Source organism: Punica granatum, chromosome 6 (assembly GCF_007655135.1).
Source record: "Punica granatum isolate Tunisia-2019 chromosome 6, ASM765513v2, whole genome shotgun sequence".
Lineage (NCBI taxonomy): Eukaryota > Viridiplantae > Streptophyta > Magnoliopsida > Myrtales > Lythraceae > Punica > Punica granatum.
This window is the reverse complement of record NC_045132.1, coordinates 3,251,908-3,323,017: the sequence shown is the minus strand read 5'-3', so window position 1 is coordinate 3,323,017 and position 71,110 is coordinate 3,251,908. Positions and strand designations below refer to the sequence as shown.

At 36.9% G+C, this 71,110-nt stretch overlaps 6 protein-coding genes and 1 pseudogene across 9 annotated transcripts; 2 read left to right on the top strand and 5 right to left on the bottom strand.

The window, feature by feature from the left end:
• Window positions 1-16,955: 16,955 nt before the first annotated feature.
• LOC116211398 (MLO-like protein 8) lies at window positions 16,956-21,994 on the top strand. Its single transcript, XM_031545763.1, has 15 exons — window positions 16,956-17,369; window positions 17,716-17,773; window positions 17,863-18,068; window positions 18,515-18,631; window positions 18,926-18,986; window positions 19,078-19,166; window positions 19,811-19,885; window positions 19,982-20,070; window positions 20,166-20,215; window positions 20,305-20,345; window positions 20,426-20,599; window positions 20,723-20,758; window positions 20,846-20,913; window positions 21,019-21,079; window positions 21,301-21,994. Exons 1-15 carry the CDS (start codon window positions 17,241-17,243, stop codon window positions 21,706-21,708), a joined length of 1,662 nt encoding a protein of 553 aa, XP_031401623.1. The 5' UTR covers window positions 16,956-17,240; the 3' UTR covers window positions 21,709-21,994.
• Window positions 21,995-29,009: 7,015 nt separating this feature from the next.
• Window positions 29,010-30,160, top strand: LOC116212391 (RING-H2 finger protein ATL8-like). The gene has a single exon (XM_031546978.1). The coding sequence runs from the start codon at window positions 29,295-29,297 to the stop codon at window positions 29,895-29,897; it is 603 nt and encodes a 200-aa protein (XP_031402838.1). The 5' UTR covers window positions 29,010-29,294; the 3' UTR covers window positions 29,898-30,160.
• A 2,997-nt stretch (window positions 30,161-33,157) lies between these two features.
• LOC116211949 lies at window positions 33,158-36,065 on the bottom strand. 2 transcript variants are annotated; one of them, XM_031546497.1, is made up of 7 exons: window positions 35,589-35,730; window positions 35,316-35,468; window positions 35,154-35,214; window positions 34,915-35,050; window positions 34,481-34,808; window positions 34,048-34,176; window positions 33,158-33,958 (listed from the first exon to the last, which is right to left on the bottom strand). In XM_031546497.1, the coding sequence occupies exons 4-7, from the start codon at window positions 35,002-35,004 to the stop codon at window positions 33,489-33,491; spliced, it is 1,017 nt and encodes a 338-aa protein (XP_031402357.1). In that variant the 5' UTR covers window positions 35,005-35,050; window positions 35,154-35,214; window positions 35,316-35,468; window positions 35,589-35,730; the 3' UTR covers window positions 33,158-33,488. The 2 variants fall into 2 exon arrangements, with proteins under 2 accessions (XP_031402357.1, XP_031402356.1); XM_031546496.1 differs by lacking the exon at window positions 35,316-35,468 and having other exon boundaries at window positions 35,589-36,065.
• A 1,284-nt stretch (window positions 36,066-37,349) lies between these two features.
• LOC116211866 lies at window positions 37,350-40,277 on the bottom strand (annotated as a pseudogene).
• Window positions 40,278-45,436: 5,159 nt separating this feature from the next.
• On the bottom strand, window positions 45,437-48,843 carry LOC116210175 (monosaccharide-sensing protein 2-like). The gene is made up of 6 exons (XM_031543996.1): window positions 48,588-48,843; window positions 48,393-48,508; window positions 47,737-48,303; window positions 46,616-47,523; window positions 46,221-46,408; window positions 45,437-46,117 (listed from the first exon to the last, which is right to left on the bottom strand). Exons 2-6 carry the CDS (start codon window positions 48,469-48,471, stop codon window positions 45,670-45,672), a joined length of 2,190 nt encoding a protein of 729 aa, XP_031399856.1. The 5' UTR covers window positions 48,472-48,508; window positions 48,588-48,843; the 3' UTR covers window positions 45,437-45,669.
• A 1,843-nt stretch (window positions 48,844-50,686) lies between these two features.
• Window positions 50,687-54,738, bottom strand: LOC116212356 (monosaccharide-sensing protein 2-like). 3 transcript variants are annotated; one of them, XM_031546916.1, is made up of 7 exons: window positions 54,614-54,738; window positions 54,306-54,363; window positions 53,962-54,187; window positions 52,971-53,537; window positions 51,798-52,630; window positions 51,523-51,710; window positions 50,687-51,306 (listed from the first exon to the last, which is right to left on the bottom strand). In XM_031546916.1, exons 3-7 carry the CDS (start codon window positions 54,038-54,040, stop codon window positions 50,877-50,879), a joined length of 2,097 nt encoding a protein of 698 aa, XP_031402776.1. In that variant the 5' UTR covers window positions 54,041-54,187; window positions 54,306-54,363; window positions 54,614-54,738; the 3' UTR covers window positions 50,687-50,876. The 3 variants fall into 3 exon arrangements, with proteins under 3 accessions (XP_031402776.1, XP_031402777.1, XP_031402775.1); XM_031546917.1 differs by having other exon boundaries at window positions 54,540-54,694; XM_031546915.1 differs by having other exon boundaries at window positions 54,306-54,695.
• A 5,761-nt stretch (window positions 54,739-60,499) lies between these two features.
• Window positions 60,500-63,672, bottom strand: LOC116211876 (eukaryotic translation initiation factor 6-2). Its single transcript, XM_031546404.1, has 8 exons — window positions 63,504-63,672; window positions 63,385-63,417; window positions 63,194-63,290; window positions 62,994-63,079; window positions 62,806-62,850; window positions 62,258-62,388; window positions 61,322-61,432; window positions 60,500-61,017 (listed from the first exon to the last, which is right to left on the bottom strand). Exons 2-8 carry the CDS (start codon window positions 63,392-63,394, stop codon window positions 60,760-60,762), a joined length of 738 nt encoding a protein of 245 aa, XP_031402264.1. The 5' UTR covers window positions 63,395-63,417; window positions 63,504-63,672; the 3' UTR covers window positions 60,500-60,759.
• Window positions 63,673-71,110: the final 7,438 nt, after the last annotated feature.

Below are 71,110 nucleotides of genomic sequence, written 5' to 3'. Positions count from 1 at the left end.
TATGCTCAAGAGACAAGCGTACCGTAGCATCATTTGTCTTATAGGTTTTTTTTTTCCTCGACAATCAATGATTATCCATTGAATAATAAAAACGACTATAGGTTAAAATATTCAAGATAAAATTACAAAGACAAAAAAAGACAGTAAATCACCGAGATAATTGCAAGGGAAAGATAATGTGACAAAGTACAAAACTATGAGCACAATTATAGTAGCATAAATCATTATCGGTGTTGTACGTCATTTTCTGACCTCTTAGAACTAAACTCTATATGGACTCAGATAATATCGAGAAGCGGAACCAAGTACAGTCTATATAAAGCTGTTACTATGTGAAAACAAAGAAGCAAAGCCACGATGGGTTTTGAACCGGTACACTGTGCATAAACCATTCATAGATCACATAATAAGTCAAATCGGTTTCTAAACAACCCAATCCCTAGATAGTCAAACCAAGTAACCTGATGTATTTGATCGGTTCAAACCAACGATTATCAACCAAGACAATCAAATCAAATCAATCAGGATACCTGACCGGTTCAAACTAGCGGCTATCCCTAGGAGAGGGAGAGGGCGTGGTTCACTGGAGGAGAGAAGACAAAAATCCATCGCCATGGACTCCAAGATGGAGAGGAAAGGGAGGGGCCACTGCAACATCTAGGATATCCTCTTCACCGCCCTCAGTACGGGATTGCGATACGAAGACATCGATTTGTGGTGGAAGAGACCCCAAGCCGCCTCTAGGAGCCATGATGGAAAATTGACCCGTCACAAATGAGGAAAGTGAGGCCGAGACAGAGATCGACCATGCAAAGATCCAAGGCCGTCACCCATCGGAGATGGGATGAGCCACCGAGAGCCATGGCAGTGAAGCTGGCGACACCGGTGGCCCCATAAACCTTCGTTACAGTTCAGGAGAAGGAGAAAAAGGGGAGGAAGAGGGAAGGGAAGGGGAGGAGAGCCACCAAGATCGAAGGCAACCAAGAAGGAGAGGATGGCGACGGCTTCTCGATCCAGGTAGTGTGGCGTCGGATGCTCCAGCAGCGTGGCTTTCAGGGTTTTTTTTCTCTTTCTTCTGTTTTTTTTCTTCCCTTTCCTGAAGCTTGGGAGAGAAGGGAAAAGGGGGTTTGCATCATTCTCCATTTGCCTTATAGGCAAATCATTTATTTATAAGAACATATCATTCTTGTTACTAAATTATACAATCTTATTAATTATTACTCTGAACTTTGGGGGAAAAAAAGAAAAAACTAATTCCCATACAAGCACAAATGAAAGTTTTTCTCTCTATCCAAAATTGGGTTTCCAAATCACCCTTAATCATTTTATTAAATATAAATAAAGAATAAAAAAGAAAATGTAAGTATCAACTTAGGTTAATTCATGTGATTTGTCATTTATTCTCCATAAATAAAATATCGGGTTTAAGTCTTATAAATGGAGAAAAATTTACATAGGGGAACTTTATTCCATAATGAACCGACTGTACTTGATCCTGAATTAATCATGGCCCATTAAACCTTCGAATATATAAAATATTAGGTGAGTAATACACAATCAAGTAGTTATGTAAAATTACACCCCTGAATGACATGTGTCCAATAATGAAGAGTGAGGTTGTGTACATGGACACTTATCATTCGGGAGTGCAGTTTTACACGACCACTTATTCACTCAATATTTTATCAAGTGATGCACTCCAAATATATATATATATATATATATGAAGCCCACCTTGGAGACTTGAAAGGGATAGTTTCTCCCCTCATTTTCATCACATTGATGATTTGTATTTCTGGTTAAACATCTCCTACCATGATTTTCCTGTTTTGCAGTGGCTGCCCAGGAGTTAAATTTATATTTGAGATAGCCGAGGGAGTTGAATTTTCCATTTCTGAAGTTTGTGGATTGACTCTCACCAAGGTTCATAGTTTGGGGAGTGGCTTTTTATCTTTTGCAGTCCATAGTTTTGATTTGGAATCATTTTGCACCCTAAAGATTGCATTTCAGGGATTTGCACCCTAAAGTTTTGCTTCCGTTTCTGCTCATTTCACACCGGCGTTGACATTGGGTATTAGCCCATGACGTTACTTTAATGAGAATCTTAATTAAAAAAAAATGTCACGTTCTTAGTTATTGCTACTGTTGTTATATGAATATAATAAGTCATCAATTATTGGATTTCCCTCTAGATTTCGAATGCTCGTAGGTCGTAGCAAACAAATGCAAATTGGAACCAAAGCTAAAACTTTACAGTGTGAATTAGCATCATCATTAGACTAAAGAATACGATGAGGGTCCCCAGCTTGATATTTTAAGGACTGATTAACACGTTAATAATACTGTAGGGTGCGAAAAATAATTTTTTTTCCTTTTTTCTTCTCTAAATTCATGTTCCACCATGGCTCCATAAAGGCAGTGCGTCGATTACCATCTTTTCATGTTAAAGGCAAAGAATAATGGCTATATTTTCATATTACCAATTTGCCATTTGAAATAGCTAAAAGAAAAGTGGGAACATATCATATATATGCTTAGAGAGTATATATGCATGCATTGCATTATTGCAATATTTCTATTCTTTAATTTTCTCTTCTTTTTCTTTATTGGTACTATTGTTTAATATTCTCGAGATTTACCTATATATGAACAAAAACATAGAGAATTAGGAGATATAGTTGAAATACTAGAATTATACGTATTTTCCTTTAAGGGAGGCACGGGCCCGAAATATTTTCAATATCCTTTCATATATAAGTAAAGGAGAATGAGAAGAGTTTGTTGGAGTGACACTAAATCTCTATTTGGAGTTAAGAGATGTTCTAGATTCGATCCTCCGAGATTCTTGTGTAACTTTATTTCTCTTTTTTTAATGTTTCCCGCTAGAGCCCATGTACACCGGTAATCTCCGGTTAATATATCCATTGGAATGGGTGGGAAAGAATTATATGGCGCACTTTGACTCAGGGAAAAAAAATTAAAAGTAAACAATTGTAGTTTCTAAGGAAAAAAAGAAAGCAGAGTTGGGTGGCCGAGCACCACTCTCTCCTCCGACCACCTCTTCCTTTCCGTTCGACCTCGTTGGAGCGGTGATGACCCTGGCCGAGAGCTGGATCTCAGCTCAAGAAACATGCACCCCATGGATCTCTACTAACCAGTCCCATCTAACAGCTTTGGAATATAGCTCTTCACTATTTCCTGGAATCATCATTCTATGTATTGTTCCTCGTCTGATATCGATCCTTTACATACACAAATATATATATATATATATATTTATATGGTTCCAAGAAGTTAATTATAAGAAATTTCAATTGCGATATAAATTAAAAGATTCCATATCAGGTGCCGATCGCGGCCTTTGGCTTCATTGACCTAACAAAACACAAAAAAATTCCACTTGATGACAATTAATGTTTTATTTTATTTTCTGAATCTTTTAATGGGTCTCATTATTATAAATTAAGCTAACACAGATCATCATACTATTGCATCGAGTACATATTAAATTTCACAAATCGATCCATGTTGTAAATATTAAATTTCACACACGTTAGCATATATATATATATATATATGTATATATATGCACTAGCTCTCATGAATGCGCATCGCGATTGCTATCGTATTTTTATTTAATCTGGATTTTAATTTTTATGAAAAACTTATTAGATTTATGGGAAATTAATTATGATTTTTTTTGAATATTTGGTATTTGTAACTAATTATAAATAAAGGTGGATGATTTTTTTTAATGGAAAGAAAGTGATGGCTGAATTTGTAGGAATTATATTTCTTTTCTTTTGTTCTGTGAAAATAAAAAGAAATAAGTAGGGGTGCGATTTTACAATAATATCAAATTATAGAAAAAATAAAATTGGTTAAAATATGAGACTTTTGCTTAAATATAAGTATAAAATACAATAACAGCAGAAGACTTAATTAATGGTATGAACCGTTACAGTGTATGATGGTGAAATGTGGGCAAATACACAAACTTTTACCAAGCAGACAAGCAGTACGATGGGCAATAATAAATTCTCGACCAGTTTACCAAGTTATCGTAAAATTTTACCAAACTTTTTACTTCCTCTGTATACCAAGTAGTAACCGAGACAAAAATAACAGTGATGGAAGAAAAATATGGGTTTTAATTTATGTATGTATACCTTAGAGGCCAATGAGGAAAATTATAAACAAATGAAATTAGTAATTTTATTGAAAATAAAGCTTCTTGAAACACAAAATTGAAAAAGCATTCATAAAATTATATTTTTATTTATGTGAAATTAAATTATTTCATTTCATTAGTTCATGTTTCATGAAATATTATGGTGAATTTTATATATAATCATGAGCTTTTATTGTCTCAAATATATCACAAAGTATTTTTTTACCATAAAATCACCAACTTTCATTTTTATTTCAAATTTATCATACTATTATATTTTCTGATGTTTAATACATTAAATGATGTAGTATATTGCCATGTCATCAAAATATTCAAATATAATAAAAGTATTAAGAAATATTAAATAAATTGAAGTAAAAGTTAAAAAAAAAAACCCAAGTCGAAGCTAGTAGCTTGCCGGGTGGGGGGATCTCATCGGCGGCCTCCAACACCCGGCCTGAGGTTACTAGTACCTTCTGAGCATGCCAACAATGTCCTGTGAGCCCTCTGACCAGCTATTGGTTTGTTCTTTTTTTCCTTAATTTTTTAAATATTTAGTAATATTTAATTATTTTTAAATATTTTAATAACGTGGCAATGGCATATCAAATAAAATACAACCACTCAAATGTCATATCAGCTAAAAAATAAAAAATATATATAATAGTCTGACAGATCTGAAAAAAAATGAAAGTTGGTCTTTTATGATTAAAACTATACTCATGATAGATTTGAAACAAACACGAAAGTTTATGATTTTACATGAAATATATCCAAATATTAATTACAAACTACAACAAAGTTAACATTTATGGATTCAAATTTTGCTAAATTGCTTGCGTTTAGACGAGCACTACTAATCTTTGCTTCAAACTCCACCTCCCTTGGTTCCTCTCTCATCATCGAGTATAGATTCCATGAATTATTTATCCTGATTGGTTCCAGTGTTATCGGAGCTAGTGATATCGGAACCGGATCAGATGATGAACCGGAAACGATATGGATTTATGGATTTATGGGTCCAACCAGGGGTTCGATGAATTAGACTGCACGTTTAATTAAAATAAAATAAGTTTTTATATTATTAAAAAAATTATGATAATTAAGATAGAAGTATGATGATTTCAAATAAATATAATGATAGTGTAAGAAAATGTCTATATTTAATATTTCTTACTCCAAAATAAATATTAGATTTTAATAAGTAATTAAAAGTATAGTTAAATGAATAAGAAGGTAATGGTGGCTTGGTTGGCAGCATGCGGGTATGGGAAGCAAGGGGTTATGGGTTTAAATCCTTAGACATCATAGTAATTTTTACATTAAGAGAACTAAATAAGAAACCCACAAAATCCAAAAAACCGGCCGGTTCAATGGAATTTTGCTCACTCAACTACGCAACTTAGGTCTTTAGACAAATCGGATTAGATATGGTGTCAATTCCTGGTCTGAGCGGTCGAACCAGCCGATCTGGTCCAGTCCGGTTCTGATATTAATGATCGGAGTATATACTCTTGGATATTTAGTTGTTTATGCACTTCGCTTTGATTTAATATCAATATTCTCCAAGAGAATCTAATAGTTTTGCAGATTGTTTAGGAAAACCGAATGTCAAGAGACTTTTTGATTTCATTACTTGGCTGCGGGGGTCCTCTATAAATTGTTTTTATGACAGTCTTTTTTTTTTTGGCTCCTTTTCTCGTTATCAGTTATTTTTTATTTTTTTGCCTTTTTGGGTGTTTTACTATTTTTTATGATCTTTTCCTTGCAAAATCACCCCTATTAATGAAATATATGAATAACTTAAAAAAAAAGAGAGAGTACCAATCACCATTTTCCTGATAAGTTGATGTTTCTGATTAAGATATTAATCTACAGCTTCATTTTTATCGCAAACAAAATCAAATTAAATGAATATGTATTGAAGCCATCACACGTGCACGCTGCACGACATTATAGTGTTTATATATAATCGATTTATAGAATCTCTCTCTCTCTCTCTCTCTCTCTATATATATTCTTCCAAAGTTTGATTTGATTGGATACGGCATTATAATTTATAAAATTTCTACTAACTCATTTAAAACATGTTATCCCAACATTTATATTTTATTATTCCGAAACTTACTTTATTGCAGCATTACGTTTCGTATATTAAACTATGCTTATATGGATCGCACGTATAACATCTATCGGCAGCAGCGGAGACGCACTCATATTATATTGACAACTTCTGGCAAGTGCATTTGAGTGAGCATATTTTTGAAAGCTGTTTAATTTAATCTCATCGTTGATTGTTTTCGTTATCCTCCGTGTAATGAACTTCTTTATTTTATTGTATTCACATTTTACTTTTATTTTCCTTATATTATCATTCTGACCAGGATAATCATAAGTTTATCTTTCTTTATTTAACATGTGAGTGTGTGTGTTTACAAACTTGATTAGGTCCATTAATTTGTTTTTCATGCTATTAGGTTATGCTTTCTACGTCACTTTTCGCTTAAATACCTTTTTATTTAGATGATCTTTTAAATCTATTATTTGATAATTAGATTCCTTATAGTTTGCCTTGACAGTTGACACTTTACAGAATGTCAAGCTTTTCTGTTGTGCCATCCGGTCCATAAATTAATTTGTTTTATATTGTCGAATCAAATTTTTTATTTTCTTGACATGGTCCATTACATATATTTATTTATCTTTTCTTTCACAATCTTTTAAGCTGCTAGTTTTCTTTGTTCCATTATGTTTCACACAACTAAAGTATATCATCTTCATCTTATCATGGTTGTCGAACTATGACTATAATATCATTCATAGAATCTAATGTATGTAACAAGTAGACTATAATTAATTTAGGGATAACTATTTAAGTTTGTACAACTGAAAAATAATATTTTAAAATTCTGTAGTATTATCATTTACCTTGGTAATTTTTGTCAATTTTTTATATAAATGTTTATATTTAATATGAATAGTATTATTTTCTTTTCTATTCTTACAATTGAAAAAGAAATGAACCATTTGAGAATTAAGCTTGTAATAATGTTGGAACCTAATTTCGCTGTATTTATAGATACATTTCCCAAATAAAAAGAATATTCGTAAAATGGGAGGTCAATGTGAATTCATTTCAACATGAACCCAGCAACCGAAGATACCTAATTAATTACATGATTAGCTCATTTGGGTAATTGGATTATTTGATTCTCCCCAATGGCATTCTTCATACCCTTATATTAGCTCTTCCTTTCCCTTCACTAGTTTTAAGGTCCTTTATAACCGACAAAAATCTTTGACCTATTTACCATCCGACATGTTTCCTATTATTATTATTATTATTATTATTATTATATAAGAGAGGTCTATATACCTCATATAAGGAAAAAAAATTAAATATAAAAGTACTTAACCAGTTTCATTAAAAGAATAAATCTAAGACTCCTTAGTCTTGGGGGAGACCCCTTTCTCGATTTTTTTTCCTCTCAATATCCCTTTTTTCGACTTGTTTACCACGTTATGTGGTAATAATCTGTGCAGATATAGCAAATCTTTTACTTCCTATAGAAAGCAGTAACCAGCTCGATAAAAATAAAAATGTTAGATTTGTCTTTTTTTCGATAAAGGTGGTCCATGGACAAGTATGCAGTGGAAGAAAGGAGAAATTAAGGGACATATAGAATATTATTGATGAGAATTAAATTAGTAATTTCTTAAATTTATTCATCGTTGAGTGTAACTGTATTAATCATATTATTATAAGATTAAAAAGTTTAGCTAACAACCTGGAAGCACAAATTAACGAGAATATATTATTTATAGGGAAGGTGATGATTGTAATCTTCTTTCTCCAAGTAGATATTTTTCAAACGCATATGAAAAAGTAATCATACTTTTCCATTGGATCAATAAAAGATATTCGTACTTTAATCATTGATAGTTTCACTAGATGGCCTTCAAAATGATTCCAATCAATGCATAATAACATTTTGATTAGAGCAGACGGTTGAGGTTACCTCATTATTTCACGTATAATAGTGTTAAAATTAAAGGGTTAATTACTCCGAGAAGGCATAAAATTTCTGAAGTGTAACACTTTGGGGAAAAACGAAAAAATGGTGACAACCTGATGCACAAAGTTTTGAAAATGATTCAATCAAGGGTAATCAGCTATCTCCAAGTTATGGATTCTCCCGATTCTAACAGGTGGAGCCTCGATCTTGGCCATCACCCCCGATTGAGATTGCCGGTGCCCTCTGGGTCATCAGCGACCCCAACTGGGGTGGTGATGGCCGGAATCGAGGCTCTCTCACCTCTTTGTCTCTTGATTTTTTGAATTTTTCTTATTTTCTAGAATAATTTTTAATAACAAATTTATGTAAGTCTCGTTTGACCTATCATGATAAGTCACATTGGATAAGTACTGACACGTCATAAGTCACATAAGTATCGGGCTAACAGTTCGGTCTAGAAATGATGAACGGCCCTTGATTGAAACATTTTCGAAACATTGCACACCATATTATTACAATTTTTTCTTTTTACTCCAAAGTGTTTGCACACCATATTACTACAATTTTTTCTTTTTACTCCAAAGTGTTATGTTTTATAAACTTTTTGTCTTCTGGAGTAATTTACCCAAACTAAATAAGCATCCCTAATTAGATAATTAATTCAATTTAAGATAAATTTCAGAAACCATTTCTATTATTTGTAATAAAATGGTGTTATTTCCTGATGGAGAGCGAGAGAGGGCAGTCCCTGCGGTGGGGGCTCCCCTCCATTGGGTTTATTCTCCTCCTTAGTTAGCTTGGTCGCGCTCACTAATTTGCTGCCTTTTCTTTACGGGTTAAGGTATATACCTTATTAGAATGTTATAATGAGTATAATCACGATAATGTAGCGCAACGGTAAATTGCGCTTTCAGTGAATGAGCCTAACCTGCGGTGTAGGGATTGAAAACTCGTTGAAAAACATCTTGTGACATAGGTCAACAATTGATGAGAGTCAATAATTGACTTCCGTACGGCTATTTTGTATTTGTACTCATTTAAAACATGCTATCATATGCTAATATATATATAAAAGTATGTTATCGTATGCTTGTAAGCATACTTGGGCAATGCTCTGTGTTTCGTACAAATTACATCGCGTAAATATTATTCAAAATCGATCAGCTAGTCAACAGTGCAGAGGGCATGTGCACGGTATAATTAAAATATATTTTATATATATATATATATATATATTAATGATGGTTGATTTAAGTGATTTAACTCTTGGTCCCCTTAAGGAAGGTTTCGGATTCGAGTATTGTGAAAAGAAAAAAAAGAAATCCTTGATTGTAAGAACTTATCCCTTAGTAGATCGACTTGACTCAACTGAATTAATCGGAATCTACTAGACTTTCGAATACCATGTGGCACGGCCTGTGGAAGCCTCCAAAATAAAATTGGTTTCCTCAAAACTTGTAGTAAGAAAAGGGTGAGAGCCGAATCGAAATCCCAAAGGAGGTGAAGGGATTCTCTAAACCAATGAGTTAGCAAAAGTAACAAAAGGGGAATTTTGATAATCAAGAAATTAAATTGCAGCAAAAACAATTTAAAAGTGCAAAGGAGAGTGAGTAATCAATAACCGGGAGACGTATGACTTGAGTTCGAAAACCACCTAGCGTTTGGTTGATCATAGAAGCATCAAAATGTAAATTTCAGCAGCTAAGAGTCGAGATCCCGCCACCGCAAGGAATCAACTAGCATCTAAATTCTAACTAGTCAAAATACTGTTTAACTAGTAAGTTCATCAACCAGTTAACAAGGTATCGACCGATTCCCTAATTAACTAAGCAACGGCTTGAAGCACAGTGATGCCTTAACCCGAGCGATTAATCGATTTATCAATTAATTGACTCGTCCTATCATTCTCTAACCAATTAGGGCAGAAACTACCATTCGTTCCTAATTAGTCTTGCTTCGAATCAATTTATACAAACACCGTAGTAGTCGTCGATAAACTAACTTACAAATATCCTATTCATGACCGTGAGAGAATACTTGTAACGATAATATTCAAGAATGAATAAGTGTTGAAATCGAAATATTAAAACCTGCTCCTCACAACCAAACCGTGAGGTTTCCGTTTTCAAGTCAAACGAAACGAATTAGCCACATATGGCTATGCAGAAATCCATGAAAACTGACGATCGTTAGAAGAACACTCCGTAGCCGCCTGCCTCCTTTCCCAGTTTCTCCTCTCCAAAAAACTTTAAAAACCTAAACCTAGATGATCCTTAGGTTTATATATCTCCCTCAAAAATAGGAAATAATAATGAACCCATCTTTAAAATTTTCCTAAAAACTTCCATTATAACTGAAGGGGAATCTTTGGATTTGCAAATAAATCGGAGATTGATTTTGAACTCCCTCTCAATAGGTCGTGCAGTCTGGTGCACAACTGATCTAAAGTCCTTGTATCCTTGCAAGTTCCATCTTGACACTTCAATGGTCTGCAATTCATCCCGAACATGCATCAAATTGCCTTCAACTCTTTTCTCGCCCAAATTTTCCTGGAAACGTCATCCAAGCATCAGATACCATGAAAAAAACATAAAACCAAGTCTAAATTGTACCCATTTTATGGACAAATCTTCCGTTATCACTATGGTTCACACCAAAAAAAAATCTCTCGTGTATATATAGAGTCAGAATTTTTTTTTGATCATCTTAACTTTTTATGATTTCTGTTCTTGTGCACTTATCTTATTATTTTGTTCCTTATAATCGTTCTTACCACGAAAATCATAAGTTTTTTTTTGTTTAATTATTCTACATATATTAATTGCATAATTCTAGTAATTGCTCAATAGGTCCTTTATTTTTCCCGTTATTATCTCTTATAGTGCTTTATACATCAGGTGGCACATTTGGATTTTGGACCATCCTTTTTTTTTTTCATTTTCATCCCTGTCCTTTTTATTATTTGATGATTCGGTTCCTCAATTATAGTATGCCTTTACAGTATGTCCAACTTTAATGTACGTCATATGTGGTCCCCAAAATTATTTACTTTTCTTTCATGTTGTCTGTTGAAAATCTTCATTTTCTTGGCATGGTCCATATATATATATATATATATATATATATATATTTTTTTTTTTCCTCTTGACAACCTTTATTTATTATATTTTATGTTTCACACAACTAATGTCTTTCATCTTCATCCTTATCATATAATTATTGGGCTATGACTTTTTTATCATTTAAAAGAATCTTACTTAATAAATATGTAGTAAGTGGAATATACATTCAGTAAAGCTAAATAATGGGTAAAATGATAAATATATGATAAAACAAAAAATTTCTACAGTTATTATAAACTTTGGTGAATTTTGATTCTAACAGGCAGATAAAAAGTTTATATTGTATGTGAATGTATGGTAAGACAAATTTTTAGGAAAAAACTGGCCATTTAAATTAAGAAAAGACACAATGTTATTTTTGTAGTGTTAAATTAAGATATTATTCAACATAGAAAAGTTAAATTTGAACAAATTCCGAATTAATAAATAAACCTACTTGAGAGAAAGTTTTAAAATTATGCTTGACAGAGATTTCAGAATTAGAAGGACATCCGATGTATACTTGAATATTTTTCTAAATTAAAAAAATAATTAGAATAGACTGGTCTAGTTATTATTTAACAAAAGGTAAATATAATATTATACTACATTTTCATGATATTAATAATTATTAATTTATATAAAAAATAAAATATCTGATGTATACATGGTTGACAAACAAACTCATGCAATGTATAGGCAACGAACCAGTACATATGTAAGAGAAGTAAAAATGGGCATATGATGAGACATTAATTTGAAATAATTCTAATTATCTAATGTGAATCTATCTATATATTATATAAACTTGACTACGCTATTTATTGGGGTAAAATTGCAAATTTCAATACAATTAATTCATATATTAATTCTTATATATTCTTTCAAGAAATAAATAACTGTTATTAATTCTAATTAATTAAAAATAACTCATAAATAAATTAAAAATAGAAAATATATGTATAATATTAATTAACATGGGGTATAAATTATATATATTTTAATTTGGATATAATCAATAAATATATATCTCAGACAAAAATTTTGATAAAATTTTTGATGAAAAATGTCAATGATCTCAAATGATGAATTAACATAAGATTTATTCACCTATTACTACTATAATATCACATATGTAATGTTTAGCATAAAATTTATTCTTTTATGATATTAATAATATAATATCACGTCTATATCAATCTCAATATAAATATATGCTTTTAAAAGAGCTTGACATAAAATTACAAAAAAAATTGTCAGTATAAAGTTCTTTTCATCCAATTAGTGGGGCTAAATTGGTAATTTTCTTGATTAACACTCAATTGAATTCATTATTCTATATAAATTTGTGATGATAATAATTAGAAATAAATAAATTTTGAAGCTATTAGACAAGTTAAAAGAGCCTTGCTTTTAATTTTAATTAGATAATTCAAAGTAGGAATAGAAAATTCTCATAGGATGTAAAAAAAAATCATTAATAAAAGCAATTCTACTTTAATAATATCTTTAAACAAAAGCATATCATATATGATAAGAATTTCTTAAGTCATAAAACACACGAGATTAGGAACAAACAAATATATTAGTTCAACATATATGATAAAAATTTATTATATATATGTATAACCAGTAGGTATTAATAGATGTGAAAATTCGATAATCATTTAAAATTTAGAAAATTGATATTTTGAATTAGTCAAAATTAAATTAGAGGTCCGAATAATTTTAAATTAAATATCATTGTGACTTAAAAATTTCTAAGATTTCCTACAATAAATTATACATAAATATTATCTTACAATCAATATTAGTCCAACATAAATAGTACCATCAATGTAGTTAATAAAAAGAATAATAGATGTCATAACAACTAAAATTAATGGTATCATTATGATCATTAAATTCTAAATGGTTTTAATTGAATGAAAATCTATGTATAAGTTGGATGTGGAGCTCATGTGCTCATTGACCATAGGCATGTTGAAAGGCTATTTTGTAACAGCTATTCGAATCGTATAATTCCTATTCTCCCATGGTGAAGTCTGATTATGCGTACTCTTACCATTTTTTGAACTTTACTAGAATTTTAGTTTTTCACAGTTTATCACTAAAAATATTTAAATAATATAAATTTATTCACAATACAAGATTAATGAACAATTTTCTTGCTTATATATTATATTTATTTTTCGTGTCTCTCGAATATTTATTTGTTGTCAAAAATTTGAAAAATTGCAATATATTATTGAATGTAATTTCTAATTTTATAACAGTATATTTAAATTTCTACAATTATGAATTTTTATTTATAAAACTTGTGCAGCATACGAGCCTAAAAACCTGGTTAATTCTAATTTTTGGGCTCCATTCTTTCTTCTTTTATTTTTGAAATTAATATTTTATCCCACCACAATAACATAATAATGATTCATCAATGCAAGTATTGTCATCTTAAGGTTTGGATTGAGATTGTTTCTGCTGATATAAAGTTGCTGAAATATAACTGCTAAAAAGAAGTGTTAGTTTCGAAATAAAATAAAGTATTTGAAAGGTAACAATTTAAAATTGATGAAATTAAAATTAATATTTGAAATAGAAAATAAATAAAAGTAGTTTTCATAAACACCAATTAACTTGTAGGAAAAAATTACGTTTTCAACCACTTAAATAAGCTAAATTATAGTTTTAAAATAATTCACTAAATATTACTTCTACTTAAAACTCATAAAAAAAATCACTCATACAATAGTCACCGCGCTCATAAAGAGCCTAATTTCTCTCTCTCTTTGTTTTTTTTTCTATGGTAATGTCCAACTGGGTTAGGCATTTGTTAAGCTGACAAAGAAATTTGCATTCTTTGATTGGCAACATAAAAGGAAAACATATTATTTGAGAAGACAGAGCCTTTTCAATTTCTTCTGGGTGAATTTTTTTTTAAAAGATCCGACCTCATTTTAACATAATAATAAAAAATCAATAAGATTGTAATATCTAAAAATAATTATGACAATTACTCGAATCATTAACACTCTTTCCCTATTTGTTATAATTTCTGCTGGAACTCTTATTTGTATAATTTAATTGGTACTTCCTCACATTACAATCACATTAAGAAATTATGAGCACTTAAGAATTTTACCAAAGAATTTATGAGCATGTTTGAGTTGAAATATGATATTATCCGATATAGAAGAGTTAAACTTGATCATATTCCAGATCAATAAATAAACCTACTTAAGAATTACGTTTATAATCATGCTTGAAACTGATTTCACAGTTAGAAGCTATTCGATTTATATATATTTGAAAACATCTTTCTCAAATTTTTAAAAAAAAGTGCAACTGGTCTGGTTATTTAACTTTTAACGAGAGGTAAAGATGATGTTATAATTCGTTTTCATTAATTTATTCAAAGAAAAAAACACATTAACATGTCTAACGTTTATACGGTTGATAAATATGGCCATGTAATGTATAAGGGCAGTGAACTAGTACATATGTAGGAGAAGTAATAATGGGCATAAGAGAGATTAGTGATATAATTCGAATTAATTATTGGGCTCCACTCATTTTTCCTTTTATTATTGAAATTAGTATCTTATGCCACCACAATAAAAAATAATTCTTAATCAATGCAAAGCGCGTCATATTAATTTCTCTTTATTGCTTTAAAGTAATGTCCAACTGGGTTAGGCATTAGTTAAGCTGACAAAGCAATTGGCATTCTCTAATTGAAGATCGAAAAGGAAAAAAAAAACAAAACATACTATTTGGGAAGAGAGAGAATTTAAACAGTGTCTTACCTCATAATAATAAAGTGAAAAATGATCAATATGATTATTATATTTAAAAATAATTATAATAATTATTTAAGTAATTAATACTGATTCTCTTAATTGTTATAATTTGATCTATACTTTCTTCATACTACTTATTGACGTAGGATTACCAAAGAATATCTACCCATGAGCGAGAAAACTATGAGCACTTAAAGAATTTCACCAAAGAATTTTTGAGCACTTCTCAATAAATCATATATTCTACAATTGGTATATAACAAGTACAATTATTTTGAGTTATTTGATGAAACCGATGCATTTGTGCTTGTATGATTGACCTAAAAGTCTACTAATTTTGTTTTCATGTATTTTGGGCATATGAGATTTTAACTACAGCCGAATATTAGGCCTATTAATTTGATGGTATGGCTGCTTCAATCTGTGTTCTATCATGCTCTTGACATTTTCATTTTGCTTTTTTTTTTTCCCTTCTGCATTTGCATTTTCTTTAGTTTCACATAATTCACATATCGAAATAGTGCTAAGAATTTTTATATATTTATTTATTTTAGTCCGCCCATTTAAGTTTTAACCTTGAGATTGAGATCTCATTCTTTATTTGCCCCAAGGCTGGAACCTTAATCATGGCAAGGCATCCGACTTTACTCCGTTGCCTCATTTTTTCCATGGCACTGTCCATATCCGCCCCCACATCATCAACACCGAAGGAAGTCGTATGTTTTTTCTTTTCTATCATAACGAAAACTATGGATTTAATATAAGGAAATAAAGTGGACTAATCTAATATGATCTTGAATTAGTCGGGATTCATTGAATTTTATGATATTACGTGATCAACGAAAAAAATGAAGCCGAAGAAACTTGAAAAAATGTGTCATGTATTTTGAGAAAATATTCGTTGAGTATTACACGTTCATGTAATTGTATAAAACTCAACCAACAACTGATTGATATATATATATATATATATATATATATATATATATAAAAGATGTAATTATAATACATAAAGTTTTATATACATAATGCGTAATATTCACAGAGTATTTTGGAGTTTGTGCGACTCTAAACCGTTATACCAAGACTTGCCTCGGTGACTGTTGAGGGTTATTAAAGCCAAATCCATATATATTTAGGTGTGCATGTATGGGTGTATTACATATATTTGGCCGGTGAGGCTTATAAAAATAAATAAATAAATAAATAAAAGCTGGATATATTTTTTTTTTTGGAAGAAGAGAGGAGACTTCTGATGTTCAGACACAGAGGAGGAAGGCCCCCTTAATTGGCGGCAGTTTCCGAGGATCGGATCCCAAATCCATGTCCAACACTAACAGTCCAATCCAATGGGAAAACAAACGGCATGTAAACATCACTTTACATCACGCGGAAAATTTTATTATTTTCCGGTGATTTTCACTTAACCGTAAAATATTTTCAGTGCGTTCAAATTTATAGATTATCTTATTAATGATAGCGCAATTTGCAGGCCATGCACTGTCACAATATTATGTTTATTTACTTCAATTTATATTCACTCACTCGCTCGTATATCACTCCACACCACACTCGGTGAACTCCTTGGACTCCCTCCTCTCTCTTGTAGCAAACCGCAAATTCCATCGATGGCTGCCTCGGCTTGACCTGACCACAAAATACATTTCGCGTGTTAAAATTTGATCAACGATAAGATAATTTGTCAGTTGGAACATAGCTTGTATTCACATATCTAATTTCCACTAACACGGAAAAACAGAAGAAAATCAGAGGAGGGGGGGGGGAAGAAAACAGTCAAAAACGAAGGGAAAGTTTTATTGGATGTCAGCTGTTTTCAGTTCGAGAGGGTCAGCTCTCTCTCTCTCTCTCTCTCTCTAGCTTTCTCTCTCCATGTTTTCCTTCCGGTATATAATGAGCCAGACTGACCAGAGAGCCGTGTCTTCTTGTTCCTTTCCTTCTCCACTGTGGTGCCTGCTCTGCTTTTCGAGCCCATATAATTAAATGCAGTCATCCCCATTAATCACCCTCAGATTCCCTCACCATTAATCATCCTCAATTCAGCTTAGCTTTCCATTTCCTCGTCGGGCAGTGTTTCTTGAAACAGAGGAGTGACCGGGACACAGAGAGAGAGAGAGAGAGAGAGAGAGAGGTCATGGCAGTGTCTAGTGAGACGCACGAGAGGGAGCTCGACCAGACCCCGACATGGGCCGTCGCCGGCGTCTGCGCCGTCATCATCATCATCTCCATTGTCCTGGCGAAGTTCCTTCACAAAGTTGGAATGGTAATTTCTACTCCCAACCAAAAAACGGGGGATCTTGATTGCCCGTTTATTGCTCTCCCCCCCGGCCCTCCATTAACGTTTCTGCCGGTTTCTTGATGACTTCCCCACTGTTTCCTGAAGAGAGGGCTTATGTTTTCGAGAAAGAAACAGAGACCCACTGAGAAAATTTAGTACTTTTCATCAATTCATTGCCCTCATTTGTACAATTTTAATGTCTTCAACCGTCGGGCTCGCATATTTTCTGATCATAATCTGAAAGAGAAGGAACTTGTTTGAGCACTCGAATTTAGGATTTTGATTTCTGAGTGTATTCCTCTGCTGCTGAAGTGGGTCTCTGTCTGTTCAGTGGCTGACGGATAGGCACAAGAAGGCTCTGTTTGACGCCCTGGAGAAGGTTAAAGCCGGTAAGCTCGTATCCTGTTTCCAAGTTTGATTTGATTCAAGTGATTCTCAGCGCAGAAGAGAGCCTACTCTTTTCGGGTTTTCTCTGCAGAACTGATGGTCCTGGGTTTCATCTCGCTGCTCCTGACATTCGGGCAGAGTTACATAGCCCGAATCTGCATCCCGCAGAAGGTGGCTGACACAATGCTGCCTTGTCGTGCTGATGGGGTATTGGACGACTCATCGTCGCGGAGGAGACTCCTCTGGTTAGAGCGAAGATACCTAGCCGCTGCGAGCGCTGCCCCGAGTTGTAAGGAGGTAAGTGGCCGGGACTTTGTGCTGGTGCATGTTGGTTCAATTTTCTCACAGAATAATAATATGGAAAATCAAAGCTGAGGGTAAATCAAACCGGTGGATATGTTTAAAACTGTTGGAGGTCAAAAAGCCTTGACGAATGCAAAATCATGCATCAGCGAGACTAAAACAAGTTCCGAGTATACTTTTCTTTTCGCCATTGACAATCATAGTATGCATTTTCGTGACTTGAGTCGGGGAAAACAATCCAGGAGTGAGAGTTTATTGACCTGCATTGCTCGGAATGAGCTCTAGGGAATTCCATTAAAGGTCTATGATAATCTGAAGTATGCAACCTTGTTGCATTATTTAATTTGCGGTACTGAATGGTGAGGCTGATGAACTGATCGACTACAAATGTGATCCATGTCTAACTGTGGAGCTGATTCAACTGTGGTTCATGTAAGCAGGGATACGAACCTCTAATATCGGTCAACGGGTTGCATCAACTTCACATTCTGATATTTTTCCTGGCAGTCTTTCATGTTATCTACAGTGCTGTCACTATGACGCTTGGAAGACTAAAGGTTTGGAAAATTTTCCATATGACCCTCACAGTTTATCTCATATAAGATGAAAGTTTAAGTTTGCTTAAGGGTTCGTTTGGTTTCATGATGTAATTTTAGAATCATGATTTTGATTTTAACTCTACCCACTACACAACAAAAACACACGTTTCCCAAGTCAAATTTATAATACTATCTCATTTGTCTTTTTTCACAATCAAAATCAAAATCAAAATCAAACTTAGTTTATCTCTGAAACCAAACGCCAACGCCCCCTAAGTATTCATAATTTCTCACATATCTCGCTATGGACAGATACGAGGTTGGAAGCACTGGGAACAGGAAACCTCGTCTCATGATTACGAGTTCTCCAATGGTATGCTTTCTTTACCGAGAAACGTAGAGAGCTTGGCTTGTAATTAACAATAATGGACTTTTCTTCATCCTCATTGATCAAATGGTTACAGATCCTTCGAGATTCAGGCTGACACACGAGACATCTTTCGTCCGAGCCCACACAAGCTTTTGGACTAGGCTTCCGGTCTTCTTCTACATTGTGAGTATATCCACTATAAGCCATGAAGGAAGATTCGTTCGATCTCTGTAGGAGAGATTCTCCTGCGTAGACATTATAATATTTTCCGCTTGTGTAATTTATAATATGCATATCCATCATTTCACAGGTTCTCGCAGTAAATTAAATTATTATATATGTATAGATATAGTCGAGTTTTATGAGTGGACGCGATGTTTGCACGCCTTTTATATATATATATATATATATATATAAACCATATATTTCCCATATAAATCGGAAGTTTTATACTTCTATTTACCCTTTAGAGATCCATATCCTGTATTTTGGTCATATCGATAATATTCTGTCCTCTAGAATAAATCTCATCTATCTTAAATTACATGTTCATCTTGTATATAATGTGTGGGGATATGACGTATGACTTATTTCAATAGAGAGGGTTCTGGACCATTTGAGGGAGAGCATGATTCATCATCCAAAGTTCCTTTGGATTCCTTGATTTGTGAAATTGTTTTTAGTGACGGGAACACGTAATCAACAACAACAAACAGTCACGATTGATCAATAAATTTTCATAGAGCTGGTCCGGGCAAGATTTTCTTTTGTAGTCACTCATGCGATATTTTGACAAGACCAACTGGGATCATGTCGAACCTTTGCAGGGCTGCTTCTTTAGGCAGTTTTTCAGGTCTGTTAGCAAGTCGGACTACATGACAGTGCGCAATGGGTTTATCATTGTGAGTTGTCATGTCTTTGATTAAATCTAAGATAAAATCAAGTTTGAATGCTGTTTTTTGAATATGTATCTGAGATCAGGAAACATATTTTTGCAGCTCCATTTGGCCCCCGGAAGTAAATTCAACTTCCAAAAGTACATCAAGAGATCATTAGAAGATGATTTTAAGCGTGTTGTTGGAGTAAGGTAAGTGTCTAATCCTTTACCGGGTTCTAACACAACATAAATTAGTCCACAACCTAAGTAATGCCCCTGACCTTTTTCATCGTGGTTGTTTGCAGTCCTGTATTGTGGGCATCGTTCGTAGTTTTCCTGCTTCTCAATGTCAGAGGTAAGCTGCTCTTCCATAAATTATCTCGAATGAATGTTGTGACCTCGACACGTGTTACTAATGTATAATTTTTGTCTTCTTTTCTTCAGGATGGCAAGTATTGTTTTGGGCGTCAGTGATCCCCGTGATTGTAAGGCAAATCCTAATGGAGTTGTAATTTAATCTACTCGAGGAAGATTCATGTATAACCTAAAAATCAAATTCTTGCAGATAATCTTAGCAGTCGGAACAAAGCTTCAGGCTATTCTGACGAAAATGGCCCTTGAGATCTCAGAGAGGCATGCAGTAGTCCAAGGAATACCTCTGGTGCAAGGTTCAGACAAGTACTTTTGGTTTGGTCGGCCCCAGTTGGTTCTTCATCTGATCCATTTCGCCCTGTTTCAGGTGTTTGACTTGCTCCTTGAGTATCAACATGAGTATTTTCAAAGAATAAAGACTTTCGGTTTCAGAACTTTCATTTCAACTCTGGGTTCTACTAATGTTGGGATTATGATTTACTTGTTGCAGAATGCATTCCAAATAACATACTTCTTATGGATTTGGGTACGGACAACTTCACCATAAACTTCCCGGGTTTTCTATCATTCTCGTCCATCTATCTTGAATAACCCATCTTTTTTTCTTCTGCAGTACTCATTTGGGTTGACGTCTTGCTTCCATGCTAATTTCAAGCTTGCAATCGTTAAAGCCGCTTTAGGGTGAGCCAAATCGCTTGTGATCCCCCCTTCTTCCCAATTGAGTCCCAAGGATAAAAAAGCTTATTTTACATCCCACTGATGTTCAATTTTCTTCGTGTTTTGCAGCATTGCAGTCTTATGCTTGTGTAGTTACATCACTCTCCCACTTTATGCTCTTGTAACTCAGGTATACATTTTTCCCGCTAAGGCTTCGTTTGTTTAGCATTATTAGCTCCTGAAGAAGGTCATTTTCGTTACCTTTGACGTTTGGTTTACAGAAAACTCTCTGATAAACGTCAATCAATGTTTCATTCAACTGGGATGTCTATCATAATTTTCGATGAGTGACTTATATGCTTTTACACAAGTAAACTCTGGAGTGATTGATCTCTGTTAATCTGAGCGCAGATGGGCTCCTGCATGAAGAAATCGATCTTCGACGAGCAGACATCTAAAGCACTCAAGAAGTGGCACATGACTGTTAGGAAGAAGCAGTTAGGGAAGGGAGGGAAGTCTCCAACCCGGACCTTAGGGGAAAGCACGGCCCCCACGACTCCTTCAACAGTGCACTCGGGTTCCACTGGGCACAGACTGCAAAGGTTCAAGACCACGGGGCACTCGACCTGCTCGTACATGTACGAGGATCATGATGCCTCGGACTATGAGAGTGACACCCAGTCTCTGGACCCGGCAAGCAAGAGTCTGATCATCAGGGTCGACCCACCAGCGGAAATGAATGACCCCCACCACGCCGAGGAAACAAGCAATGAGGATGAATTTTCATTCGTCAAGTCTGATTCCTTGAAAAAGACATAAAATATCGACTGAAGAAACCATGAAGGTCGTCTGGAATTCAATTTTTGTTTTGGTAAGCTAGAGAGTTTCGTGTAGTATGTGCGAGAATGGCTAGGAATATAGGATCTGTACATTGGCTTTTGTTAATAATTAGGGGTTTTAGGATAATAAAAACTCTCCCGTTTTATTTTTTGAAGTTAGAATTTGCTTCAGCCCTGAATTTGACGATATATGTATTCCTTGCCTTCAAGTGATATGGATCGAATGTGAAGGTGCAAGTTTGGCAAATTCACAGTTCCAGTAGACAGAACCTTTCTCTGGAATTAAGTCTAGGATGGGTAATTCTACGAGCTCGAGAGGAGATGCCGTGGTATCCTAGATCCCGATTCAGGCTTGCTCCTCTGATTTGTATCTGGATGCCTAAGGTACCGAGAAAGGATAGTCCTAGAATTTCCTGGTTGTATTTTAAGGATTGGAATTCTAGATGGTTTTCTTGCAATCCTGGAAGCCCTATTAATCGAAGCACTATGACTGCCTGAATGCTTCTTGTTTTCCTGAATATGATTCACAATCCGTACTCCGTTGATCCCAATCGGGAACGCGATAGAACAAGATTAAGCTTCTTGTTTTACATTATAAATGATGATGGTCCATCATGCATGTAGTGGTTTTCCTTATGTTGCCCCGCGATGCACGTAACGAAGGACAAATTATTATTATTATTATTTTTTAATGAATGTTGAGGACAATTATTATGTTCACAAGCATGGTCCTCTACATCTTCCCAAAAAAAAAAAAGCATGGTCCTCTCCGGTAAAACCAACAGGGTAGTGACTTGTTATGGAATTTGCACGAAAGGAATAACATTGTCTAGATGAGGAAAAAGGAATTGACACTTCCGACGAGCATAACATGTCTAAGGAAAGTCGAGATCGGATAATTCCAGAAGAGGTGATTGTATAATGTCCTGAATTACCAACGGGGCATGCTCCTTGAATCTGATCAGGGCGTTGTTGTACTCACCAGAACTGAACCAATGGTCCTCGAGACTCATAGGTTTTCCTGGATTTAGCACATTTCCTAGGATTAGTTTCCGGATTGGAATAATTCAAGATGTTTTACTTGCATCCGAGGTTGTCAGCATCGCTTATAAGATCGTAAACTCGTCCATCTTGTAGTCAGTCTCCTGTCCTGGTATCACTCAAAAGATCGAAAATGTAGGATCGCGGTAGGATCACAAAATCGTTAGATGGTTACCATCCACCCAATCTTAGCCCATGCATCTTTTTGTCAATTTTAAGAAAATTCTGGCCGAAGCCCAGCCATGTTTCCGGCCCATTATTCCCACCCATTCATTTTTTTTTTAATTATCTTATTATCTTTCTTTTGTGCTATTATATGACCTATTTTTTGTGATTAGTGAGCTTCGGACCTCGTAATTATGGATGTTTATATGCTAAATACCTTGAGATCATATGAACATGGATTGATTTTTTAATGGTAAGTAAGAGTTTGGCAAATTCATAGAAATGTATACATTTGTATTTTTGTATATATTTTTAATTAAAACTAAGATCTTACATTCTCGATCCAATCTCACGATCCCCGATTTAATGACCCTTACGATCCTAGCTGGAAGCACAATCTTGACTAACTTGCTTGTGTCACCAGCTTAAAGTTTGGAGTCCGCGTTGACATCCAGGAATATGTGTAAAACTAAACCCAGTCTTCTCCAAGATTGATAAGTTAACACAAATATTTCATTGATAAGGACAACAATATCTGGAGTACCGTATGTATGATGAAGCCAATCCATACGTTGATAAAGAACTCTATTGTTGCACTTGGAGAGGGGATCAAAATGACAACCCGTGACACTTGCATACAACTTTTAATTCTAAGATACACGATACGGAAGCAACAAATTACTTGCAAAGTTGAAACTCCCGTCTTGCGATGCACGTAGCAAGTACTGACTTGGTCCGTCATTGTCGAAGACAATTACAATAATATATGGTCCTCCATAAAAGAACAATTGGCTACGACTTGTTATGGAATTTACGTGAAAAATCTCGAACATGAAGAAGTACAACTGATCATGACTTCGTCTTGATCGGCAAAAAAGGAATTGATTCGCTGCCCCAAACATTATTGATGTACTTCGTCCTTTCAATATATTTAATGCAACTTACTCTATGCGAAATCCCCCAAGAAATATGCCTATAGACTAGCCTATGACCTGCATTTTGCGCGGAATTCTTTTATCAACTTTTTACCAAAAAATTTACTCGTTCATAACTCGTAAAATGGATTAAACCATAAACTATTTAGATTATTATATGGTTCTTATTAAGTGTAAACCTGATGAATATTGAGTTTCTCCTACATTGGTAGCTTTTTTCGCTGTCGAACATAAAATCCAAGTTTTCAATACCATGCCTGAGAATCTACAGATAGACGGATTGTTGTTATAATTCATATAATTAATTGAAAAATACTTCATTTTAATTTGGATTGAAATTTCTGATTTTATTATAGACAGCGAAGTATTCGGATAATTATAATTATTCAACTCATTCAATTGATCCCAGGACGTTAAGCGATAGTCATTTCAGGCAGCGTGGAAGCTTGAACGAAATAGGTTATAGCTAATTCATCATTTCGTATAAATTTCATTGAGTGGGCCTAACTTGATAGGCAATTTGCACCTTCTGGTGATGGGCTGCTCACCAACTTGAACAGAAAGCCCTCTTTTTGGTAAACCAAGCTAAGCTTTGGAAGAGAACCTTAAAACACAGCTCAGCCCTGAAAGCCCTCTTTTAGGTATGCGGAAAATTATACTGTGTTCATGTCAGGGTACGATATCTTAGGTCCCCGAACCATTGAATTTGAGAAGCTTATTCCCTTACTAAACAAGACATATCCTATCCAACGGTGATGCAGACCTTAGACACCATACTCTTCGGGTACTATGCGGAAGCCACCTCAGGTACATTCTTAACGGGGCACCGATTTCTCAAATGAATCAACATATACTTGTTTTCACTGTATTTACAGCGTTGGAAGCTAAAAAAATGTCAAAAGCATCTTATCGATATTCAATAGTTTTAAACCGATAGACGCATTTAGACAATCGTCCATAGAAGATAAATCCTTTATCTTCTGTAATTAGTTTGCCCTCACTAAGAAGGTATGGAGCCGCCTTTGTTAGTTTACCTCTATGGGAAGGACGATCCAACTATACTATAACATTATTGATCCTAGATAGATCGGTCTATCTCATTCTTCGATCTCTATCCAAAGATAATATCGTCAATCACTCTAAAAAATAACTATATATATTTGACATATCTGTCATTAAATAAGCTACTCACTTTCCAAAAATATATATGTATATTTATGAGGTTTGGTACCAACTACATCTTTATATGAAAGACGGATTACAAGTAGTGGACTTTTCTCGTGATCGGTGTTTATTTGAGATTGTAAATTGGGGGGAACACGAATGCTTAGAGTTAGAGATAAGTTGGAATCAGAGGGCTAGCTATCACTATTGCTTGATTTAAGAGGAGGAATCGACCAATCGACCGAGTACAATGAAATTGGAGGTGCAAGCAGATGGCATGCTTCCCTTGTTGCCAATTAATTGATGTGCAATTTATTGGACCCCATTCATTGGTTTTTTCCCACAAAATATCCCATTTTGGTTCATAGGACATGACAGCACGTCACTATATATAAAATATATATACTTTCCCTGCTTATTATATTATGTTATGAGGGTTTGTCTAGTATTACATTGTAATGTAATATGTGCGCAAAAAAAATGTTTCTTTTTCTTTTCTAACACTTTATCCTCATGATTGTTAGGGCAGTGCTAAGACTATCTCAAATTCTTTTTCAAATAAAAACAATCCCATATATATCCAACCGAAAAGGAACAAGGAAAACAACAAACAATCCCATAGTTTTCACAATCCCATTGAATTGGAATATATTAACTTCAGTAAAAAAAAAAACTATGAGGTACAAATTTATTATACACATAGTGATTCTAGGTCCCATTTGGACCGTTGGTGGCGAGTGAGCTTATTTTCCCCACTCAAACCATTTCTTTTTAAATTAAAATTTTTTAAGTTTTTTATTTAGATATAAAAAATTATTTCATTTTAATGAGACGCTAATTTAAGTATTTTCTTCGTATTCATATTTATACCATTAAAAATGTCCTAATCTTGTTATCATTGAAACGCAATGTTACGCTAACGAATTACTTTAAACTAATCTTTATTTAATCCTTGATCTTGACTATGACTGCTTAATGAATCTCAAGCTCATGTGCTATATGTAAAGTTCGTACACTTGAAATAACTACATCCATTTATTTATTAATTTAAAATTAATATTTTTAATAGTTTTCTCATTTACGCATAACAATTCGATCTGTTACTAAACATGTCTTGATTTATTTTCGATGAAAAACATGGTTACTTTGCACCAACTTATTAGATGGGATTAATTCTCGCTTAGGCTTTGACTTTGTTACGACTACCTAATGAATTTCGAAGTCCTGCACTGAAAATAAATTTCATCCACTTAAAATTAGCAAGAGCACTTATTTATTTATTTTAAGTTTCAATTTATATAATAATTTTTTTTACTTGCGTGTAAATACCTATTTCAATTTATCAATAATTTTAATAGCCTCTTTTATTTGTGATGCTAAAAATGTCCTATCTTTTTTCGGTGAAACGTAAGATTACATTATCCTATATATAGAGAATAATCTCTCAGTTGAACTTTGATCTGACCGTGATCATGAGATGAATCAAATTCCTGTATGCAAGTAAAATTCATTCACTTAAAAAAGTAATGGGATCATTTAAGGCCTGTCTTATTCTGTTCATGATTTTCAAATTAGAAATATTGATGTAGCTTTCAAACCCGCAGAGAATCGCGAGTGACATAACCTAGTATACATGATGATGATTTGCAAACGAAATTACAATGAAGTATAAACCTTTTTTTTTTTTAAGTTATAGATGTAATGGAGAACAAAACAATGTAAAAGAAAGAAACATTACTTCAAATAGCGAGAACCGAATTCAGCTAATTAGTTACCGACTGAATATTCTCATTAAAAATTTGATATCTTCTATTAAAGAGAAATTAAAAGATGAGCATTGGTATTTTAATGAATCAACACACTTGCAGTTAATTAAAGATGCACTATTGTACCAATAAGGTGTAGTTCAACCGGTAGCGTGCTAATGTTCCAAGCATTAGGTCAGAGGTTCAAGTTTCTGTAGAGACTTGAGAGTAAATAAAAGGCGAAAAATTTCTCTATTTGTTGTCAAATCCGCTTGTGGTAGTAGTACTCTGAGTATAGATTTGTGGATGTGTGATGTTCCTCTGATACCTCATTGAGGTCACAATAATGAGCTCAGACCCTCAGGTCCTGATATAACTATCTCACATGGTTACGTTTTATTGGCATTGGTACGCTGGTCGTCTCATGTCCCTTTTTCTATTAAAAAAAAAACCACTATTGTTTGCTCGAACAAGAACATGGAAAGGGAATAAAATTCCTATGTCAGTCCCCCGACTCAAGACGGACTGGGAGGTTTGGTCTTGGTAGTGGTAAAATGGTTCAGGTCTTCAATCATATCTATGTCTTTTCGAGGATATGCTCAAAAAAAGTAAAGATAAGAAAGGCACGGTTAGTTGCTTATAAGAGGAGTGGACATGATTAATTAGTCAACCATGGCATAGAGTGAAAGGGTCGAATTGGGTATGATTGATCAAATAATAGTACACGATATTATAAAGTACTTACACTTTTCTCTCGGGTTCCGGAAGGCGATTGAACTTGAAACATAGCATAAAATGAAATTTCTGAATGTAACTAAAGCCACGACTAATAATCACGATACGAGTTGTTTTTACTTATTAAGACAGATATAAAGAGTCGCTTACAAGCAAAACAAATTTCATGATTTTTTAATAGTGTTATTTCAATATCAGTAAGCTATATAGATTTTCAAGAGATTTCGAAGAGTTCGATCGTACCATAAGATTCCAAGTATTATTGTCACGCTAGTATATTATGGAGAAATCTACCACATACTAGTAACGCGGCTAACAAAAAAAATAAAGGGAAAAAGACAAAAAAATCCTCCTTATGATTTGAGATCAGGACAAATCGCACCATTTTCTTTTATTTGAGACAATTAGTCTCCATGTGGTTTGCTCCATTAGATATAGGAGATTATGGCGTTAATTTTTTTTTTCCATTTTCAGTTCTCATTCTTTAGCCTTTTAATCATTTTGGTTCTAAATATTTTTCTTTTATCATTCATATCCTCAACTTTTCATTTTAATCCTATAAAGAAAATCAAAAGGGAAGGAGGGGTCGGGGCCGTCAATCGGCAACCCTGACCCCTCCACCGAGGTCAGCGGTACTCACGGAGGTTGCCAGCGACCTCGATCGAGGAGTCGGGGTCTTCGATTGGCGGCCCCAACCCCGAATCGATTGAGGACTCCGAGTTGGAGGTCCCCAGTCGATTTGAAGTTAGGGTCGCCAATTGGCGACCTCGACCCCTCCACCGAGGTCGCGGTGTCCTCCGTAACTACCGGTGACCTCGGTGGAGGGATCGGGGTCGCCGATTGGTGGCCCTAACCCCGAATCGACCAAGGACCTCAAACTCAGAGTTCTCGGTCGATTCGGGATTGGGACCACCAATCAGTGACCCTAACCCCTCCACCAAGATCACCGGCATCCTCCGTGAGTATCGATGACCTTAGTGGAGGGGTCGGGGTCGCTGATTGGCCGCCCCAACCCCGAATCGACCGAGGACCTCCAACTTAGAGTCCTCGGTCGATTCGGGGTTGGGGCCCCCAATCGGTGACCCCGACCCCTCCATCGAGGTTGCCGGTGTCCTCTGTGGATACTGGCAACCTCGATGGAGGGGTCGGGGTCATCAATTGGCAGTCCCGACTCCCCCTTCCTTTTCGATTTTCTTTATAGGACTAAAATAAAAAGTTGAGGAAAAGAATGATAAAAGAAAAAGATTTAGAATCAAAATGATTAAAAGATTACAGATTGAAGATTGAAAATGAAAAAAATTAACGCCGTAACTCTCTAATAGAGCAAACCACAGGGGGTCTAATTGTCCCAAATAAAATAGTATGGTGCGATTTGTTTCGACCTCAAACCACAATGAGAGTTTTTATCTTTTTTTCCAAAAATAAAAGGACCACTATGATTACGGCACCTTGCTTCTTCGGCCAAGCGAGAACGGATTCATCCTTCATAATGGTGATAGGAGACTCTCAGATTTACTTCACGGGCGAGGTCTCTGATTCAAGTCTACCATATCCATCCTGTATTTCGGTTATTATAAAACTATACTGAATAGAATCTTGTAACATAGAAAAGGTCTAGCCCTACAGTTCACATTAGCACTCTTTCCTTATCCTCTTCTCTCTCACTCCCCACCATCACATCTTCAACTGATTTTATTAGAACTGGAAACTTCCCCATCTCATCATCTTCTACCTTCATAAACCTCCCCAAAGCCCTGCCCTTTCACACACCCTTCCGCATCATGACCCGGCCACAGCCATCATCGGCCACCACCGCGTTGGCTCCGCCTCCTGCTGAAGCCACTAACATGGAGTCCGACTTCGTCATCATCCTCGCAGCCCTCCTCTGTGCCCTGATTTGCGTTGTGGGCCTCATCGCTGTTGTCCGCTGCACCTGGCTGCGCCGAGGTTCCAGTGCTGGGCTCCAATCTCCATCTGTTACCACCTCGCACTATGCCAACAAGGGCGTCAAGAAGAAGGTCCTCCAGTCCCTCCCCAAGTTCACCTACACATCCTCATCGTCCCCGTCCTCCTCCGCCTGGCCAGCCAGCAAGTTCACGGCCGAGTGCTCGATATGTCTCACAGAGTTTGCAGAAGGGGACGAGGTCCGGGTTTTGCCGCAGTGCGGGCACGTGTTCCATGTGGCCTGCATTGACACGTGGCTCGGGTCGCACTCGTCCTGCCCCTCTTGCAGGCAGGTCCTCGTGGTGGGCCGGTGCCAAAAATGTGGCGGCTTCCCCGTGGCTCACGGCGGGGGATCCGGGTCTGGCCCGGCGGAGGCTGAGCTGAAGGAGAGGGAAGATGCTGAATTGGGCAACAGGAACGACGGCGGTTTCTTGCCTTAATAGGAACCTTATTGCTTTTTTCCTTTTTAATTTTATTTTTCTTTTTAATTTTATTTTAGTAGTGGTTGTTGTATTTGTACATATGTATGGATTAAGGGGGAAGTTGAGAAATACTTTTTTTCGGTAGTAAAGTTGATAAATACTTTCAATGAGTCGGAACCGATTAGACTGCGGATAAGAGAGTGCCCACCGAAGAAATGTATACTTTCTATCATCACTGATGGCACTTGTGGAATTTTGAGAAGTTGGAAGCTCAATGCGTACACGAAAGAAGTGCAATTGTTACCCGAAAATGAATCGAGATCATCACATCAGCTATGCACTTGTGTAATGATTGTTTACGACTCTTCCAGCAAAAAAAAGATTTGTTTACGACTTATTGGAATTATGTATAATCAATTATCCGATTTAATTATCGACATCGACTGAAGAACTTTCTAATTAATGATGAGTTTTTGGCAATAATTTCTGCGAAATGGAGGTTCTTCATGAGGAAGTTTCCCTTCGGTTTTTCCTTTTTCAGTAATTTCTGTTCATTTGTTAAACTTTTGTCACTTTCATATCTTTATCTTCCAACTCTTCCCTCTCATTCACGAATAGCCCAAAAAATCTGAAATCGAAAAAATAACAATTTTTTTTTGTAAAAATTTGGAAATCATGGGTTATATAAAATGGGAGATATACTATTATAGCAAAATAAACAAAAACAGATCAAATTATGAAGTAGTATTGAACTTAGTGATTTTTTACTAATTAAATGGATATAGGAAGTAGGCGGTGCGCGTCAAAACCAAACATATTAATTTACCTTTCCGAGTTATTTTCTTCATTCATCTTGAAATTATTTAACATTGAGGATGTCAATTCAATTACTAAAGTTTGAGGATTTTCGAAGTTGATAGAGGAATTATTTTTTTAGCTCTTTATTCTAAAAGAGAGAATAAAATTGTGATTATGTGCCCCACAAAGAAGTTGCGACCATGTGAACCGGCTTTATCTTCAATCACTATGCAACGTATATTTCGTTTTATGATTCCAGATTCTCTCGGATGCTGATGTCCTCAAAGCACTATGTCATTTTTTTCTATTTTCCGGTTATGAGGAAAGTTCGTAAGCTTAGTACATTTAAGGATATAGCTAAAATAAATAAATAAAGAACACATAAAATTTCATGATTATCCCTTCTTAAGCTTTCAATCTTTCAGAAGAATAACGTGGACCATGAAAGAGTGCTCTGCAAAGACAAGTTCGATATGTTTTTCTCCTCAGCCCTTACGTTCTCAGGAAGCAGAAATATATACTTCTTTTAGTTGCAAGGAAGAACAGCTCGGCCAACCTTGGCAGATCTCAGAGTCAATTTGCCACAGGCATCTTCTCAACCAGCAGCCAAGGTTTCATGGTCTAGATTGTGTCGTCTTTCATGTGTAGAAAAGGAATTAAGGATCCATACGACCTATCTACCTGTAATTACATGTGTCTATTGAAAATTTTGGGATGGATATTGAATTTGAACTTGAGGGCCCCAGAAAGTTTTCCGGAACCAACACAACGACCAGAATCTCGAGCACAAGAGTTCGCGCATCTTTTCTCCTGAAACTAGCGGAGAAAACAGGAGGTGAAACGGGTTCGTAAAAGTATTAGAAGATTATGGAGTTAAGAGAAAGAAAACTCAAGTTGGTAGAGAAAAGTGTGGATGTTGGCAAAAAGGGGAGATTCCGAGACGAGGACCAAATTCTACGGAATGAAGGAGAAGAAAAAGAAGAAGATCATCTTCTTTTACATGCGTACGACACAGTCACGTTATTGTGTAAAACTCGATCAACAAATGACACATGTGAAGGTGAAGATTCATATATTATAATTATATTTTGTTAATTGAATTTCATATAATCACGTGACTGCATGATACTTACCGAATATTTTCTCTACCGTTTCGGACAACTTTCATCTTCCTTTCAACTTGTAATGGTGGTTAGATAGGTGAGGGGTCACCTCAGGTCCCCATCCGAGGGTCTCCCGCAAGAAAGAAGATGAAGAAATGAATATATCTTCTCATGCATAAGGCAACAATAATGGTACCCTTTCTCGACACGATTCTTCTGGAAGTTATCAGCCGGGTAATCCCATCAGTTTATACTCGCCTTACTAATTTTTCAGGCCAGTTCGGTTATTGCACTTCAATTTATCACGCGTTAATTAAGGCAGCAATAGCGACTCTTTCTCGACAGTCGGCTTAGTCTTACTCTTTCTCACAAGTTTTTTTTAACTAATTTCATTACTATACTTGCGATCTCAACTGAAAGTATTCTGTTCTAACATATTTCAATCAAAGTGCGATGGTTATCGGAATCCCTTTCTTCGAATTACTAGTATTATTAGACAGTAAGACATAATATACCTATAAAATTATAGATATTTACAAGGCGCGATTGTGACGTTACTTGGGACGGCTTCTTTGGTTTCGGAATTAGGATTCTACTCCACCATATTCCACCCACATAGAAAAAAATAATTGGAAGAATTTATTATTAAAAAAATTGATTATATTAATGATTAGAACAAATTATGAGCGATAATTTATTATTAAATGAGAAAAAAATAAAAAATAATGATTATATTATTGAATTGAGGGAATAATGGAGTGTAGTGAGAGAAATTATTATTAAAAAAATTAATTATAATAATGGTTAGGAGAAAATATAAGGGAGAATATATTATTAAATGTAAAAAAATAAAGAAATAATAATTATTGTTAAATTGAGAGAACGATAAAGTGGAGTGAAGTATGATTATATTTAAACGGGACCTAAAAATGCCAATAAAAGCTCCACTTGGAGTCACTTTTTTTGACCAATTTTCACAAGAGAGACCTCAAACCTCACTCCCCATCAAAATCCTTCGTGAGTGCTCACTTTCTGCCCAACCCAACCATTCTTGTTTGGACACAGAGGCTTCCTTCTCTTATTTTATTGGGAGATTCCATCCCTCACAAAAAAAAATATCTTTATCACTACTTAAAAAAGATAACACTGTCCTTATCAGTATCATCAAATTCCTTATCAGTATCATCAAATACCCCCACTTCCCCTTGTTAGTGGCTGATAAATTATTTGCAACTTGACCTGACCTCTGAGATGACAAAAGAGGCAAAAGCAACGGACTGCCGTACCGGATTGGTCGATCGAGACTGTCTAACCCAGAACCCGAGTCCATCAGGTTGTTAGGTATATAAGAGTGAGCATATTAAGACAACGGTCCTCAATCATGCCAAGTCACGTTATTAAGTGCATTAACTAAGAAGGCAAGATAAAAACACAACACAAAGCAGTTAGGATACTAAAAACTGTTACAATCGTGTCGGGCCATCTAGTATTGACGAATAACTCGAACCTAAAGAAACATCAATTTTCGAGCTGTTTTGTGAGGGATGACAAAGGATGGAGCAGGAAAGACAAATGGATATCTTGACAGGCTTTTCCATATACTGTCAAGCTCAAGAAACATCTGTCGATGGCCATCAGTCTCAGAAGCAATGAGTTACAAAGACTTCCAAAATCATATGACCGCCTCATGAGTCCTTGCTATAGCATCTCACTCTTCTTCGTCACTGCTTCCGCCAAACATGCTCGCCATTTTCAGGGCGAGCTGCGCTGCCATCTCCCTCCTCTGAAAATCAGGCATAAACCGCAGGTTGTCACGAGTATTCCCGATCTCTGACATCAACTGTTCCAAATCCTTGAAATCAAAACTCGCGCCACCCTGCTCCAGCTCTGAGTCCTCATCGGGATCCTGTGCTGAGGCCTGATTTATATCATCAGTTTTCTCACTTGATGATGCGTCCAGTTTCAAGGCTTGGTGGTCCTTTTCATCGTGTATCGTTCCATTCTCCCCATTACATTCTGTGCTAGAAACATTCTCGGCAACTGATCCTGCAACTTGTGAGGATGTTCCTGGATCACTGGCAGAAACCCATTCTGTATCATCCCATGGTTCAGCTGAACCCGCCGATAAAATTTCGTAGTCGAACTCGTACTCAGATTCCCTTTCATCTTCTGATGAGTCTGAGCAGAGACAGCACAACAAGAAAATGAAGAATTCTGATGGCATACTATTAAACGTCAAAAAGGAGTTAGACATTTAAACGTCAAACCTTGTTTTTCGGGTAATGATGGTTCAGTTATCTTATCCCCAGACTTCAAGCTCATTCCAGGCCACATATGGGCAGAAAGAGCACCAAACAGACGTTCAACTCCTTGTTGATCCCCATCAACTGATAAACCTGGGTTACAATACGCATTTTAACAAAATGATATAGAACACTGAAAAACGACGACGATGAATAATACCATGCCAATTGATGTAAGAAGTATATCTATCTCTTTAAACGGGTACAGTCATTGCGTGTATAGTGACAACATTAAAAGAGAATTAACACAGGGACACTATACAACCTACCTTTTTACATCCACCTTGATGCTTAACGAATCACAAAAAAGGAAATAACATAGTTTTACGGTATTGAACATATGTGGATAAAATGACCAGTTCTTCATATGCAAAATTGAATGGTTACAAGGCCTTACATTTGTCAAAATCAGCATTGGAGGCACAGGCTTCAATATATTCAATATTGTGCGTGCTGCACCATTCCAAGCAAGACCTCTTAATCTCTGATGACGGTTCTTCTTCACCCAATAAACTGGTCCCTTCAGCCTCAGAAATCCCGCCTTCAGTCAGTTCTCCATAATAATCAGAACTTTCATCCTCAAGCTTCAGCAAGCGTCTTCTGTACTCAGCATGGACTGGATGACCTGGTAGGCGATCCACTTTGTTGCCGATGCACAACAATATTTCGAAGTTTTTTATATCATTTTTAGACACCCAATCCTGAAGTGCCGTGAGGGATGATATCTGCGTGAAAGACCAGAAGATGAGGACCTTTATGAGAAATGACATTCATAAGTTACAAGGAGACGGAAGTTCAAAACTGCAGAAGTATTTATAGGATGAGGCTCACATTACTGATATCAAAAACCATCACCAGGGCTTCCAGTCGGTCGAATATAGGCAGGGAACCTATATCGAAGCCCTCATGGAGATGAGCCATCCACACAGAAACATCCGCGTTGTAGTACTTCGTATTAATGTTCCACCTGTTTCCATAAACCCATAAACTCACGAGACACAAGCAAGAAGCTGGGAAAACCAAGCACAGTACGTTCGCAGCAATTTTTCAGTATCTTCCTGCATACTCACCCATGAACAGATACATCCGGGGTCGAATCAGGCCTGTCTTCGAAGTCCGCCGACAGCAAGCCTGACACCAACAAGTTCATAAGCCCGAGTCATTCAATTGCTAGAAAAGCCAAAATCCTTAAGAACAAAAGCAAATCAATAAGCAGCAGCTAGCAATCACACCTCATTTTGAGAAAACAAATGCAAACCATAATGGATCAGCACTAGAAACTTCAATTCTTGCAAAATCGAACCGAAGCAGAACAGCTATGCCCCGATTCCTAAATCAAGATCAACTGAAGAGTCCGATAATGGGCAAAAATCATCAAACAGAGCCTGAATACAGGACAAAACTAAGCTAATCAGTCTCTATCTCCCCTACAGCTATCTAAGATGGGAAAAAGAATCAAGAAACCTAAATTTGATCCAAATTTGGAAGCTTAGAGAGAGAATTACGAGAAAGGAGGGTCCGTTTGCCGACGTTGGAGGATCCGATCACGAAGATTCCCGGTCTGCTGAGCGAATCGTCGGCCTTCTCATCTCGCTGCATTTCCGTCACCTGCCGATCTTCTTCCTCCTTCATCTTCCCCGATCGATGACAATCGCAATCTGGCGGTCAAGATTCAATCGGGAAGAAACCCTAACAGAGATAGCCTTTACTGAACTACACAGTTCAGTTCATTCGTACACTGTTTCGTTCAACTCCACAGTCGTCAAGAAACAGCTCCTCGGATGGGCGAGAAATGTCTTGGGCTGTTATTGGAAATCATCCGGTCCGTTAGATGGACCGTCTTTTGCCTCTTAGAACCGTCGGATCAATACCTCGGTGTGATATTCATGTTAACTCGACAACCCCAAGGGATAGAGGGATGTTCCGCTAAGGGATCATAGGATTTTCCTTTGGATAGCCTCGAGGCTATGTGCACCTTAAATTTGTTTCCAAAAGCACGGGTCCAGATCGACTTAAAAGTACTAAATTATCAATTAGTTTAGATTATATGGACATGGATTCTGTGCAATGATACAAGACTTGCCCAAAGAGAGACGAGGGCGATCAATGGAAAGGGACGGTGGTGGCTCTAATCCCTGCCATTACCAGCGCAGAAGAGGTTGCTGGCAAGCACAAAAACCGTTACGATCTCGTTTGGCCATTTGGTCTCCCGGATGGAGCCACCACCACTTAGAAATTCTCTCGAAGAGAGAGGAGGGAGATCAAAGCAGTATGCTCGTTGGTAAACTTGTCTATGGCTGTGGGGATCGGCAATGGAGCCCCCACCGCTCAGATCTTCCTCCTCTCTCTTCCAAATCGAAGAGAGGGAGAAGGGGGTGATAAGGCAATGGGGGCTCTGTCCCCGGTCTGCATCACCATAGATGAGGTCGCGCAACCTCTTGCTTGCTGACAACATCGTAAGGGGTGAAGGGTCGACAACAAAGCCCCACCGCTCTGACTACCTCTTCGTCATTCGACTTTCCACTTTCTTTTTAATTTTCACAAATTATTAAAAAATTATATAATATTAAACGATTGGGGTAAAAGAGGAGATAAAAGAAAATATTGGGTTGGTATGTGAATACTACCGTAAAAATATCAAAATTTCAACGCATTCTTTCTCAAATAATTTTCACTCATTTCATTAAACACTTAATTGCAGCACTTAAAATTAAATCCAAACAAGTCACTAATTAAAAAAAAATCCAAACAAACACACTCTAGGCCTCGCCTTAGATGTTCAACTTCAACTCCCGCCATACCCTTTTAGTTTGTTCCAATGTAATAAGGTCAATTTGATCCGTTGAACGACATGACTCGTTAATTTCGAGTCACTATGAAACTATGATAAGAATATCCATATAAGGACACTTACACGGCTTTGTGCAATTGGACTTATTGTGTAGGCTAGGAGAATTAGTTGAACGAAACTTGAATCCACTCGTCATAAGAAAAACATAAATGTTGATGTATACTGTATGAGAGATGAGAAAGCGACTGGCTTGCATTGCAAGTACCTTTTGTTCTTGGGCTCATAGAAAATAATATTCAATCTGAATTCACCTAGTTTTTCCAAGAAAGATTACGTGACTATCAATGGCTCGCATAAATGCCTTGTTGACAGGTGCGAGGGATGATCGACAGATCGGCAAGAATGGATGTAATTACTAGATATATCCTGTTCTGCTGGCAAAAGATCTCCGAGAGAGAAGAAAACAAAGTCTCACAAAACCAGGAAGAGTGAGGGATTTGGAAAGCGCTAGTTGGGCGAAGATATTAGTTGTTCCTGGCACCAGAACTGCCCTGCCTTGTGCCTGCAGCGAAGAACTCCATGATGACCTCCAAGGGCATGCCCTTCGTCTCAGGGACCTTCAAGAAAACAAACACCCAAGAGATGATGCATCCCAGAGCAAAGATCGAGAAGACGCCGGAGAGGCCGATGGCAGAGAGCAAGAAGGGAGGCTGTAGGTGATGGCTATGTTCCCGATCCAGTATGTGAGAGCGCAAATTGTTATGCAAAGCCTGCGGACTTGTGTAGGGAAGATCTCCGAGCAGAGTATGTTTGGAATCACACCAAAGCCCATCACGAAGCAGCTCAGGTACACCAACATGCTGGACGCAGAGAGTACTGGTTATACGATGGGACTTACACTGAGAATGCTGCCTAGGACTAGGATCAGGAGGGGCATGACCAGGATTGGGATCGTCGCTAGTAAAATTGACCTGAGAAAATGGAGATAAAATCACATCTGAGAGAGTTCATGAAGGACTTGGACTAACTTTGCAATAAAGAGAACTGATTTAAGGAACCCACTATTCGTGAATGATCAGGAGGAATTGTTTTACCTTCTGCCGGAAACATCCATCAACCTCATCGAGAGGGCTATGCAGGGAAGCATCAAGAGCGTTATGAGGCAACTTATGAGGAAAGACACGGAATCAGTCCCGATGCCTAAACCAGTTAGAAGGACTGCCACTCCCGCTTGCTTAAGGATCTGAGGGGCGTAGTAGAGGACCCCATTAATGCCACCAACCTACTTATAAAATGCAACAAAATCTCCCTGATTAGTCAAGAGAAATAAGATTGTCATCATACATTCCATACCCATGCTTGCACGTAAACAAAACAAAAAACTGTAGTGAGCTTGCTATACTCTATTCTGACAACATCTCCAGTTGTTTTCTCTGAACACGACATAGTCAAGAGGAAAAAGTTTTTCTCTGTGCAATGTAGAGAAAATTCTACCTGCTGGAGGATTTGCAGCTCAACTCCTACAAACAACGCACGCTTAACTCCCAGTTTACAGAGACCACACTAGCTCAGCCTCTTATGGGTGATTTTTGGGGTGTGAAGAACTGGTTCAACGAGATGGGATCCACTTAGTTCCTGTGGAGAATGAATTGACAAGTTCACCAGGGCGGCAGCGTAATGGCCTAACTCGCTCTCCTGAGTGCCTGAGATTGAGACATGGGACCTGGACCCCGGCCGAGTGTCCTGGTGCAGATATATCAGCTTCACCTGCTCCTCCTTCCCTTTCTCCCCTTCCTTCTCTGTCAACTTCCAACCCATCTGCCAACCGCTCCCGATATTAGTGAAGCTGACTTGCTCACCTCCCTCGTCAAGAACTAGCCAGCTCTTCAGTCTCATGCTCAGGTTGCTTCTTTGCAAACCAGGAGTTTGGTCCTTCTCGATGCCAATCGCCTCTCGAGAGAGCAGTGGTGTCTCCAAATTATCCTCAACATAAGCACCCCCCTCATCATAGTGATAATCAGAGTCTTCGACCCCATTTTGGCTCTCCAAGTCCATATGGGAGTTCTTATTGCTGGCGATGCTTCCGGTCTTCGGAAATACTAAGTCGAGTCTGCTCCAGGTCTGTGAGGTGGATGGCTCGTGAACACTGCTGAACATTGAGACAATTGGGCCCTTCAACTGGACACGCCCGGATAGACTTCCTGTGATCCCACCGGGTGTCATGATCTGGGTGCTCTGTCCAGCCAAAGGTTTTGCGATCATCAAGAAATGGGAGGACTCATCTACTACCATCCTATCTTTCTGCAAGGTGGTTTGATCGACTGGAAAAACAACGTACTCATCAACCGATGTTTTGGATTGGACATTTAGGCCTTCCACAAGCAATGCCAACTCACCTGCAGGTCGATAACCAGTTCCTTGAATGTTACATGTTCCGCAAGGTGGTTTGATCGACTGGAAAAACAACGTACTCATCAACCGATGCTTCAGATTGGACATTTAGACCTTCCACAAGCAATGCCAACTCACCTGCAGGTCGATAACGAGTTCCTTGAATGTTACACGTTCCAATAAACAAAGTGTTTGTGATGAATGGGTTTTTAGATCTATTTTTGTCACATTCGACTTCAAAAAGCTTCAAAAGAGGTTCAGTTTTCCCGCTTTTTCCATTTTTCAAGTGTATTGAGATGATACATAGAAATTTTACAAACCCGAGACATCGTCTCTCCCTCGGAGTCTCTGGAGTACCTTCTTGGCCTCAAGCATCTGGCCTTTGCTTATGAGCCACCGAGGAGACTCGGGCAAGAAAATTACAGCCAGTAAGAGATATATCAATGAGGGCCCGCATATAACTTCGAGCATCGATCTCCAGCTTGGGGACTCCTTTAATGACATTGCAAACACCATGCAGTACGCCAGAAACATCCCACCTGAGCCAGCAAACTGCGGAATGGTATTCAGAAGTTGCCGGATCTCTGAAGGGGCTGTCTCAGAAATATAGATAGGTGTTAGGATCACAACGAGACCAACTCCAAACCCATCAAGGAGCCTCGCTAAAAGCAAGACATAAACATTTGGGGCCCACATCATGATGAGACCGCAAATGAAGTACAGAAGTGAAGAGATTATCAGCATCGGGCGGCGACCAATGGAGTCAGAGACGGGCCCTGATAAGGTCGTGACAACAGTGCCTCCAATCAGGGACATAGCCACGATCAGCCCCTCTAATGTGGACTTCGACTGACAACAACAATGATATCTAAGGTTAACCCATTCCTATTGAATTGGATCGACCTTCCAAACAGGAGATGGCATATATATTACTTGCAATCATCGAATTGTCCCATCCCTGCAACAAATTCCCCACCGTTGCAGCAATCGCAACAAGAACAGCTCCCCTCATCTTTGATCTTCGAAATAAGTACTAATAAAGAAAGATCCATTATGAACACATGCTTTTCCGGAACAGTTATATGTTGAACCCAAAGATTGTGAGATTACCTCTTCCCAACGAGTGCTTCGATTTCGACAAAACCAAGCAACGATACAACTCTAAGAACAAAATGTATCATGAAGGATTTATGGAGGAGACCAGGAAACTGAATCCCAGCAAGGAAAATCTCCTGGAAAGTTATGATAATGATCCCGTGAAAAATGGGAAACAAATCTCATATTGTCAGAGGAATTTGATTTGATTTCGACTGACTGGAAATGATTCATCAGAGGAATTTGATCCGAAAAAGGAAAGTGATGTGGTTTGTGTCCCGTCTGTTCATCATCCTAAAATCACTTTCCATACATAGCAGAGTGATGAAAACTCAGCAATCTTCACATCTTAACCTACTTTCCGTACAAATTTTGAGGATGGGAAAAGTTATATTGGACTCAATCCATCTAGAACAACCATGTCGAACGTGCATAAATCTTCGTCAACTCTTATTGACTTCCATCTCTGGGTTGAGATTTTTCTGCAACAAACAATTCCTATCTGCCAGAAGAACACATTTGCACTAAGAAACAACTTCAAAACCACTAAAGGTAAGTTGTTTTGAAGCGCCGTGAGGGAAGATACCTGCATGAAAGACCACAAGATGAGGACATTTATCTGATATGACATTCATAGGTTATAAGGAGATGGAAGTTCAAAATTGCAGAAGCTATGTATGGGATGAGGCTCACATTACTGATATCACAAACCATCATCAGGGCTTCAAATTGATCGAATATAGGCAGGGAACCTATATTGAAGCCCTCATGGAGATGGGTCATCCACGCAGAAACATCCGCAGTGTGGTACTTTGTACTAATATTCCCACTCATTTCAAAACCCTATAAACCCAAGAGACACGATCAAGAAGTCGGGAAACCAAGCACATAATATTCCTATAGTTCTGGTATCTTCCCACATACCCATGAACTGATACATCCGGGGACAAATTGGGCCCGTCTTCGAAAGTCCACCGACAGCAATCCTGATATCAATGCAACAAGTTCATAGGCCCAAGTCATTCAATTGCTAGAAAAGCCAAAATCCTTGAGGACAAAAGCAATTCAATAAGCACCAACTAGCAATCACACCTCATTTTTCAAAATATCAATGCAATCCAGCTATGATTCATACTGAAAATTTTGACACTTGCAGAATCAAAATGGAGCATAACGAGTATGTCCCGACTCCTAAAACAAGATCAACTGCAGTTTTCGATAATGGCCAATAATCATCAAACAAAGCAAAGCATAGAACAATTCAAGCTAATACCATTCCCATCTCTAGCTATCTGGGACACCAGAAAGCATTTGGAAACCCAAATTTGGAAGCTCTAAAATTTGCCTAGGAAAGCATTGTTCCATACTAATTGATAGTACCAAATCACCAGTTGGTTTGGGATGGCTGGATGTGGGTCCAGTGCATTGATATAAGACTCCATTATAACCAACTACTTGGTACTAGCGCAGCTCACGGTAATTTCTTGTCAACTTTTGTATGAATGAAAATAGATAACCAACATATATAACATATAAATGAATATAAGTCAAGAAAAAAATGATCAAAACTATAGATTATAATGAATGTACATATAAACATTACAAATTGTGAATAAGAGTTATGAATGAAAAAAATATGAGGACATAGAATATTTATCTAATCTTATGGAATAACATATCTACTGAAAGATAACAATAATGTTAAAGAGCAAGAGTGTTAACTCTATGAAAATAGAGTTATTCGATACCTTTTGTGCATTTATTTGGAGTTAGATTCTCGAGTTTATGTTAATTTTAGTAGGTTTATAGATTATTTAGCATTCATTAGCACTTTGGTAGGATTTTAGAGTTTTTAAGTGCTTTTTGGTGTTTTTAGGTATTTTGGGAGCTAGTTCATGAATCGAGATTTTGCAGCCTCTAAGTTTTCTGTATTTTGAACAGGTTAAACTGAATTTAAATGGTTCAAATTACATATCAATGGAAAGCTCATCGAGTCAGGAGCGTAGATGTTCGAATGGTTCACCAATTGGAGCGTAGAGGTTCGACAGTGAAGTTTGGTGCGCAGTGAAGTTTGAAATGCGGCTGCAGCTGCAAAACAGAGAGCTACAGCCCTCCAGATCAGTTGATCCGGCCAGATTTGCTTCACTTAGAATTTCTACGTAGGCCGTAAGAATTTTTAGAGGAGGAAGTCAATAGAAAGATGCTTTGGTTTCTTTAATAGGTGCTGGATATCTTTGGAGATGTGGGATTTTATTCTAAATGATTTAAATTAGGAAAATTTACTTGGATAGCTTGGGGAGGATTTTGGACGTGAATATAGAGGAGATTAGTGCTGGAAAAGAAATGGCAGAGCATACAAGAAGAGGAAGAGAAGAGGTGGAGATCGAAATCGTGGTGATTGTGGTTCGAGTTGGAAGATTGGCTACATCATTCTTTCTCGTTTTTCTTCCAATCCTTGTTATCATGTTTATGTTTTCTTCTAGGGATTCGATGTTTATTGTCATGATCATGAGCTAAACTCCTTTTTCTAGGGCTTCAATGGAACATAGTACTTTTAAATAGAGTTCTGAGTTCACTTTTCTATATCCATTGAATTCGGATGAATGGCTTATTCTATCTTGGTCTTAATGCGATTAATCGCTTGATCACCAATTAATTTGATTAGGAAATCTAGATGAGCTCGGAAGAGGATCCTAGGTTAAGCCGTGGATAGGATAGCCTAAGTTTAGTTTGAGTTGAAAAACCAACTAATTCTGTGAGGGATAGGAATATACTTGAATGCCTTAGATAGCCCATTAGGCTTTGATGATTAATGGGTTCCCCTTATTAATTGCCTTGGAATAAAGTACTTTATTCGATACAGGGAAGACTTTTCTGCAATACTCGGAAGAGGGATAGAAAGATAATATAACTGTATGTTAGTTATTCGTGAATTCGATAGAATAGAGAATGATCGATTATGAGTAAGGTTCTAGGGAAAATTGAAAGTCCTAGGTTCATCTCCATTGATTTCACTCGTGTTTACTTATTGCTCTAGTTTAGTTCTTAGATTTAGTTTTAACCGCTTTTCTGGAATCGATCATTTGGATAAAACATAGTTGTGATAGTTTTGGTACTTAGTGAGGTTTAAACTAGTATTTGTGGGACGATGCTCTTATTCACTCTTTATTACTTGAGGCGATACGTATATTTGCGTGCTCACTATTAAATTTATCGCAACAGAGAGATATCATATAGATATACGGGGTTAGTGTGTAGGAAAAATTATCGTGAGTAGAATGATATGTCTCCTATTTATGGGATATTTAGGACATTGAATATAAATATATATATATATATATATCATATATCTCAAGGAGTTGTTTTCGATTATCCAAAAAGCATTTAGTTTTTAAAAATATTCTTTCATTATATGTATTATATACAAGTAATTAATACTGACAACTATCAAAAGTAAGTTGAATATGCCACAGATAAAGGAACAAGTATATATAATCTGCCACAATTTAATGTTATCAAAAGTACGTTGAATATGCCACAACTATCGTAAACTTCATTTCAACCACGTTACTATAGCCTTAAAAGTTATAATCAATTTGCAAAATGTGTCACTAAAATTGAAGTAATTTATCAGTAAGAATAACAGGAAATACAAGCAAAAGTCTGATTTTACAAAATTTTCTCCTCAATTTCATAGTCAAAGACAAATCGCTAATTAATAAGTAACAATAAAAAAAAATCTATTCTGATAGTGAAAATAAATAAAAATGAATTTAAAATTTGATATTTTGAGAAAGTAATTTTTAAAATTAGAATATTTATTACAAAAATTCACAATTCATCACATTAATGCATTTTCAAATAAATTTTAACCAAAAATAATGGAAATATAAAATATGAATTTAAGAAAAATATAATTTCATGGTTAAGAAAAAATATTTAATTTTAATATAAGAAATATTACACAAGTACATAAAAATGAAAATTCTGTATAATTTTCTTTTAACTTGTAGATATTAGATTATATGCGTACATGCATGCAAGTGCATATATATATATATATATATATATATATATTACAAAAGTGACAATAAACTTTAATATGAGAGTAAACATTTATTAATTTTAAAATTATAATTAAAACTCAGTAAAAACATAGTAAATTAGGTAAAATGTTAAAGTTATTCCAGATGATTTAACAACCTTAAATCTGAACTTATTCAAAGTAGCTTTACTGTTAATCTACAATTTAATTCAGATCGATTAATAAATGAGAAATATGAAATAATAAAAAAATTAACTATGAGTAAAGGATATGAAAACTATCAATTCTTGCTCCAAAGAAAATAATTTCAGCCAAAAATTATAAAGAATGCCAAAAAATATTTATTTTCCTAAGAAAGTATATTTGCCATATTGAATTAGTATTGAATATATAAAGATGATATATAAATATATAACTATAAATTAGAAAATTATCATTTGTACATTATAACATTTATACTATAAGTACTTTTTATAATTTATTTCTATGCGATTCACAACAGTTCCTTATCCATTGTTTATCATAATATTTGAAATAGTAATTAATATTTACCTTATAGATTTACTATTTCTAATTTATTACAACAAATTTCTCTTGGAAGATAAAATTTTATTTAAAAATTGAGAATGAAACAAAATGTTATGATCTTTGTTTCTTCAACCCTTAGTTGAATAAGTTTTTTCTTTGTGCTTTAATTTTTATTATTTTATAGATAGAGGATTTTATCAGAATTAATATAAAATTTTGATTTATTTATACATAATCTATCTTTATTTGTAAAAGAGCACATTTACTAGTCTATATTATAATATGATAAGTTTTTATATAATAATAAAATTTTCATTAAATCAAGACATAACATTAATGTAAACGAACAACGATTGATAAAATTCTAGAGAATTATCAACTGAGAAATTTTTAGACAAAACTGAAAACAAATCCTGCACAAACGCGCAGGCTTATAGGCTAGTTTGTATAGTCGAACTTCTTGTCTATGCCGTGAGAACCGGTTGAGCAAAACCTGGATATGGCTAAATATTAGACAAACATAAATATTGATGTATATTGTACGAGAGAAGAGAAACCGAATGGCTTGCACACAGTATTTGTTCTTGGGCGCAAGGGAAAAAAACATTCAATTTAAATTCACCTATTTATCCTAGAAGATTACATGACCGTCTGTGGCTCACAAAAAATGTTTGTTGACTTTGCGAGGCTGCAAAGGATGATCAGTCGTTATGAATGGATGCAATTACTGTATATATTAGTTGTTCTCTGCACCAGAACTGGCCTGCCTTGCGCCTGCTGCGAAGAACTCCGAGATGACCTCTAAGGGCATGCCCTTCGTCTCGGGGACCTTCAAATAAACAAACACCCAAGAGATGATGCATCCCATAGCAAAGATCGAGAAGACGCCCGAGACGCCGATGGCAGAGAGCAGGACAGGGAGGCTGTAGGTTACGGTCATGTTTCCAATCCAGTATGTGAGAGCACAAAGAGTTATGCAAATCCCACGGACCCGTGTTGGGAAGATCTCGGAGCAGATGATGTTTGGAATTATGCCAAAGGCCATCACGAAGCAGCACTCGTAGACCAAGACGCTGGATGAGGAGAGTACGGCATATAAGATGGGACTTACATTGAGGATGCTGCCTAGGACTAGGATCAGGAGGGACACAACCAGGATCGGGATCGTTGTTAGTAAAAGCAACCTGAGAAAACGGAAAGAGATCATGAATGACTTGGAATAATTTTGGATAACACGAGAATGATCCAAGCAAACCACCTCTCATATGATCAGGAAAAATTTGTTACCTCCTCCCGGAAATATCCATCAGCCACATCGAGAGGGCCACACAAGGAAGCATCGTGAACGTCATGAAGCAACTTATGAGGAAAGACGCGGAATCGGTCCCGATGCCTAAACCTGTTAGAAGGACTGCCACTCCTGCTTGTTTTAGGATCTGAGGCGCGTAGTAGAGAACCCCGTTAATGCCACCAACCTGTTACAAACAGGCAACAAAATCTGGCAGATAAGTCAAGAGAAATACGAATGTCACATACATTCCATATCCGCGCTTGCAGATGAACGAATTGAAAGAGTGGACTTTATATACTCCATTTCGAGACATTTCCATTGGATAACACCGAACATGGCATTAGTCAGGAGAAAAAAAGTGTTTCTCTGGGCAATGTAGAGGAAATTTTACCTGCTGAAGGAGTTGCAGTCCAACTCCAACAAACAACGCGCGCTTAACTCCCGGTTCACAGAGATCACGCCAGCTTGGACCCTTCTGAGTGATTTTCGGGGTGTGAAGCAGAACCGGTTCGACGAGATGGGATCCGCTTAGTTCCTCTGGAGAAAGAATTGATCGGCTCACCAGGGCAGAAGCATGACGGCCTAAGTCGCTCTCCTGGGTGCCTGAGATCAAGACATGGGACTCAGTGCCTGGCCTGGGAGTGTCCTGGTGCAAATATATCCGCTTCACCTGTTCCTCCTTCTTCCCTTGCTCCCCTTCCTTCTCTGTCAACTTCCAAGCCATCTGCCAACCGCTCCCGATATCGGTGAAGCTGACTTGCTCACCTCCCTCTTCGAGAGCAAGCCTGCTCCTCATTCTCATGCTCAGGTTGCTTCTTTGCAAACCAGGAGTTTGCTCCTTCTCGAAGCCAGTCGCCTCTCGAGAGAGCAGCGGCGTCTGCAAATTATCCTCGTCAGCGGCACCCCCATCATCGTATTGAGAATCAGAGTCCTCCACCCCGTTTTGGCTCTCCAAATCCAACTGGGAGTGCCTGTTGCTGGGGATGCTCCCCCTGTTTGGTATTACCAAGTCGAGTGTGCTCCAGTTCTGTGAGGTGGACGGCTCATGAACACTGCTGAAAATTGAGACAATCGGGTCCTTGATGCTCCCAGATAGGCTTCTCGTCCCTCTCCGGGTGATGTTCTGGACGCTCTGTCCAGCCAAAGGTTTTGCAATCATCAACGAATGGGACGACTCGTCCAATACAATCTTATCTTTCTGCGAGGCGGTTTGTCTTCGATCTACCGGGAAAACAACGTACTCTTCCACCAATACTTCGGATTGGACATTTAGACCTTCCACCAGCAATGCCAATTCTCCTGCAGATTAGCAGTTCTTTATATGTTACATGTTGCAGTACCAAAAGTTTTTGCAATGAATTGCAGACTACTGGGGGGTTTTTGATCGATTTTCATCACCTTCAGTTCCAGAAAGCTTGGAAAAAGAGTTTTTTTTTTTTCCCTGGTTTACCAATTTTCAAGCCTCGAATCAAAGAGAAAAAATTTCCTGGCAAACATTGGAAATTCACGAACCTGAGACATCCTCTCTCCCAAGAAGTCTCTGGAGTACCTTCTTGGCCTCGAGTGTCCGGCCTTTGCTCACAAGCCACCGAGGAGACTCGGGCATATAAAACACAGCCAGTAAGAGATATACAGATGACGGTCCGCAAACAACTCCTAGCATCGATCTCCAGCTTGGGGACTCCTTCAATGACATTGCAAAGACCAAGCAGTATGCCAGAAACATCCCAGCTGAGCAAGAAAACTGCGGGACTGTATTCAGAAGTCCCCGGATCTCTGAAGGGGCTATCTCAGAAATATAGAGAGGGTTCAGGGTCACAGCGAGACCGATTCCAATCCCATCGAGGAGCCTCGCCAAAATCAGGACATAAACATTGGGGGCCCACGTCATGATGAGACCGCTAATGAAGTACAGAAGTGAAGAAATTATCAGCATCGGGCGGCGACCGATGGAGTCTGAGACGGGCCCTGAAAAGGTCGTGACAGCAGTGCCTCCAATGAGGGACATAGCCAAGATCAGCCCCTCGATCGTTGGCTGAGTCTCGAGATTGAATTCGTTCTTGATGTAAAGAACCGCCCCTGCAAACAACAACAACAACAATATCTAAAGCTAATCCATTTCTAATGTATCGGGTCAATTTCCCGAGAAGGAGACGACACATTAATACCTGCGATTGTTGAATTGTCCCATCCCGCCAACAAATTCCCCATTGTTGCAGCAATGGCAACGAGAACCGCTCCCCTCATCTTCTCTCTCCGAGATAAAAATACGCAACCCTGAGTGCTGGAAAAAGAAAAGACTCAGTAGCGAAAACATGCTTTTCTGGAGCAGTGATCTGCAGAATCAAGGATTGCGAGATTACCTCTGCAAGCTAGAAAGAATGATCTACAAGTGCTTCGATTTTCAATGGTCCCGAGAAAGGATACAGCTCTGAGAACCAATTGAATCATGAAGAATTTGAAACGTACAGACCCAGAAACAGAAACCTCAGGAACATCTCCTAGAAATTTCTGATTATGATAAGGACGTAAGAAAATGGGGTAAAAAAACAAAAAATCTCTTTTGTCCGAGGAATTTGATTTGATTTTGACTGACTGCCAATGATTTGTCAGAGGAATTTCCTCCAAAAATGGAAAGTGTTTGTGGACTTTGTCAGAGGAATTTCACCCAAAAAATTGCTAAAAAGTAGCACTTTCCATATATAGCAGAGTGAGGAAACTTTTGCAGCAGTCCTCAAATCTTAATTTTCATTTTTGTTGCAACAAAGCAAAAATGGAAAACTTCAACGTTTCCGTGCAACTATTGGGAATGGGAAAGCTTTATCGGACACAATCCTTCTAGAATGACCACATCAAACGTGCATAAATCTAGGTCGATTACTGACTCCCAACTCTATTTTTCTGCTACAAACAATTCATGTCCATCGGAAGGACACATACGCGATTGAGAAACTACTTCAAAATGATAACAGCAAGGCAGTATAGTCCCTATGGTTACTGTATCAGAAGGGAAAGCCGAATATGCACCGGAAAGATATTACCTGACCAGCATGTCACTGGACCGGAAGTCCTTACAATGTATTTGTTTGGATCATTTATAATCCATAGATAGCACATACGAATGCATCATTAGTGATTTGATGCAGGCTATTGTTGGCAAATGAAACCGTAAAGGGTAGCAATAATTGTGAAGGTAGAACAATAACCATGGATATGTTTTACATGACAACTCTGTCCCATCTCTCGTTTATTCCTTTGTAATGGAGGATGGTGATAATCCTCGATGATCTGCCTTCTTTCTGGTTCCCTGCCTATCCCGTCAGATAACCGGAAGGAATGATCCTGCTCAACCGGCGAATACTCGAGTAGCGACGTGTTAGGCTTGCCATTGTTCTTTCTCTCAAATTGTAACATCCCAGTTTTATTCAATATTTGTATTTCCTTGAAGATTTTGTTAATTACAATTTTTCTTATATAATTATTAATTAATATATTTTTTGTTTCCGCATAGATAACCTTCGAATTTGGTTTACCTGTGTCCCCCTCTTGTTAAGCTTTCTCTTTAAACTCTAATTGGTGAATTTCTTCCGCCGCCTTACTTTTTCCTTTTAAATGGCCATTCGTGAACTCTTCTTTGCCATTTGCATTTTCACGGCCAAAACCATTACATTACAGAGAGAGAGGCCTTGAGAGACCTAGAGAGAATATTGTGGGGAAAAATATGAGGAAAATTTTAGAAAATAGAAAACATTCAGTTTTCGGTATTTGAGGTTCAGGGGACTTGTAACCTATTCCTAATCTGGTATTTTTTTTCGTGATTATAATTAGTTGTTTAGAACTGTATTGTCATGACCATGTTAGTGTTACGGATCATTCATGTATTTTTATGCGATCGATAACGATATTTAGAAATGAATTGAGTTGTGTAACCGAGATTGATGGGAGTTGGTAAGTTTTGTGGCGCTCTGAGCCAATCGTAAGCAGAGCAGTAAGAAAAGGCTGCTTGGAGCAAAGAGTTCACCAGTGTGGAGCCACCATTGTGGTTGGGAGCTAGGAAGGGATATAGGGACGATCTGAGTTCCGGAGGTCTCGATGATATTTTTATGATATTACTGAACCCGTGTTATAATCCAACTAGTTTAGGTTATTGTTATTCACTAGGCATCAAGCTTATCTGCCAAATATATTCTCTCAGTTGTTTCACGGTCAAAATGGCGATGGATCCATAGAATTTTATCGGGATTTTTACAATTTGTAATTTTCTGAATATTTCTAGTTTGTATGGAAATTCATATGTATGGTATTTTTAGTCATTCAATTAAGATGGTAATTTTCGAAATACTCTTTATATTTAAGGAAATTCTTGTGTATTTATCGATTTTTATAGTATAAAATTTTTCGGATTTTTACACAAATAATTCACACGAAAAGAACTGAGCAGCAGAAGACTAGAAGTAACAAATTAAAAAAAATAAAAATAAATGCAACTCTGCAGATCCTCCTTTCATAGCATTTACCTATTAATCCGAATGGTCTCTACTCTGATTAAATACAATGTAGAAAGGGGAAGAAAAAAGAATCGGTCGGTCGAACAACTGAAAAGAGGTTCTTCAAACTACAAAATGATGACAATGATCAAGGTTTTTGGATCCTCAAGCTTCTTGCTTAGCCCCTACTGCGAAGAACTCGGAGATAACCTCAAGAGGCATGCCCTTCGTCTCAGGAACCTTTAGGAAGATGAACACCCACGAGAGAATACATACGACTGCATAAATTCCGAAGACACCACTGAGCCCAAATGAGGAGAGCATCACAGGAAGGCTGTAAGTCACAATGATATCACAGATCCAGAAAGTGAGGGCGCACAGTGCAATGCAGATCCCTCGGACCCGAGTTGGGAAGATCTCAGCACAGAGGATGTTGGGGATTGGGCCGAAGCCCATCACGAAGAAGCAGAAGTAGAGGATAACGCTGGTGGTGGAAATAGCAGCGCTCACGACCGATCCCAGATTTACTATGCTCCCAAAGACGAGGACAAGGAGGGTCAGGATTAGTACGGGGATGGTCGAGAGCAGCAAAGACCTGAAAATCGAGGGTAATCAACATTAGTGTATGATCCACAACGATCAGTGGTTGTGATCGACTTATTTCCAGACAGTTGTTTTCTATTCTAGATTGCATTGTACAAACATGTTCTTCCGTGAAATCGAGAGACAGCTAATGGGATAGTGGCCCTGTTCCCAAACAAATCTTTTCCGGATTGAAAAAGGAAACTGGAAGACTTGGGAAAGCTATTACCTTCTTCCTGAGACATCCATGAGCCTCATGGCGACGATAATGGCAGGAAGCATCAGGAGAGTTGTGAGGCCGCTAATAAGCAGAGAAGCAGAATCCGCTCTGAGGCCAAGGTTTGATAAAAGAACTCCAACACCTGCTTGCTCAAGGATTTGCGGAGTGTAGTACAGAACCCCATTGATGCCCGAAAACTACAACCACAAAAAACATAGAAAATTTGTCTCTTTCTGATAGAATGTGACATAGTAGGTTCGAAAAAGGATTGACGTTGCTTTTACCTGCTGAAGAATTTGAATCCCGATACCAACTAGTAAGGCACGCTTGACCCCAGGCTCGAAAAGATCGCTCCAGCCTGGCCCGCTCGTGGGAGTCTCAGGGATATATGTCATCGTTGGGACCTTGCCTAACAGGACTTCGTTGGAGCATAGAGCAGATTGGCTCACAAGGGCAGCAGCATGCACGAACTCACCTTCATCAGCCAGGTTGTCTCCCGAGATTGAGATCACAGAACCACGCCTTGACATGGCTCCTGGCCCGCCCTCAGGGTGGAAGTAGATCCTTTCAGTTCTGCCATCTTCGTTGCGATTATAGGCCAACTGCCACCCGCCACCAATTTCCACCCCACTCACCTGTTCCCCTCCTACCATGCTCCCTGCCTGCCCACTCTGAGCTTGACGGGTCAGCAGTGGGCATCTCAGATTATCATCTGAGTCTGCTCCCACCTCAATATGAGAATCGTGATTGCCCTTCTGGCTCTCGTCATCGGAATGGTCGTTCTTGGGCGTATTCTCGGTTGTCAACCCCAACATGCTGCCCATGGATGGGAACAGCATACTGCCTGTCTCGGGCATCTTCTCATGGATGCTCCCGAAGAGGGTCACAAGCGGGTCAACCTGGGCTAGGATGCCCTGGCTCATCATGCTCCCGTGGCGAGAGATCAGAGAGCTATGAGCCCCAGTCACGGGCTTCGCAATCCATGACTGATGCCTCTCATCAGCCTCGGAACCAGTCTCCTTCAGGTCGGTCATATCATCTGCTGGTACAATCATGTACTCTTCCAGTGACGCCTTGTTCCCAGCTCCAAGGCCTTCGATTAGCAAAGCCAGCTCACCTGCGAACCGATATATCATCACACTTTTCAGTGATGCTGAGACTTAGGCCCTAAGTTGCTGTGAAAACTAATCGTGTTAATGGTCCACTAGTTAACAAGTTTTATGGCTCGCTATAAAGAGATAAACTCGAGTTATGGAATAAATCAGCATCCTTAAAAATCAAAGAGCATGCACAAATAGGGAAAAGTTCCTTGATCATTCTGTTCCCTCATTGTTCCATCATAGCAGATAAAAAAAATAATACCATGGACACGCTTCCTTAATCATGTAAATATCTTCGATGAAAAGAATTTAAAAAAAATACTGCAGATTCGAGATGGAGAAGAATACTGAACATGCCTGAAACATCTTCTCGGCCCCGCAGCTTCTGAAGAACCCTACTAGCCTCGGCCAGGCGACCTTTGCTCACAAGCCACCTGGGAGACTCGGGCAAGAAGAAGAGAGACAGCGCAATGTAGATTAAGGATGGGATGGAGAGGACACCAAGCATGAGCCTCCAGCTCGGTGAGTCCAAAAGCGACATGCTGAAGACCATACAATAGGAGAAGAACATTCCACCCGAGCCCATGAACTGAGGGAGGGTGTTGAGGGACCCGCGTATCTCTGGTGGGGCTGTCTCAGAGATGTAGACGGGCACAAGGGTGACGGCTAGCCCAATCCCAAACCCATCAAGGAGCCTTGCAAGGAGGAGGATGTACACATTCGGGGCCCACAACATCACAAGTCCGCTGGTAAAGTAGAAGAGGGAGGAGGCTATGAGCATCGGACGGCGCCCTACAGAGTCAGATACAGGCCCCGAGAAGGTTGTGATGGCTGTGGCTCCAATGAGGGACATGGCCACGATGAGGCCCTCAATTGTAGGTGCAGTCTCAAGCTTGAATTCCTTTTTGATGTAGAGAACAGCCCCTGCAAAAGGTCGGAGAATGAATCAGGACAGAATCGGTCGCTTTCTAAGGACGTCCGCGTCTTCCTTGTGAAAACAGAAGAATTGCGCATTGCTGATGTACGGCACAAGAGAATTCGCTACATAATATAATCCCAATTTATTTCGAGATTCCATGCTATTCCCTTCTCAAGTCCAAAACACAAAATATAACTGCTTGCATTGGGCTTTTTAAGTGCCGACTTTACAAGCTGGATGACATATCCTCATGCTAGTTCTGAATGTGAAATACCCAACTTATAATACATTCCTCGATAGGTCTAACTACAAGAATGGCAGCTGGCTCCATATTGAAGGACTTGAAACAACAACAAAAATTAAAATGTGATGATGTAACTTGTAATTGCATCAGGTTTGAGCTATATATACGAGCATCGTTCAGGTTACCTGCAATAGTAGCATTATCCCATCCCTGCAACAGATTCCCGACCGTAGCAACAATCGCGACAAGCACAGCCCCGTTCATCTCTCCAAGCTTTTCCTCCCCTGCTCCTTCAGATACACGAATCGCCCAACAACACAACCGTTTAGCAGCAACTCCAAACACCCGACCTCAGATCATTTCCAGATCACCTCTAAACCAGGCCGCACTCGAAAGCTTATAGACTCTATCCTGAATCATCAAGACAGGATTGAATTCATGAATCACGAGATCCAGAATCAGACAACAGATAAGAAATTGCACTTTTCTTGAATCGGAAACCTTGCCAACTCTCGAAACCGAGACTGACCTGACAACAGGATTCGCAGAAAGCTTCGAGCTTTGGAGGCCTTTCGATTACCTGGAAACTAACAAGAGTGGAAAACAATATCAGAGATCTGAGGGAGTGCAACGAGTAGCTGACTCAGGCCTGTACTCGAATTCTGACAAAGTATCAGCAGATTGAGGAGGCATGATCATATTTTTTTCAACTTTTGATTAGTAATTGTTGTTTGTTTTCTTGTACATTATGAGATCTCTACACCTCAATCTTGGCAAGGGGACAAACTGTTGGGCTGCGCGGGAATCTTTCGGAGGGAGAGAGAGAGACCGGATTACCAGTTCCAGAGGAAGACCAAAGAGCGGCCTTGCCATGTTCTTAGGAAGGAACAGACATCATTGCGGTGATCCGCTGATCTGTCCTTCCTCGCCACTCTTTCTTTACTTGTTATATATTTTCGCTGGAATTTTTGAAAAGATCCATCCAATTGACATATTTGAATTTATTTCTTTCTATTTGTGTTTGTGAATGCAATTTTTGTTTTCATGGCTAGAGTGGATCGGGTCGATTCTGTCCGAAAAATAATGTCCAGAATTGGTCGTTCCATATCGGAAATCAGAAAGAAAAGCTTGGTGATGTAAGGGGAATGAGTTCGACCAATATTAATCCAAAATTTTTGTTTAGTCTGGCGAAAATTTAATATGGCGTCGAGGGGATTTTTATGCGTCTAGCACTTATGCCATGCCAAAGTCTAGAGTTCAAAGCTGCGAAGAGTGCGTCCCACATTTTGGTCCTCCTAACCCGAGTGCGGCAGATGAATTCCCCCTTGTGGTTAGTATGCTCGAAGATGGAAAGGGAAGCATGCCTCGTAGTCAATTATTGATGACAAATGTTAAAAGGCATGTGGCATGTGTGAAAGATCTTGTCCCATGAGAACAGATGTCGAGAGTCGATAATCTTCTAGGTATATAAAAGTTGTAGAGTACATGCATTGCAAGGTAAAATGTAATCTATTTTTCTTTTTGTTAGATTTTCCGTGTAAATCACGGTATCTAGAAACCCAACGACTCCCAACTTATCTAGATCAAGCAATGTCGACCCACCAAGGAATAAAACTCTCTCAATGATGAATTTTCTCAATTTATAAGACTCAGACCCAAAACCTTATTACTCAAGAAAAACAAACGTCAAACCACTCGAATCAATTCGTGTTGGTTCCTTTCTATCAATTTTATTATATATTATGTATTTGTATTTCGAACTGTTATCATAATTTAATTATCAACCAAAACAGATATTATATATATATATATATATATATAAAAGTGATGATATTTAAATTTTACCAATAAAGAAGTAAAAAAGTATATTAAACTATATAAGTTTATATTAAATATAAACATATATCTATATATTAATATATTTATATCATATATACTAATGTATATTAGTTTAATATATTTATTTTAATTTTAATATTGATGTGATTAAATATTAATCTTTATCTTAAAAAAATTTAGTTATTAATAATGTGTTTGGTTTCAGAGTTGAGTTGAGTTGAATTTTGATTTTAATTGATTTGTAGTAATTGTGATGTTGAATTATGAGAAAAATGTGAAAAATAATGAATAGTTAAGAGAATTTATTATTAAAAATTGAATTGAATGGTTAAAAAATTTGAAGAAAAATGAAAAAGTAATAATTGTATTGTTGACTTTTGTTGTATAGTGAGTAAAGTTAAAGTTATACTTAAAATTTTAAAATCAAATATGAAATCAAATGGGATATAACATGGATAATAAAATATTCTAAATTTTTTCAAAAATATTTTGTTATATTAATATCTGATTAAAAAATATTCAGTCAATTTTGTAAATTATAAAATGCATAATTTATTAAATCTATACATCTATTTATTTAAGGGGGAGTTGCATTTTCTAACCGCCCTCATGAAAATACAAAAAAAAAAATGAAATTACTGAATCACTCATTTAAAATAGTAATCACCCAATTAGAAAGAAATTGATCTTGAATATATCACTCATTACACAAAATGTTCTCTCTCATTTTTTTATGTGAACTTCAGTATCTGAAAGCACAATTGAGCCCTAACTAATCCAATCGAGCCAGGTCGGCCACTCTTTCCACAATTTTCTCCCACTTCCCACAATTCTCTCATTCATGTCTCTTCCAAATCTCTCACGTTAAATTTTTTTTCTATCTTCTCTCTCTCATAACTTATATACACTATAAAATCATTTTCGTTATTTTTCCAAATTTTTTTATATTATCTGCAACAAAATTGGTATATAAAAATCTATAGCACCTGTGCAAATTAGTAACTTATAAAATGAAAAATAATTTATGCAACATCTCACCTAGGTGTCTACGTTTTTCAATATGGAATTATTTTTTATTCCACGCATAGCACGGTCATGATCTAGTATATATAACTAACAGTATCTCATTAGAAAAGTAGAGTGCACTAGCGATTGGGTGCTCCAATTTGTACCTAACCAATGCTTACATCCCTGAAAATATTTTGCCACCAATTTAATCCCAAATTTTCAAAACTTCTAACGAGAAGTCCCTTTTAGGGACCAAAATGTTGGCCATAAAAGGCCTTATTGTTAGGATTTTTGAAAATTAAGAGACTTAATGAATGGATTTTTTTTTCCAGAGATCTAAGTGTTGGCTCGCTACAAAGTAGAGCACCCAAGTGCTAGTGGACTCTCTCAAAGTATTTTCTTGCCATTATTATGCTTAGTAGTAAGGACAAGATATGAGTTGATATAGATCCTAGCAGGGCTGAGCGATAATCCCTCAGATTTCTTCGGAAATCTCTCCGTTTACTTTGAAGATGCGCTAGCTGGGATTGAAGGCGGTCGCAACTTTGGTTGGGTCCATATTGTTGAAACAGTAGCGGGGGTTCTCCCTCATAAAAATGCATAGTAGATACTGCAACACTACAGGAAGCTAGGCGGAGACCTGGAGGTCATACTCTCGGGTCAAGTGCCATTACCGGAGTGCTGGTTTGAGGTTGATCATAGACACAGATAACCCGAAAATCCGGCTAATGGTCAGCGGAAGCAGAGAGTGATTCCGGTTCCATGGACCCTCAAGGAACATCAGTACGTACCAACTCTTTGACTTGTCTCAAGTTATTACCTTATTTACCAAAAAAAAAAAAGCCATTGCAAGCATTCCCTGCGGTTCCTCAGCCTGTTTGGCCTCCAGAGACGTTCACGCAGCAGTTTCCGATGCAGTTTCTGTTTTAATATAATATTGAAAATGTCATAATTTTGTTAAAAATAAAATAACAAAACATTAATTGAGAATTAAAAAATAGAGCTCCTGCGTATCTCACAATAATTTGTTTAGATAATTTTCGTATGTGTATAAAATAGATAATAAATACGTTAATATAAGATTGAAAATTTTATTTGCGACAATCTAATCATACAAAAAATGGTATTGTAAATGATACATAATATTGTTTTATTATGAATTAGGAAAAGTTATTCAATAAAATTAAGAAAAATAAAATTGCAATGATAAGAAAAAGTAATTTGATTGAATAAGATTAATTTTGTCGGTAAAATATTAGAAAAAAAACTTATATTATAAAATTGTATATTATACACTATGTGAACTAAAGATATAATAGAAACAGTTATAATCTAAACTTAAATTTAAGAGTTAAAAGGTAGTTTACTCCCGACTTATGGCATGAGTTTAGATTTGCCTCCTGACCTTTAGATTTTTGCAGACTACTACCCGACCTTACTAAAATGTAAATAAGGTGACCCCTCGGCCAAATTTCGACCAGAATTCCAGCCAAAGGTGCTCACATAGCACTCACATGATATATTGAAAAGGACAATAATGCCACTCCATGAATTGATACTTGCAAAAAGAAACAATTGACAAAAATTAAATTTGTGAAAATTACGGCAATGATGAGAACTTCTCCATGAACGAGTGTAGACAAGCCCTCCACTGCCACCATCTCGCCGACGAGTGGCCTTCTCAGCGACGACCTCCACTGAAGCCTTCTCGTCGGCGACCAGTCAACCGAGCACCCTGAAAGCTTCTCAATGAACCCACCCATATGCAGCCTTCTTGTTGGTGATCAGTCGACCACACCGTTGTAGGATTCTCCACGAACAGCTTTCTTGTTGGTGATCAGTCGACAACACCGTTGTAGGATTCTCCACGAATACACTTCCTCGACCAGAAAAGCCCACCGTGCCACCTTTTTCCCAGCGGCCAGAGGCAGTGGCAGCATGACACAGTTTGTTTGTTCAAACATTAAACGCCACAACTTGCCAAAACAAAATCCAAACACTCGAGGCGATTTGTTTTGAATGTTGAAAGCATAGATGTCAGCTTGCTCTTGATTTCAAATTTCTGTGATATCTTCTTGTATTGCACACCAGCGGTTTCGGTGTATAACTTTTGTTTCATGCATAATCTCAAGTTTTGATCAATGCCCTAATTTCCCAAATTCAATGTATGTTCAGTTTCTCTTAAGCAGCTATCAATTCATGAAGTGACATTTTGCCCTTTTCAATATGGCATGTAAGTGACCTGCTCTTTTTTTACTGGAATTCTGGCCAGAATTCGGCCAAAGGGTCACCTTGCTTATTTTCTAGTAAGGTTTTCAAAAATCTGAAGATCAGGGGGAATCTAAACTCACCCCGTAGATCGGGAGGTAAACTACATTTAACTCTAAATTTAAAATACATAAGAGCATATCGATCGTGAGAGAAACGGCTCGAGGTGAGATGTAAAGAGAAATAAGATTATAAAGAAAACTGTGTAGAAAATGAGTTTTCCTATGCTCTATCCACAGGATCATATAGTTCATTGAATTTAGAAATACATTTCACATTTCGAGAAAAGCTTTTAAATTATTGAGAGAATTTTTAATGTTTCAAAAAAAGAATACTCAATTATATTCCTAAGTACAACTTATGCAGACAAATATCTCAATTCGTTGAGCAGATACATATAAAATCTTACAGAATTCATTTAACTTAAATTAATAGATACATCAATATGTTTCTGCAATGAATAGATACATGAATTTTTTTATTAGAAATTTAATTTTTTGAGCACGTTAAGATGCAATTAACTACGAGCTGCCTCATAGCACTTGTCGACTTTTATATATTATATAATAGATCCTTATTGGCTGCCTCATAATCACGGCGAATTTCTTTTCTTTTCTTTTTTTGCAACCAACCGTGATAGAATCTTCATATATTATATAATAGATCCTTATTGTCAAGCATCCCTCTCATATGTTTGATACAAGAGATAACGCGTGCTGCAGACAGAAAATTTACAATTTAAACAAAGTGACATACTGATAATATAAAATTATTCTTAGATAAGGTACAATATTACAAACCCGATAGACCTTCAACCCGATTGACTATTTTATGAAAATAAATTAGATATATTGTTTTAAAAATAAATTTTAAAAAGAAATAAAAGAATAAAAGGGAGAGCAAAGAAAAAATGAGGAGAGAGGAAGCGGTGGATAAAAAATAGGGGTAGTTTTTCTGGCAAAACTACCATGATATTCCTAATATAATGATTGCTATTAATTTTTAATTTTTCGCTAGGGGTATTTTTGGAAGTTGAAAGTTACTCCAAAGGGTTCTCCAGATTAATAAGACTATAGGCAACTCATAACGCGCGCGGAAATTTTATATAAAAAAATTGAAAATAAAATAAGTATCGAACAACTTCATCTTTTATGGAATTATTTTAATTAAGTTGAATAATTTTAGCCTAAGGTTGAAAATAATTATTAGTGAATTAGAGAGTGATGAGAAAAAATAGGAAAAGAGAGTGGATTGAGAGTTAGTAGGTAGCTATTGTCATGAAATTTACCATTTTAACCTCAATTTTACGGTTCCTATTAATTGAATGATATACAACATGGGCACTTTTGGAAAGTAAACTTTACATCAAAATAGTTTTCTCCCATTATACGTATTAAATCCTTTCCTCAAATTTTTTTCTTCACGAAGTTAGCTTCTTACCTTTCCTCTGTAAGGAAATATCACGGAAACACGGCTAATCAAATATATAGCCAACAATTCACATCATTTGTGATTCGATTAGTCACAAGGATTCAGCCATCAAGACTACTATGATCACTTAGATCCGCCATTCACATGGCACTGTTGTGTTAGCAGATACATAAAATAAGCATGTATATTCCTCGATAAAATTGGATCGTTTACCAAATGATAACATTACCACAACTGTCTTATACATCATAAATAAAAGCACTAAAAAGAAAAACAGGTTCCAAAGCCACAATATGGCTGATTGTTAAACAGCTTTCCGAGGATTAACAAGACAAGAAGTTTAGTCAAGACTTCGGAATACTATATTAACACTTTGGACCAACAAGGCAAAAAACTATTATCATTGATACTAACAGACAAAACTTCAGGACCTGATTTCACACATAGCTGTCAATGAGCGACTTCCTCATCTCATCAACAATGGCACTAGGCTGGGCTTCCCTCAGCTTGAAGACGCTCTCGATAACGGACAACTCCGTGGCTGTGGTGTCGGACCCGCAAAAGGATGTCCAGTCATTCACGGTCATGCCTGCGGCTATCACCTCGCTGCCACGGTTCACTGTCCCAGCCACTAAGGGGACCTGGAGGAGAGTTGAGAGCTCATCCAAGTCTTCAACGGAGGTGTGGGGATGGACCTGAAGAACAAGATTTCGCCATGTGTGAGTTCTCCCCTTTTTTTCTGGTTGCGGAAGTGTATGGCACTGCTTTTTGTTTTCTAATCAACGTAAAAAAAAGATACTATTGCATGCCAGAAGATGTGTTTTGCCATGACAGCAGGGATGGAGAAAGAGGTGGTTCAACTTATTTATTAAGCAAGAAACACCAAAAACTAGAAAAATATTCCAGCAAAACTGAAAAAAGCTGGTCCTTCAAACTTTAGCAGAGAAACTGTTTCTCATTAACTGTCATCAGGAAACAAAGTGATATCATCGACTTTACCAGGCCACCTCTGTTGGAGAAAGCACAGTAGCTTCCCACGAGAATGTTGCCAGCGATGGTCTGCCTGAACACTTCCACTCCAAGGACATCGGCAATCATCTCCTCTGTTTCCTATTCAAAGTGAAACAAGATAAGAGGTGAATAAGCTTAACTGCTACATAGGAAGAATCCTTAAAGAGATTATGACACACTGTCTGCAAGTCCTAAGGAAATCCATCAACATGGTCTTCCAAGCTACATGGTGTTATAGTGAGCATTCTGGATATAACTACAAATGGCAAGAAGCTGCAATAGCTATCAAAACGATAGAAATATAGTCCAAAGAGATTACTGCTCACAATTTCTGTTAAACTGGATTATACCTTTTCTTGTTATAGATACTCATCGACAACAATTTCTCATGACATCAGAACACAAAGAAAACATTTTTAATCGGTCCATCCATGCTACATTTAAGGGCCTTTTCCTTAATCAGTAAATCCTCTGAAGATTCTTTATCTTTTAAATGCTTCAGCTTGCAAATAAAGATCCTTTCCTCAAATAGCAGAACCTAAAGATAAGAAGGCCACCTGACAGTATGCATCTAACATGATTATCATCCCCAGAAAAGAATCACAACATATATTAAGCACAGCATCTGAATGCTGTAAGAAAGCCTTGATGATCAGAAGTATAAATCATGCAGGTGAGTACAATGTAGAAGTATCCAGCAAAGAGAACGAGAAGCGAGCAAGCTGTTCTGGAATAGTATGAGAATTTTAGAGACCACAAAATAACACTCCATGCCCTGAATTTATTTGGGGAAGAAAACAAGACACAGACGGCTTCAAGTGGTCCACATATTCTTCATGAAAGGATAACAAAGGCAATGCGCTGCAGAGTGAATGTGAGATTGCCGGAAGGAATGATTTGCCGCAAAGGAATTCTTAGACTTACCTTGTCGAGGTCAGGATGCGTAAGAGCCACATGGTCATTGCATGCTATGCAATTTCCGAGAGCAGACAGTCTCTCTTCTATACGCTGGACAACAACTTGATCTGGCACACTGTTCCTCAAATGTTGCAGCTCTTTAACAGCAATGGACAAGAGTCAGAATATAACTGCCATACCGGATTCATTCTAAAGGACTGATGAGATCTAATCGCAAAATTTTCAGCAAAGCAGCACATATATTATAATGAGCTCCAAGAGTTGAGCAATAAGAAAGGACCACAAGCTTTGTCCAAAACTTGATATGAAAGAAAAGCATTCACTGCTTTATGATGTTATAGAAACAGGTATACTCCATGCAACAGGGGAGAGGTATGTCGCAGTGATTATACTAGTCTGGAAAAAACTCGAGGAACGTATCATTAAACTATGAAGGCATAAAACACGAGGACATTTTGATCAGACACCCACATTTAAGCTTTCACATCCCTCTCTTTATTAAGAACGAATCTTCTAACATCACCTAACATGTTAAAACATAATAAAGCATTCACCTTGATCAGTTGTTGTATGAGGCAAGAGAAGTCCATTCTTGTTTCCTGCAATCAAGGGAAGCGGCATCACAAAACGAACCAACCAAGCGTTAAAGACATGCCAACGGCCTTATTTGTGAGTTGAAACTAATTCTCTCCCTTCACGCACCAACTCATTGTAACAGTAACCCAATCAAACATATGCCCACCTGCACAAAGCCGACCTATGATCCGAGTGCCGCCAATGGAGGTTTTAACGACAGGGATAACATCTGCAAGCTCATCCTCGAATGTACTGTAGAAACAAAACATTAACAAACCACAAATCATCCTTAACAATCCACCCAACACGATAAAATTCAGAGCTGAAACAACGTAAGCTAAATGAAAATGAATCATATGAAGACACCTGTAGAAATTCTCGGATCCTCCGATTGCCACCAAGCAATAGGCGTTTGTCAGCTTAGAGAAAACCCCAACTTCGCACGAGTTCTCAAACTGAAGACCTGCACCCAATTCACGCACCCGTTTAGAAACACGTCCCAACTCTTTGATTCAGCATACAAGATGGGATTTTGCGATGATTCGACAGGGACTTACGAGTCGCCATTATCTCCACGAACAATTGACAACCTGCCCAACAGAGAAAAGCGCGATTAAACTTCAATTCGACCGGGAAAATACGTAATAGGATCAAGCCCTAATCCGGAGAACAAAACCTGGTGATTGATTAGGTATGCTGAAGCTCGGAGTCCGACGACAGATCCTCAGAGAGTAGCCGGAGGCCGCAAATTAGGGTTTATGGAGCCGAATTAGGGCTTTAGTCGTCCGGGAAACTCGCAGAGTCCGTGGGGAATTAAATAGATCGGCCACATAGCCGCGAGAACCGAATCAATTTATTTATTTAGAAAAATAAATAAATAATTCTAATTATCTATATCAATCTATATCTATGGGAACGTGTGGGCCAAAAAAAAAATCTCTATACGAATATCGCTATCTTTAATTTTTTTGCTGAATGGATATGGTAGGCAGTAATGATGGCAAGATTGTCACCCCTATTAAGCAATATTCGAGCTCTCATAATCAACCGCTATCAAATGATCTGAATAATCAGCTTAAACACTAGTTCCATCAACGTAATATCATTAGGGGCCTAGTATAGTTTACAGAAATCGGAGATGACCTCAGGTTCAAGTCAAAGAGGTCACCCTAGCATATGTCCCTATGAAATTCGTACTCGGGACATCGGCATCTTCAAACCACATAGGAGTGAGTTTGAAATCACTTAATCATCACCCCTTATTATTCTAAATCTATTTATGTATTTGTCTGTCTATCTATCTGTCTCTCTCTCTCTCTATATTAACACGACATGATTTCAGGTCCGTCTATTTGTAGGACAAGTTCCACTGGCAGCCCCCACCAATTACTCTCTCTCTTTTTGTAATTTTTATTTTTTAAAAATTTTCCTTAACACAAGATATGATTTCAGGTCCGTCTGTTTGTGGGGTAAGTGGGTGGGTTTTTCCAACTCACAGCCTACCATTTCCTCTTTTTTGTAATTATTATTTTTTAAAATTTTCTCCCTTTTCTTTTGTGTTTTCTGATTCGGCTAAAACAAGTATCATGTAATTCGATCGATGCATTTTGTCAAAAGATCCGACAATAAAATCAATGTGTTACGCCCTTTTAATAATTACATGTCCGACTTCAATAAAATTTTACATAATTCAGTTAATATGTTAAGCGAAATGATCCGATCATTATGTCGAAACATCACGCTTTTTTAGTGTTTTCAAATCTTACTCGAATAAGGTGCCACGTAATTTGGTCGACGTGTACGCAAAATTATCCGATCATAATCCTTTCTTTTCATTTTTTGTAATTTTCTTTTTATCAAATTTCTTGCTTTTTTTAGCATTTTCAAATCCGATCCGAATAAGGTACCACGTAATCCGGTCATGCATTATACCCAAAGATCCATTTCGTACTGTCAACGCATTGCGCCTTTTTAGCATTTTCATATCAGTTCAAATAAATTTTCATATAATTCAATCGACGCATTACGTCAAATAATCTAATCGTTAAATCGAAAAGTTACACATTTTTTAATGTTTTCAAATATGACCTGAATGAGATACCACATAATACAGTCGCGTTATGTCAAATGATTTGATTGTTATAGTCGGACTATTTCCAAAAAATACCTTTACCCTGACTTTTATTTAGAAAAATTGGAAGAAATTATATTCTAGAAGTACTAGATATATAATTACGATATATGTATAAAAAAAATTCAAATTTTAATTTGTTCGTGCGAAACATTTTCCCTCTTCATTTTTATTATTTTCCTTTTTTATCTAATATTTATAATCTTGGCTCGACAAGATAGTGGTGCAACCTAATTGATCCATTGGGTCGAATGACTCATCATCATGAATGACCAGTTATTCTTTAAAAATTATAATGTCATGTTTTATGCTCATATTGTGTACAAGGTTTTTTCATTTTTTTTTCTCCATAGCTATAAAATTTGACATCATGTATTTTACTCTATTCTCTCTATCTATTTAACATTTTTCTAAAGAGTTATACATATATCCTATACTTTATTTTTTTTTATAAATATTCATTCACAAGCACAGATTTTATTTGTCTATATTGCATCTATTTTAAGAAAATATTTTAATTAAACACATACTTTTTCCGGTGAACTCAGTAGTGCTCTGCTTATTAATAGACTAAACACACATACTTTTTGAATTTCAGGAAATATTTTTTTCTCCCTTTATTCATATGGGAAGACCTAATGATGAAAATCAATTTCGTTGTTAATTTATTTTCATAAATTTATACGATGCAAATATTTTTATTTTCTTAAAGTCCATCATCTTTACCTTTACTTAATATTATTTTCAAATCTTACTCGTACCTATCTTTTTAAAAACGAAATTATAAACTTTACATTCAAGGATCAACCCATTTAATACATTCAAAACACACTCCATGAAATAAAAAGAAAAATGATATCATATATGATAACATGATGCCATTTTTTGAAAGAATTAGATTATTTACTATTAATAGAGAGATCATAATTTTTACAAATAAGTAGTTTTATTATTAGTTTCAGTTATACATTATATTGATTATTACACAAACCATTATGATGAATCAAAAAATTGAAAAAAGATTTCTAACCCACGGCAATGCGCAGGATCGCTTCTATTATCTATATAAAAGCATAAACATAATGAATCCGCTCTGAAGGCTTCAAAGTATCTATCTATATAAAAGTAGAAACATAATGAATCCGTTCTGAAGGCTTCTAAACACTCGGTTACTTAATGAAGTTTTTTTTTTTGGATTATTATCTTTTAAATTTTAAAGAATTTCTCTTTTAATACACATGGCGAGTTTCGATGATTGGTTTAGATTTTATATGCCATCATATATATATATATATATATGTAATTCGCATTGATGTTAAAACATGCCACGCCGGGTTATACAATTCTGATGATTCATTTTTTCATAGGAAAAGACAGTATTTAATTTAAATTATGAAAAATCCCATTTTCTTAGTAGAGTCTTACTAGATTACTAGATAGTCTTTTTTTTTTGGGTAATTTAACGAGGCAAAAAGCTCAAAAGAAAGTTACTAGATTGTACATTATATGGACTCTCTTCCTAATCTTTTGATAGAAATTTGTATTTCGACTTCTAGTTAGTCACAATAAACTTGGAACAAATAAAGAATGCAATAACATATATAAAACTAACAAATACTCGGACTATCGGAGCATGACATCTATTTTTCGTTCTACAATGAAGTTTCGCATTTAGAAAGATTCTACACTAATGCGATGGATCTAATGAGAACATTTTTCAAATCATTCTTTTCAGAAAACTATAAAAACCCCCATTGTGGTTTGAGTCTAAGACAAATTGCACCATGTGATTTTTCTATGAATAAATAACACATTCTGATTCATTTCGTGAGACATAATGAACCTTACCCTTAATTTTTTTGTTACTTTTGATCCTCAAACTTTTTTTTTGCCATTATTACCCTCAAACTTCCAACTTTTTTTCAATTTGGTCCTAAAATTCGGAAAAAAAAATGGGGGAAGGGGCCGCTGATCGACAACCTCGACCCCACCACCGAGGTCACATACACCCACAAAGAACGCCGGCGACCATGAAGGTGGGGTCGGGATCGTTGATTGGCGGCCCTTACCCCCAAATCGACTGGGCGGCATCCTCTGTGGGTGTATACGACCTCGGTGGTGGGGTCGAGGTTGCCGACCGGCAGCTCCGGCCCCTCCCCCCACCCCCATTTTCTTTTTAAAAAAAAAATTAGTACCAAATTGAAAAAAAAAAGTTGAAAGTTTGAGGATAATAATAAAAAAAAACTTTGAGGACCAAAAGTAACGAAAAAATTAACAGTGAGGTCCATTATGCCGCGGGAAGTGAATTAGAATGTGTTATTTGTCCCTAGAAAAATCACATTGTGAAATTTGTCTCAAACTCAAATCATAATGGGGTTTTTGTACTTTTTCCTTTTTTTTAAATAGCTTAATAATTTTATATTAAATTAAATAAGCCGGTGAATTTTTAGTAGCCAAATTTTATTTAAAGATGGATATATATATATATATATATTTGAGTGTATGTGTGTGTATTATATATATATATATATAAAGAAAGTAATATAGAGCAAACGTTTTGGTAATGGGCTTTGACTGAACATTGAAACGTGAGGACCAAGAAACTTGTCGACAAAGGAATGGATAAGGAGACGACCCATTGAAAGTTAGTAACTTGTCTTTGGTATAAAAGTCGCGGCGTGAGGTGCTGGCAGCGGGGGCATCGAACATGACAGAAGTCACGGGTCCAATTTTGGAATAGAACATTTGGGAATCGTAAGCGCAACTAAACTCAAGTTATAAGGAAAAAAAATCCCAAAAAAATGCTTTAAGTACCAAAAAAAGTACGATGTTTGCACTATTTTCTAAATATAACACGATCTTTAGAAAGTAGTATAAAAAGACACGACTTATGTATTTTTCTTTCTAAATGTAGCATGACCTTTGGAGAGCAAATATAAAGACTCGATCATTGCACTTTTTTCCTAAATATAGCATAACCTTTACGTTTAGTTGCGCATTTAGCATAATGTAAATTATTCAGTCAAATTAACAGTTAGCTAAAGTCAACGATGCAATTTGGCACAGCATTATTGAACAAGTAGCACCTAACACCGTTAGCTCCATGTTAGCTGTTATTGTCCAATCATGTGAGATCTACTTGTCCAATCATGTGAGATCTACTTGTTCAATCATGCTCTGTCACATGGCATTGTTAGCTCCATGTTAGCTATTATGGTTACAATTTGACTGAATAATTTACATTAATGCGCAACTAAACTTAAAGATCGTATTATATTTAGGAAAAAGTGCAATGATTGAGTATTTATATGTTGCTCTCCAAAGGTCATGCTACATTTAGAAAAAAAATATAAAGGTCGTGTCTTTCTTTACTATTTTTCAAAGGTCATACTATATTGAAGAAAATGTACAAAGGCCGTACTTTTTTTAGGTAATTAAGGCAGATTTTTTTTGGTCGATTTTTTTTTCCTTATAACTTGATTTTGTTTACGATTACAACTAAGCCTGACTTTGCCTAACCTGTTGGGCCTAGCAACTCAGACCAAGTCACGAGCCGGGCTTTCTTGCCCACGAAATACAGATTCGTGCGAGGCGTCAAGGCGAGTGCCCGTCAAGCACTAAACATGGATGCCTATGAAGTCAGCTGCATGATGGGCCTACCACGGCCAACCTAATATTGGAATAATGATCTTCATGAGGGGCCTATTACTAGACATGGACGCCGGCGAAGTCAGCCGCTAGGGTTGGGCACATGCAACTTGAAAAGCTCACACAACAAAGGTATCGTTCGATGTTGGAAGCCCAGCAAACCGAGCCTTACGTTTGACCTATATGCCCACGAAGCTATTCGGATGTTGGGCCTGTAAAGGCACCTGTAAAGGCACTCAGCAACCTAATATTGAGGTTGAAAGATGCCCAATACGTGCATGGGGGAATACGTTGGACCTCGAGGATAGTCTGATCTGAAGGCGTTTGGTATAAGGGAATCTGTATGGATTTTCACGAAAATTAATTTAAATTGCTTGGACCCACATGATTTTTATGTTTGGTTGAACTATGACAATTCACTTTCCCAATCGAATGGTAATGTAAATCACAGGGGAGTGGGATGTGGGAATATGGATTCCCACCTTGGTGGTGTAGTAAAATAATTATGATAAAATAAGATTCATAGCAATGTTAATTGAAATGTCAAACTTAGTAATGTGGATAACCGATGATTTAATTGATGATAATCTATCTCGAGACAATACGGATTTCTAATAATCACATTACCGGCAACCCTCGAAAAACCACCTTAGAGGTTTACTTGGCCAACCTTACATTCGGTCTAGAGTCTTAAGTCTATGCCATTGAGCCTGAAGTTGTGCATCCCCCAGTCAGCAATGCTGTCTTGAGCGCAAATGGAGGCTCGATCAATCGGTCGATTTGTTATATCCTGGACAATCCAACTGTACTTTGACTTGTTATAAGTCACGAGGGCATGGTCTCCAGAATCGTGTAATCTTGTGCGATTAATAAATTACGCCTAAAAACAATAAGGTTGTGTTTGGTTTTGGAGTCGAATAAAATTAAGTTTTTATTTTAATTGGTTTATAATGATTGTGTTATTGAATTATGAGAAAAAGTGTGAAAAAGTAATGAATAGTTGAGAGAAAGTTATGATTGTGTTCTTGAATTGTGAAAAATGTAATGATTGTGTTGTCGAATTGGAAAAAAAGTAATGAATAGTTAAGGGAATTTAATATTAAAAATTGAATTGAATGGTTAAAAAAATTGAAGAAAAAATAAAAAGTAATAATTGTGTTGATGAATTAAAGATGAGTAGAATTAAAAAAATTTTAAAAATTAAACGGGCCCTAGATTTCCAAGCCCATGTCTGCCTCCAAGAAGGCCCTTGAGGAATTGAGACCTGAAAACAACTTGCTTTTATCTTCCCCCAAACACGCTTTGAGAAGGAGCAGGAAAAGAACAATTGAGACCGATCGAGTTTCCATTGCTTCACCGCATAAGCTGTCACCTGTAAGGCAGCCCCATTGCTCCAATCAATGGAAATCAAAATTAGAATTCTCACGTATCTGCTCATTATACATTATAATTTACTGATCAAGGATTAAATTTTATCAGACTGGCATGGAAATCAAGAAAAAAACTTTAGTCGTAAGATATTAATCCTAATTATTGAGGACTTAAAACAAATAAAATTGAATCTTACACCACTACTTTTATAATGACATTTACCGAACAAAGAACATGAAGATAGAGAATTTCTTTTTGAACGTTTAGTTTTTGAGTAATTAGTGTTTGGTCTTTATTTTTCTTACTGGTGATTGACCCCATTTTGCGTTGCTTCTCACATCTGATTCTTCACCCGCAATTTTATCTTCTTTCAACTTCAAAATTTACCCAATTCTTTTTTCTTTAGTCCACCGTTGCCCTCCTCAATTCCCCGTCTCTTTTAGGGGCATGGAATTCTCACTATGAGAGTCGAATTCAAGATCTTGTAGTTCTGAGTCGGCAGCTTTCTTACTGCAACCGACATCTGTTCCTCTTTTCTCCTCTTATTGATTCCAATTTTTTGTCGACTTGTCTTCATCCCTTGTCAAGGTCGAGATCCGGCTTATCGAACATACTTTCTCTGATAAATTTCCAAGGCAACGTTTGAATTTCTCTCTATTTATTAAACCCATTTAATTTTATTCTTTTATTGATGTACGTATCAATCATTTTTAATATTTTCAGCACTTATTTCAACACATTTACAAAAAAAAAAAAACCCAAACATCGCATGAACTATATAATAAGCATTTATTTTTTTTAGCAATTTTATTTCAACCTTTTTTTTATCAGCAACAGTACTCCAAAAACAGTCTTAGTTTAAAATCAGGTTTCCCGAATGAATATATGGCTACCTTAGACTTATTAACTTTTAAAATTGTACTTTATTTTATTTATTTTAAATTAAATATAAAAAAATTTGCTTCTACTTTGTTATGTGAGACCATAATTAGTTTCAGCCTAATGGCTAATGATATTTATCGTTCAAGTGTTGGCTTGACCAGAGACATGAAACAGATCAGAATAATAAAAGAATAAAAGAACAAAACAAAAACTTCCTAATTTTAAGACTTCAAAATTCAAGCCGTTCAACT

Bases quoted from the DNA above. Each gene is read 5' to 3' on its own strand.
- LOC116211398 (XM_031545763.1), top strand. From the start codon at position 17,241: ATGGCAGTGTCTAGTGAGACGCACGAGAGGGAGCTCGACCAGACCCCG. The intron at 17,370-17,715 runs GTAATTTCTACT...CTGTCTGTTCAG, and splicing joins TCCTTCACAAAGTTGGAATG to TGGCTGACGGATAGGCACAA. The intron at 20,216-20,304 runs GTAAGCTGCTCT...TCTTTTCTTCAG, and splicing joins CCTGCTTCTCAATGTCAGAG to GATGGCAAGTATTGTTTTGG.
- LOC116212391 (XM_031546978.1), top strand. From the start codon at position 29,295: ATGACCCGGCCACAGCCATCATCGGCCACCACCGCGTTGGCTCCGCCT.
- LOC116211949 (XM_031546496.1), bottom strand. From the start codon at position 35,715: ATGAAGGAGGAAGAAGATCGGCAGGTGACGGAAATGCAGCGAGATGAG. The intron at 35,215-35,588 runs GTAATTCTCTCT...TGTTGGTGTCAG, and splicing joins CAAACGGACCCTCCTTTCTC to GCTTGCTGTCGGCGGACTTC. The intron at 34,177-34,480 runs GTAAGGCCTTGT...ATTGTAACCCAG, and splicing joins CAATGCTGATTTTGACAAAT to GTTTATCAGTTGATGGGGAT.
- LOC116210175 (XM_031543996.1), bottom strand. From the start codon at position 48,471: ATGAGGGGAGCGGTTCTCGTTGCCATTGCTGCAACAATGGGGAATTTG. The intron at 47,524-47,736 runs GTTCGTGAATTT...GCTAATCTGCAG, and splicing joins TGGGAGAGAGGATGTCTCAG to GAGAATTGGCATTGCTGGTG. The intron at 46,118-46,220 runs GTAACAAATTTT...CCGTTTTCTCAG, and splicing joins ATGGATATTTCCGGGAGGAG to GTTGCTTTTACTAACAACGA.
- LOC116212356 (XM_031546916.1), bottom strand. From the start codon at position 54,040: ATGAACGGGGCTGTGCTTGTCGCGATTGTTGCTACGGTCGGGAATCTG. The intron at 51,711-51,797 runs GTAAAAGCAACG...TTGTGGTTGTAG, and splicing joins GGATTCAAATTCTTCAGCAG to TTTTCGGGCATCAATGGGGT. The intron at 51,307-51,522 runs GTAATAGCTTTC...CTCGATTTTCAG, and splicing joins ATGGATGTCTCAGGAAGAAG to GTCTTTGCTGCTCTCGACCA.
- LOC116211876 (XM_031546404.1), bottom strand. The intron at 62,851-62,993 runs GTGGGCATATGT...CCTTGATTGCAG, and splicing joins CATAGGTCGGCTTTGTGCAG to GAAACAAGAATGGACTTCTC. The intron at 62,389-62,805 runs GTGAATGCTTTA...TTGCTGTTAAAG, and splicing joins TCATACAACAACTGATCAAG to AGCTGCAACATTTGAGGAAC.